This window comes from Rosa chinensis, chromosome 5, assembly GCF_002994745.2.
Source record: "Rosa chinensis cultivar Old Blush chromosome 5, RchiOBHm-V2, whole genome shotgun sequence".
NCBI classification, from domain to species: domain Eukaryota; kingdom Viridiplantae; phylum Streptophyta; class Magnoliopsida; order Rosales; family Rosaceae; genus Rosa; species Rosa chinensis.
Window position 1 is genome coordinate 71,004,256 of NC_037092.1, and position 67,207 is coordinate 71,071,462.

Below are 67,207 nucleotides of genomic sequence, written 5' to 3' on the forward strand. Positions count from 1 at the left end.
TTTAATTTTTGTTAGACTTTGTCAACGATCAACAGTACACTCTAGGTGGCATAAAATGACTGGTCGGCACTCGGCAGTTCCTTCTAGTCATGGCCTATTTTTAGAGAGTTTTTAAATCAGATTTACGAGGTTTCTGAAATGATTTCGAGATATTCTATCATGGGAGAATTTTGAAACGGTTTTCAAGATGATTTACATCATGAGCTGAGATTTCAGTACTAGAGAATAATTAAGAGTGTTTTCACGAGTTTTGCACTGATTTTGAGATGCTTGTTTCAGTTTGCATTTAAAAGTATTTTTCTTGAAACCTTACTACATGCCTTGTTTTTACATGAAAAAAAAAAATTGAGAAAGCATTATATATTTTGTTTTACCTTCATTAATACAATTACTTTTTTTTAATTTTTTTTTATTCACTCACTTTAATGGTTTTCTAATACTTTTCCTTAGGCTTTTCAGTTTTACTTGCCTAGTATGCATATAGGTTGAGGTGGAGCGTTTGTAGTAATTGAGGCATAATGTCCACCGTATCAACTTCATCTTCATTGTAGGTTACCCGGTTAACTCACTCGAACCTTATTTCAATATTTCATTTAGATTGCTCTGATTACTAACATTTGTATAACTTTGTATTTTGATTTTTGAGTATACTTAAATTTATCGGAATTATTGGGGAGTTGGTTATGAATTGTGGGGAGCAGGTAGGCTTCAGGAGATAAAAATGGATATGATTATTGATGAGTGTTAGAATGTTTTTACAGGTTTTGGGTAGTCTATTTTTAGGAGTAATTTTGCCAGATTTTTGGTAGAGTTATTCCTAAAGTGAGTCCCACATGGCCTTCTATGATTTTAAGGTGAAATTCAGAGCAGGTCCTATTAGTAAATGATAAAGTTTCCCTTCCAAAGCTTTCCATTCCGTTGATCAAACGAGACGTAAGTGTTAATATTTGGACTGATGAATAGATAGAAACAAATAAATCTGATGGAAGGGCAGTTTATTGGTTAATTTACAAATTTGAAATGGAACTAGGCAGAAATAAATCTTTAAATTAATAGAATATTGACATGAAAATGGAACTAGGCAAAGCCTTGTTTTCGACTCTCCCATAACTCCGTCGACCTCGAGAGACTATTGCCCTGCCCGCTGACTGCCCAAGCCGCCCGTTGGCACATGCCTCTATATTCCATTTGCACCTTCCACGTGTCTTTTATGAACCATAACCAAAAGAAAAGCTAGTTCAGAAGCCTATCCATCTTTCTGAACCCCAAGAAAGAGAGAGAGAGCGTTTACTTTGGTTTTGTTTCTGGGCGTCCACCGGAGTAGAAGTAGAGAGGGCTCACTAGCCCTCTAATCAATTCGAGTGAGCCTCTTCTGCTTTGTGCTTTATGTGTTGTTTTTGTTCTAAAACATGAAATGTACTATTTGGTTGCTCAGAAAATGCCAGAGAAAGTGGAAAACTTGTGGTATTCAATGAAATCCATTTTTTATGATCTGCCGTGAAACTCAGTGTAGTTAATGAGTTAGGGAACTTTCTCTGTACTTGTGTTACTGTTTTCCTAAACCCTAAACCTTTTATCTGCATTTGTACCGTGTTTCCATTTTTGGTTGCTTTGAATGTTAGTTTAATCTGTATTTTGTATAGGGGAGAACGGAGAACAAGATCGTTTTCTATCTTTTCTATTTTCTTTGCAGCAGTTTTGATTTGTCTGACATATCATAACTAGATTTTGGTGAGCATCAGTCTGAATATTGTAACCAAGATATGGATATAGGTGAGTCTGATTCTATTTTAAGATGCCCTAAGTTTGGCTTTGGCGTTGCAAAAACAGCTTGTTTTACTTATCTTCTTATGTTGATAATTAGGAAAATTGCAACAAAATGTACGTCATCTGACTCATGTCTTTGAAGAGGCCTTCTTAGAGCAGAGAAGAGTCTTTTCAAAATCCAAAGCTCAAATAGATGAACTTAAGAAAAAGCTTGAGCAGACAAGATGCCAACAGAAAGAGCTCGAGGAAAAACTTGAGAAGAGTGAAGCTCAAAATGAAGATCTTCAGAAGAAGCATGATCACAGTGAAGCTCAGAGGAAAGAACTTATGAAAAGGGATGAAATGAGTGAAGCTAATATGAAAGAGCTCCGGAAAAAGATTGTGCATAGTGAAGCTGATATGAAAGCGCTTCTGAAAAAGCTTGAGTATATTGAGGCTCAGAAAAAAGAGCATGAGAAAACTGAAAGAGCTCAAAAGGAAGAACTTGCTAAAAAATTGCTTCAGCAGAGTCTCACTCAAAAAAAGAAATTGGTATTCTTATATATTCTTCTCATAACTCAAATTTAATAAAGTATCTTTTGTTTGTTGGGAATTATAGTGGCTTGGTTACTTTTCACATAGGTATGAGCTAATGCTATGCCTTTTGTTTTGTTTTATTTTTTTTTTCTCTCAGCAACTTATGTTCAGCTTGGATGATAATAAGGCTATTAAAGAGCTATTTGAGGAAAAGGTTTGTTTTCCATTTTTTTGGCAAAACTATGTGATTATGATAAATCAAACTTATATGAATGAATTTTTAGAATTTTAGTTTTGATAAGTGACTTGCAAGGCAGAAAAAGAATGAGAAGCTTGATGGGGAATTGAATGAGTTGCGCAACCATCATAATCTCCTGCTTGAACTAAAGGATGCTGTTCTGAATAAGTTAAAGAAGAAGGAAGAGGAGTTGATCAATGTACGTTACCTTCTTGAACAGACCTTCTTGGAGAAAGAAGCCTTTTTAAAATCTGAAGCTCTAAAGAATGATCTTAAGAAAATGCTAGGGGAGAGTGAATCTGAAAGAAATGAACTTAAAAAAAAGCATGATCATTGTGAAGCTCAGAAGAAAGATCTTCTGAAAAAGGATGATCAGAGTGAAGCCGAACTTCAGGAGGCTCGTCAAGAGTTCATCAATGTATGTAAACAAAAGGTTTTCAATTTCTTTATATGTGTTTATTCCATACTATTGTATGAAAATACAAGAAGCTTACACTATACATGGATTTAAAGGTATGAATATCCTGAAACAAAGGGAATGACAATACTTTACAATTTCAATCTAGGAGAGGGCTTAACTAGGGAAGAATCAATTAGGCTGAACCAATGCGAGGGTTGATAGTATTGTGTTTGTTTGTGTGGGTTTTGCTTTTTGGACTATGCATGTATCTGTAATTTATTTTGGATTGAATATTGGTACTTAATTAGTATCGTACTGGTTTTCTGCTATGACGCTTAACATGATACAGGCTTTGGAAATTTAGTCTGCGATTATCCCATGTTTTCAGCACTTTAAACATCAGGCTTTGTTCCCCAAATACCATTTTCTTTTCCAATTACAATTTCCTGTCTAACATATTTTTTATTTTTTATTTCTTTTTTGGTTTTGATATCTTGAACTGTTACTTGATATATCATTGGATGGAGGATTCATGTCCAAGCCTTAGTTTTATCTCAGTGGGATAATGTCTTTTCATTTGGTGGGATCATAACTTATGGGCAGTGCAGGGACTAGGGGGATTAAACTTCTGTACTACAATTGGCGTGAAGAGAATGGGAGAGCTTGACAACAAACCATTTCAAACTTCATGCAAGAGACAATATTCTAAAAAAGAAGCAGATGACAAGGCAGCAACACTATATTCTCAGTGGGAGGGCTACCTCAGGGATCCAAATTGGTATCCATTCACAACTAGCATGGATTCTTGTGGAAATTCTAAGGTATGTAGATATATGTATGTAACTTGTAATTCCCAATTAGACCATTGAAGCTTTATCTTTTAGAGTACCACTGTTAACGAGTCCATGTTCTGTAGCTCCTGCCATACCAATTCTACTTTTAGTGAGTGCATGGTTTCAATGAAAGAATTATTCATGTCTTTTCTGCAAATACAAGCTAGCGCATTTTTTATCAAAGAGATTATTTCTGTGATCAATCCTTTGAACCTGCAATCTTCATGTATCCCCTGTGGCGCATTGTTAACTTTTATACTTCTTTTGCACTGCACTGTCAATCTATGGTACTGGTCTTTTATAACAGGGAGCTTTTCTTCTTCTTTTTATTTTTTATTAATATCTATTCAACCATCAAGTCCAAATCCATGCATTTTTTCTTCTCAATTCCATTTGGGTTTGCTAACTGGGATATTTTGGATGCGGGTACAAGCTGACTATCAACGAAGAAGATGAAAAATTGAAACAGTTAAAGGTCTGCAATCTTGATATCGAAGTATACAAGGCTGTGACAACTGCCTTGGTGGAATTGAACAGCTATAATACCAATGGTAGGACTCCAATAGCAGAATTATGGAATTTTAAAGAAGGGAGGAAGGCAACAGTGAAAGAGGGAATATCGTATGTACTGAACCAATTGAAACTGCTGAGAAAGAGGGTTGGTAAAATGCTGTCAGAACAAAAGGTTTGTTTCTATTTATGTTGTTGAAACTAGGAAGTTTCATTGAATACAAATGTGTCTGAAAATATTGTTTAATTGGAACAGCAGCTTGATATGAAGAAGAAAAAACCGGATGATGGGACTAATGAAATTCAAAAGAAGTTAGAGGAGAAGGAAGCTGAGTTGAAAGATTTAAAAGCTGAGTTGAAAGATTTAAAAGCTGAGTTAGAATATTCAGAAGAGCTCAACTCTACACTATTTGTCAAGGAGCGTGAAAGTAACGATGAACTGCAGGATGCTCGCAAGGAGTTAATCAGGGTATGTTTAAGAAAGGTTCTAAACCTCTGGCTGTTGTTCATTCATTGCATGATTGTGTGCTTAGATACAAGATGCTTGCATCTATGTACCAAAAGGGCACGGAGTTCTCTATTTTTTCAAATGAGGGTTGATAATGTGGTGAATAGACTGGTACAGATCCAGAATTTGTATAATTTCCGGAATCAGTTTAAGTCCAGTCTTTACCCTGTGACTTTCTGCCTAGCAGGAACTGGTGGATGGCGGTTTTATTGGCGTGAAGAGAATGGGAGAGATTGACATCACCCCTTTTGCAACTGCATGCAAGAGAGATAATTCTATGCTAGAACCAGAGGTGTGGCAGGATTGTATTAGTGATCCAAGCTGGTATCCTTTTAAACCGATCGAGGATGAATTTGGAAATCGGAAGGTATAATATATACAAAACTAATCAAGCACACCCAATAATCAAAAGCTAGACTACCATTTTTTGATGACGCGTTCATTTGTTGTTGCTCTATGCTCTATTGGATGTGGTGCAGGAAATTCTTGATGTAGAAGATGAAAAATTGAAGTTTATAAAGGGCAACGATGGAGTGTACAAGGCAGTCACAACTGCCTTGATGGAACTGAAGGAGTACAATTCGAGTGGTATGTATGTAACAGAAGAACTATGGAACTTTCAAAAAGGGAGGAGGGCAACACTACAAGAGGGATTATCATATATACTATTGAACTGGAGACCTCTGAAAAGGAAAAGAAAAATTTGACTCATCGGCAGTTGGAATTTAGCAGGGCGAACATTAAGAATCTTCCTAAAGACTCAGATGTAGCTTCAAATATACATGTATCTTGCACGGGATTTTGCAACTTTCAAACTGATAAATTTTGCCAACGTTAGTGTTAAAGGCAGTTGAGAGTTTCTTGGGGAGATTCTAGGAAGCAACTTACCTCTTTCAGTTGTTTAAGCTTTTCAATTTGATATGCTTGGTGTTGGTTATGCTCGAGGTTTTGTTAGTTAAGTTGGTTATTTGTTTTTGTTTTTTGAAAAAGAAAGGGGAGCGGTTGATATCAGCTTTTTGATGTTTCAAATTGTCCGTACATCCCTTGTTATTATGAGTTCTTTGTTTTTACAAAAAAAGGATTCATACACCAGCCTTTGAAAACCAAACTATGCATTATGGACGAAGTACAAGTACAAAATCTACAATGATAAAATCCGGAAACCAGAACATCATTACAAAGTAGTTTCTTTCAGAAGCCATGGTTGATGTTATAACTTCCTTGAGAAGCTTAATCTGTAGTACAATCACATCAATCACTTCAACTGTTTACAGTAGCTAGCAAGGCGCTTCCTTCCCACGGAAGCTCAAGCTTTCCTCTTCCTTCTTCTTTTATAATCTCAATACTGCAGTAGCTTCTTCTCTCCACACAAGGCACAGGGGAAAAGAAGAAAATGGACGTGGATATGATCAAAGCTTGTCAAGAAGGTAAGTTGACTCAGATTGTTAGTTTCCAGCAGTATTCAATGAGTTCAATTCATTTATTTTCTATCCCTTAATTTTAATTGTGGTACTAACTTACTTCACTTCATGAATTGTTGGTTAGAAGCACGAAAATTGCAACAAGGTGTAAGTGAGATGAAGATTTTGTTAGAGGATCGAGAGATACCCAAAACAGAATTGGAAGCTCGAAAGAAACATCTTGAGCTGCTTATGCAACAACATTGCCAACAAATAGTACGTATTCATATATTATTCTTAGTTTTCAGTCTTACTCTGGTGTTAAATTGTTTTCTACTTAGCAATATGAGCATATAATTGTCTCTGCCTTGCTCTTTCAGGTTGAGAGGGCACGTGAAGAGGGCTTGCGGTTGAAAAAAGAAGCAGAGGTTTGTTTAATATTCCTTAATAATCTGGTCCTTACTAATAATGAAACTAGATAGCAAACTAGGAGATTCATCATATACTTGGGTACTCATTATTTGATAATATTTAGTTTTGCTGATTAACTGGCAATGGTATCAGAAACTCAAGGGAAAATGTAATGCTATATCTGGAAAAAAAGAAGACTGAGGGGAACGAGCTAGACAATCGGTGCATGCTGAAAGTGGAAAACTTTGGATGTATAATTTCCTAATAGGAAACTACTTGCACTTAGCAAGCTAATTTTTAATATGTAATAGACAATAACTGTAAGATAATAGGAAGCTACTGAAACTTATTGGCCAAGAGTGCCCTGAAGTATGTATGTTTTGTGACCTGACTGAAATGGCAGATACCATGTCAATCTCAACTAGTTTACCAGATATTATTAGACTTTCTGCGCATGAAGATCAAATTCTGTAACTTTATTAATTCATGAATATAGGCATACAGTGCCGATGCGTCTGTACAAAGATAAAAGTTTTGATTGACATCGAAATTGCGAATAAGATTAGCAATCACCAAATTATATGCTAGTCTTGTTCAGGCTTCTTCTTCCTCCATGTCACTGAAGTAGAGCTCATCAGCAAACACTTCAACCTGCTCCGAAGTCCATCCAAGCCTGTGGCATCTGCCCTTGGAGCAATCACTGTACCCAACACTGTACTGCTGGCTCTCTGTCATAAAGAGTTGTTCTTGGAAGTCCTGCATCAAATCTTCAGTCAACTTTCTCTTCTCAACCTCAAATTGGTTCTTGCATAGTTCCAAGCTCTTCTGGCTCTGCTCCAACTCAGATTGGCACTTGGACAAGTCCTTTTGAACCTCCCTTAACTCCTTCAAGGTCAAATCTCGCTCCTTATAAGCCAAGTCTCGCTCCTTGGAGACCAGGTCTTTCTCCTTAAAGGCCAGGTCTCGCTCTTTCGTTAAATTCTGGATAGTGGCATCGGACCAGTCCATATATGTGCCAACCTGCGGAACACAAGTACAAACCAGACCCAATATTCTCCCAACTTAGAACAGCAACTGTATGGTCCTTTTGGATTGATGAAATTAAACGATTCAACTTGAATTTTAATTATAAGGGTAGATTAGTATCAAAGTTTCAAAAACAGGAGCCACCATTCATAATATCTAGACTTCTATTACAAGCCATATGATTCGATTTAGAAGTAAAAGAGTTGAAGACATGAATTTGCAAAATGGGTTCAGTTAGTTTCTTTCAAATGTATCTACTTTCTTCAATTCATTCTAGTGCTTACTTTGTCTCCACAACAAATCCTTATCAAGCCATTGAACTACATATAATATCAACTAAACCTATGTTCCCAATTAAACAGGCTTTCTATTAATAATGTAAAGGGAGTTGAACAAAACAAACAGGGATTGTATGTAATTTAACTTACAGAAGCACAATGCTGGGAGAGCTCAGCTCTGAGATTCACAGGGCTTACTAAACCTCCCCTCAAAAATGTGGCTTGGGGCGGTGGTGGTGCCATCACAGAGGTTCTTGGGGCACCAACCTGAGGTGGGTTTGCTGGTTTTCTATCAGGCTTGTTTTTAGGAGAAGGAACAAGACAAAACAAACATGAGGATTGATGTAAGAAACAGATGAAGAGAACTAAGCACAAGGCAAAATGGAAAAGGAGGAAACTTTAATTACCAGGGTGCCCAGCCGCTTCTTGGGGAATTTACCGCCGGTTGATTTCCGAGCAGTTTGAGCTGACTTGGTTGGAGACATTTCGGATTTCTTCTCAGATATGAAGTGGATACTCAACAGTAGTCAGAAGAACTGGCCAGGGTGCAGAGATTTAATTCATGTGAAACCAGTTCTTACTCATAAAGAGTCGTTCAATAATTACAACATTCCACCGGATTGGATTTTACTTTTGACTATTCACCCAAAAAAAAAAAAAATGGATTTTACTTTTGACTGTTTCTGTTAGAAATACAGATGTTTTCATTAGTTCATTAACTTCATTTCACTCGAAAAACTTGTCCAGTTGTCCACAACAATTTTTTTTGTTTTCTAGAAAATTAAATGAGAAATTTTATATACTCCCACCCTACATCGATTATTTTTGACAAATTAAAATCACTATGTTGTTGAAGGAATATCGATTTAGTGTGCCTTATCAAACTAGGAGTAGCAATAGGAGAGAAGGTTCTAGATTTCCCAATCCTACACGGATTGGTATTCCTTGTAACATTAGAACTAGCACTTTGTAATCCCTATATATAGGGCTCCTATTCTCAATAATAAGAATACATCTCTTTCATCAATCTCTCTCAAATACATTATACTTAAACACGTTATCAGCACGACTCTAACCACAAAACAGAAAACCAAAACTCATTCACAAATCAGCCCCTAGCCCGAGCTAGCCGAGCCTTCGCTGCAGCCCGAGCGCCCGTGCGCTTGCAACCTTGCACAGCAGCCCCTGCTGCCCCCTCCCTGCAGCCCTGCGTTCCAGCCTGCTGCCACCGAAGCATCCCTGCTGCGCAAACAAGCCAACGCACACCCACTGCATCTTTTTCCCGTTCCTGTGCACATCCGTCTTCTTGCAAGCCTCGAAACGTCTAGTTCGGAAGCTCAGATCGAAAAACTTTCTTCATCAAAGTTGTTCGTCTCTGTCTCTTCCATCTAACCTCCGAATTTCAGCCTTATCGGAGTCATATTGAGATCTGTACACCAATCGAGGTACAAGCTGTTCAGAACAGAATCTACTCGGATTGCTTCGCTCCATCACGCCTGCATCGACACGCGCGTGATCCAAATACAAGTAAGTATTCAAAAGAGTAAGTTTTGAAGTTCCTATAATTTCAGAATTTATATTTCTTCTTCTTTTCTCGGGGACTTGAAAACCTCCCTTCTTCTACATCCCACCTTTCTTATAACGTGGGTTCGATTTTTGAGAAAAGCGGAATCGTGGGGATTCACGCAATTAACGAACTAAGAGCGTTCGTAAGACTTCGGACTAAGAGCGTCCGTAAGCATCGATTTAACGAACTAAGAGCGTTCGTAAGCTACGGACTAAGAGCGTTCGTGAGCATAGATTTTGACCATTTAAACATCATTGTTTCGGTCTAATCCAATTATTCTTGGAAATCGATTTCTTGGTAGCATAGCTCGGAAATCTTATTTAGTTTTCGTGGAAGCATTGACTCCGAAACTAACTTGTTTTTGTTTCATCTTTCAGGATGTCAAACACAAACAAACTCGATTTTGTTCCATTGGATTATGCAGGCAAAAGGTACTTAATTTGGGTCACTGATGTCGAGATCCACCTCATTGCCCGTGATTTATTGCATACAATCCAAGAGCTTTGTCTTATAGAAACAGCTCCAGACCCTCAAACTGAGAAAGATAATTCCAAGGCACTTGCCTTTATGAAACGTCACATGGATAGTGACCTCCAGTTTGAGTTCATAAATGAGGATAGCGCCATAAAGCTTTGGCATGCGCTTCGCGAAGGATATGGCAATGTTCGTGACTCCATTCTTCCGAATACAGAAGCAGAATGGAACGATCTTCGCTTCTATGAATTTGACACTGTCATGCAATTTTATTCGGAAGCTCTCAGCATCAAAGCAATGATGCGTCTCTGTGGAAAAACAATCACAGAAGACCAATTGATTGAGAAAACCCTCAATACCTTCCCCGTCTATGCTATGAGGTCCTCTGACTTATTCCGGACTCATGTAAATGCAAGGCGAATCACAAGTTTTCAACAGCTTATTGAAGCTATGGTCACTACTGAAAGACATGGCAATGAACTTGTGAAAAGAAGATTTGATAGGCTTCAAGATAGCTATCAAGAGCATCGTCCTATGGCTAGAGAAAGTCGCCATCGACGTCATGATCCATACGATCGAAATGCTCAAGAAGGTAATCGCTCAAGGCGACAATCCCACGACCGTAGGAGGCGTGATTTTGAGGGAAATAGGGTTGGAAACCATGGAGCCAACGTTGGCCATGGGCACCACTTTCCAACGCCACCAGTCCTAGGGACTATGCATATTGCGCCAATGCGCCTCAATCAAGGGAGAATCCTCTTTATGGTGTCTATTTCTGATATGGAACGTCTGATCAATGGACCTGAATTTGCAATGTACCTACGAAGGTAGTCGCATCATGGTGATCAAGACTTCGAGTTCACAAAGACTTTAAATCTGGCGATGAAGACAAAATACCGCAGATTTTTATTTATAGTCTTTTATTTTTCCAAGAATTATGTCATGGCAATTATGCCTTATATCAATAAAATGACTTATTGTATTAACTCTTTCCCTCTAAGCGTACTCAAGAGTACTTGTGATGTCTAGGCAAGGTTTGATTTGAGAGAACGGTTTTAAAAGTGAGCAACGCTCCACCAAAATCTCGCCTTACCTTACCTGGTCACAACTAAATTGAAATTGCCGAACGGATAGAGTGACTACGATTTGTCTACGATTTGATTTTTATATTGGATTAGATTATGGTCACGAAACTTTGGTGTCATCATTGGATATTATTAATAAAGTATCGATTTATTTTATCTCATGTCGTAGACATGTTTTTCGAACTTTATTATTTCAAAGATATAAGAGCCAATGGTTTTCATGTGGAAACACATTGTGAGAATGGACAAGAGTTCCTTTGCATCACCTCTAATGACTACGGACATAAACGAGTATTAGAGAAACTTATGTGTCGCTCTAGTGGGTTGTATGCAACCACTATTCGAGTCATTGAATCCAACCATGTCATGAGAGATGATTTATGGGATTCCGACACGTATAGGCTTTGGCACGACCGTTTGGGACACCCAGGTCGTGACATGATGATCCGTATATTAAAGACTTCACCCGGACATCCCTTTTTCAGAACGAAAGGAAGTAAAACTCGAAATTTGGATCAAGGAGGAGCACCTGCGCCTCACGGTGCCTTCCCCCTTCAAGTCCGGCCACCACTAGCCGGCGCCGCCATCCCCCTGCGGCTCAAGGGTGGCTTTGACGCCACCTCTGCTCCTCTGACTCAAATTTCGACTTCTAAAGTCCATTGTGACTTCATGGCTCAACCAAAATCCTCATTGGTTGTTTCCAAAGCCCATCATTCGTTCTGCAAAGCCTGCTCTTTAGCAAAGTTAGGATCGAGACCATCCTATGCAAAGGACACCAAAGAAAATATACCATTCTTGCAAAGAATCCAAGGTGATATTTGTGGACCTATTCAACCACCATGCGGACCATTTAGATATTTTATGGTGTTGGTTGATGCATCGACACGCTGGTCACATGTCATGCTATTGTCCACAAGGAACGCTGCATTTGCTAAACTCCTAGCACAAATAATTAAGTTACGGGCTCACCACCCTGATCATCCCATTAAGTCTATAAGATTAGACAATGCTGGGGAGTTTACATCAAAGACTTTTGATGATTATTGCATGTCCATTGGGATTGATGTTGAACATCCTGTTCCTCATGTTCATACCCAAAATGGTCTCGCAGAAGCCACCATTAAACGACTACAAATGGTTGCTCGAGCATTGGTGATGCGCACCAATCTCCCTATTTCTGCTTGGGGCTATGCAATATTGCATGCAGCTGTGCTTATTCGTCTGAGGCCCACTGCCACTCAACCCTTCTCTGCGTCCCAGATGGTTACTGGGTATGAGCCTGATGTCTCACACTTACGCATATTTGGGTGTGCAGTCTATGTGCCTATTGCGCCGCCACAGCGCACCAAAATGGGTCCTCAAAGACGATTAGGCCTTTATGTTGGATATGATTCTCCAACAATTATCCGCTACATAGAACCCTTGACAGGCGATCTCTTTACCGCTAGATTTGCGGATTGTCACTTCGATGAGACAGTCTTCCCGTCGTTAGGGGGAGATAAGAACATCAATGTTCAACAGGAACGACAGGAATTGTCGTGGTCTGTCCCCACTCTGTCTCATCTTGATCCCCGAACCGCACAGTCAGAAATTGAAGTGCGGAGAATTCTCGATCTTCAGAACGTAGCAGATTCGATGCCTGATGCGTTTTCTGATATCGCTAAAGTGACGAGATCACACATACCTGCTGCAAACGTGCCTGCAAGGATTGATGTCCCTAAAAGTAGAGGACATGACGCCAACTCAAGAATGCATGAGCATGGCGCCAACGTCCCATCTCTCAATGATGGTGACGTTGTGGCTAGGCCCACGGCTCCCGCCAAGAAGCGCGGGAGGCCCATAGGTTCGATGGATTCTCGCCCAAGAAAGAAAGCGAGTTCGGCACAAAATAATCCATTAATCATCGATGTAAATAATCCATCTCATGAGAATATTCCGGATTATGGTTATGTCAAAGAGACATCATTGGGGGACGCTCCAATGTCAGAACCAACTCCAGAGAATAGAGAGATCTCCATAAATTACACTAGTGTACATGAGATGATGGATAGAAATTCTATGGCGATTGATGATGCATTTGCATATCATATTGCAAAAGGAATTATAGAATATGATGATATCGAACCTCGCTCTGTTGAAGAATGTCAACAAAGAGCGGATTGGCCTAAATGGAAAGATGCAATCCAGGTTGAATTGGATTCACTAACAAAGAGACAGGTATTTGGGCCTGTAACGCAGACACCCCCAAGTGTAAAGTCTGTTGGCCATAAATGGGTCTTTGTTAGAAAGCGTAATGAGAAAAACGAGGTTGTTAGATACAAAGCCCGCCTTGTGGCGCAAGGTTTCTCACAACGCCCTGGAATTGACTACGAGGAGACATATTCTCCCGTAATGGACGTTATAACGTTCCGCTACCTTGTCAGTTTGGTAGTTTCCGAAAAACTTGACATGCAGCTTATGGATGTGGTTACAGCATATCTCTATGGGGATCTAGATTCAGAGATATATATGAAGGTTCCAGATGGACTTCAATTACCCAAATCAAGTGGCTCTAAACCACGGAGCGCGTTTTCAATAAGATTAAAACGCTCACTATATGGATTAAAACAATCCGGACGGATGTGGTATAACCGTCTAAGTGACTACTTGATTGGGAAGGGATATATTAACAATGAAATATGCCCATGCGTGTTCATTAAAAGAACAAGTTCCGGATTTGCAATCGTAGCAGTTTATGTCGATGACATGAACCTAATTGGAACTCTAGATGAGTTGAAGGTAACTGCTAAATACTTGAAATCCGAATTTGAGATGAAAGATCTTGGGAAAACACGGTTTTGTCTCGGTTTAGAACTCGAGCACCGTAGTGATGGAATCTTGATCCATCAGTCTGCATATACTCAGAAAATCCTAAGGCGCTTTAATGAAGATAAAGCAAAGCCTACGAGTACTCCCATGATCGGCCGTAGTCTTGAGCCCGGAAAAGATCCGTTTCGTCCAAGGGATGAGGACGAAGAACCATTAGAGGCCGAAGTGCCCTATTTGAGTGCAATAGGCGCATTATTGTACTTAGCTCAATGCACAAGACCGGATATCTCATTCGCAGTGAACTTGTTAGCTCGACATAGCTCTGCGCCAACACGCCGCCATTGGATTGGTATAAAGACAATCTTTCGATACCTAAGAGGTACGATTGATATGGGCCTATTCTATCCCTACAGAGAGAAAAGGAATGACGGAAAATTGGGATTGGACCCCAAGAGGCAAAACGCCCCCGTCCATGGAATGGCCGCCGGCCATGTTGCCGCCGCCGGCGCCGCCACCGCTCATGGTGGCCGGCATTCTCCTATCTCCCTCCATCAAAACGACAATGATGTCTTGATGGGTTTTGCTGATGCAGGGTACCTCTCTGACCCTCACAAAGGTCGCTCCCAAACTGGTTATGTCTTTACCATGGGAAGCACTGCGATATCTTGGAGGTCTACAAAACAGACCCTTGTTGCTACTTCCTCAAATCATGCAGAGATTATTGCTCTACATGAAGCTGTACGTGAATGTGTATGGCTAAGGTCCGTAATTCGACACATTCAAGGAAGTTGTGGTTTGAAGTCTACCACAAATGAACCTACATGCATTTATGAGGATAATGCAGCTTGTATTGAACAAATGAAGTTAGGTTTCATCAAGGGCGACAACACCAAGCATATATTGCCTAAGTTCTTTTATAATCAGCAACAACAATCACTCCTAAAGATTGAAGTGAATCAAATCCGATCAGAGGATAATGTAGCGGACTTATTCACTAAGTCGTTACCTAAATCCACCTTCGAGAAACATGTGAAGAGCATCGGATTGAGAAAGTTATCCGAACTCCCACGATTATAGCAATCAGGGGGAGATATCGACATCAGGGGGAGTTATGATGTCTACATGTTCGATCTCGAAGAGTGAAGGACGTGTTGTGCTCTTTTTGTCCTTCGACCAGGGTTATTTTTATCCCACAGGGTTTTTGTTACCTGGCAAGGTTTTTAACGAGGCAACGGATGAAGCGTCACCACCAAGTTTGAAGCGGCACAAGGGGGAGTGTTGAAGGAATATCGATTTAGTGTGCCTTATCAAACTAGGAGTAGCAATAGGAGAGAAGGTTCTAGATTTCCCAATCCTACACGGATTGGTATTCCTTGTAACATTAGAACTAGCACTTTGTAATCCCTATATATAGGGCTCCTATTCTCAATAATAAGAATACATCTCTCTCATCAATCTCTCTCAAATACATTATACTTAAACATATGTTACCCTTCTTGAAAACTTTTTTATTTTTAAGATAATTCTTCCCAACTTAATAATATACTGGACGTCAAACACACTGTATAGATGTGGATGGCTACGTTGGTAGTTGTTTCACAGAATGTGGAGAAAACTGCTCCACTTTTTTTTTTTTTAAATTTTTAAATTTTTTTTTTTTGGGTATTGGCTTTTTTGTCCTTCTCGAATATTTCAGTTCAAAAGTTTTTTTAATATTTAAGGGATATTTTTGTAAAAAGAAATCTGTTTTGGTTGACAAACACTTTTCTCTAGTATAGATATGTAAAACACAATTGAAAAAAAGAATGATTTGTATTGGTTTATTGATACCATAGCTTTGAAATTCTATAAACATGAGGATTTGCACATTAGTCATTCACATGTGGGGGTTTATCTTGAGCTTAGGAAGCTTTTGGGTTCTCCTTGACAAAGTCAAAAAAAACAATGTTTCTATGAAATTTGCTTAAATTTTTATTAAGAGTTATACTATTGAAAAGAGTCAAAAGACATTCTATGTTCATGATCTCTTAGAGCTGAAAAATAATTACTTACTCTAAGATCAAAAGGGTTGGCCTTCAAAAATAAATTTTTTATGAGGTGTATATTAATAAAACAGGGATGTGTATATATAATTACTCCATGATGTCAGTGAAGATTAAACATTTTACATTCACGATATTAATTATTTCAAATAACCTTTATGTCACAACTAACAACAATATCATCATATATAATTTTGTGTAATGTATTAGGGTATTGAGCCTGTGTGAGGTTGGATAAACTTTTATGAGTCTTCTATGACGTTTGTAGTTTATTGCTTATACCACAATTGCGTGATTGACAAGTGATTATTAGTTGAATGATTCATTTTCGGTAGGAGGCGATGTTTTTTCATTCTTGCATAGGCTCGCTTAAATATAAGCGTCCCAGTGATCCTTAATGGTTTGCTTTAGCTTAGGTAGGTTAGTCCGGATTTTCTTGCCAGATTTCTTATGTAAGTATTGGTAGACTACAGCTCTTTCTGCTGTTGATCTATGAAATAAATTTCTATTCAAAAAAAAAAAAAAAAACAATTGAAGCAGACACCTATTCTGTAAAGATTAATTATAGCAAGCAACAAGTAGCCATTTTTATTGGAAAAATGTCCAAATACCCTAATTTTTGAAAAATTATTTCCAAATTCCCCCACTAAATTTATGGGTTTCCCCATTACTCATAAGATAATTGATTGGACACAAACAGCCGAAAAAATCGAGCTCCAAAAAACTTGGATTACTCTTGGTCTACGGTTTGAGAATTTCTGCTCATCCGGCGGTGCTCGAGATCGGTGGGGGTTTGCCTTGCCGCTAATGGACTACTTTCGGACGGGTGTTTGAACGCTATTTGCTCGGCGAGTCCTAGAGAGAGGTTTTTTGGCTCAAGGTTTGGATGGGTGGCTGAGTGGTGAGTACTAGACAAAAGCTCTGGGCGTGGTGGTTGAGTTGTGCAGGGATGGCAGGTTTCGGCATGGGTTCTGCAGATTTGGGTGGCGTGGTTCTGAGGGGTTGTGTGGCGGTGAAGATCTGGATGATCAGGGGGCAGCGGTATGGATTCTGGAAAGTTGTGCAGCGAAGTAGGCCAGGTGTTTTAGGAGGTGGTGAGTCGTATGTTGGGTTCGGGCCGACGAGACATGGTTGGGACTTGCTCCAACAATCCTGCTGGGCCTTGTGTTTTTTGGGCTTCTGCTCTTTGAGCTACTGGGCTTTTAATTTGGACTAGGCCCTTGGCTCAACCCTATGTTTTTAGTTTTTGTCTAATTACAATAATTCCTTTATATTAGGAACTTAGATCTCTAGCGCCTCCGGCGTAGTACCAAAAGAGGATCTTCGCTTCCTCTACGTATCTGATTGTATAATGAGTAGGTATATTTCTATGTACTACTGTGGATACTACCACCATCTTCTTGTCTGTCTATAAATGGCAGCGGAAGTGTATGTAATGGCATATTTCGGCTTGTGATGAAATATTCGCCCCGTGGGCTTGATTCAAAAATAAGATAATTGATTGCATGTGTTCCCTAATACCCAATTAAGCTTTTTTTTTATTATTATTATTTATTTTTGGGTGTGCTTTCGCCCTTTGTCACATAGAGATAAAGTAGGAGAGAGAGATCACTAGAGATTTTACCTGGCTTGGAGATCACACAGGTCCTATTTTTTAGACTAATTTAATAATTTTAAATGTAAAATGTCAAAAAGGGATAGAAGTGGTGTAAAAATAAGTAATAATTTAATGAAATTAGGTGATGATTTTAAAGAGAAGAAACTTGGGGTGGTGTAATATGTAAAAAACGGTGTACCAATGAAAAATCTTACCACACTTGTCTAGTTAATTTGTTTTCCCAAGACAAACAAGAGCAAGCTTCCGAGAGAAGCTCTCTTTAATACATCAGAAGACTTCTCTGGGAGGCTTCTCAGAGAAGTCTTCCTATTTCTTTTAGGTTTTAACAATCCAACCTAGAAATCCTCAGTGGCTTTTATCAGTCCTCTTCGATCAACCTAGCTAGTTCACATAATATGGAGATGGGAAAAAGGAACAGGGGATCAGATGAGAAAACGAAGACTCCCATGCAGATGGAGGGCGAACAACGTGAGGCCCTGGCTGCTTACAATAAGTTACAGCGTGAACATCAACAGTACTACATATTATCAACAAGGTAATTCAGCTAGCAACACTCAGATTCTTTATTTCCTGCTTCCATGTTAATCAAATGAATAAAATGACTTTCAAATTGTTAAGGTAATTAGTTTACTTCATTTTTGATGTTGTTAGAAGCACAAAAAATACAACAAACTTCGAGCGACTGCCGCGAAATATGGTTCTTAGAGAATCATGTGAAATCAAATCTCTTTCTACTGGAAGCTGAAAAGAAAGTGCTTCAGCAGCGTGTGCAACAACAATTCCAGCAACTGGTAATCTAAAACCCTAAAATTAATATTGATGTTCCCAAATGAATATATTTTGTTCCTACTTTGAATCATACTGTGCATTGTCCTTTAAGCTTGATAGGGCCTTCTCCAAGGAGAAGAAAGCACAAGAAGAGGTGTTACGGTTGGACGAAGAAGCACAGGTTTGTTTGTTTAATCAGTTGAATCGGTTAGTCAAATAACGGCTTATATTGATATGATCAAATAGTATTGAGTTGAATTGAGTTTCTAGTGATATATTGGAAATGGCAGAGACTTCGCAGGGAATTCAATGTCAAATGAGGTAAGAAACTTGATGGGTACAAACCAGGCACTGGAGCTGGAGATTGAGCCTTGTTAGCTAGGGATGAAAGCTATAATATCTTTCTAGGAAGCTTTTTGAGTAGCTCCCTTTAATAGGTATCTCAGGCCGGTATTGATACTGCCATGTAGCCTTGTTCTTCCAGGACGGTAGCATGGGAACTTTGTTAAAAAGCAATCAAAAATTAACAGCGTAAAGTCAAATAAGACAGTATGAAGAGAATGAATTTTCTTGTGTATTATTACACCCATTCTGTGGTGTATATAAAAGGGTTACAATTGTACTACAACGTACTACAACTATTGTGTACTCCTGTACTACACAACATATACAAGGTAAGTAATTACAATAATATATTCCCTTGTAGTCTATTCCTAATAGGGAACGATGACTCACACTAACACTCCCCCTCAAGTTGGCGCATATACATCAACCATGCCCAACTTGCTTAGTGAGTCATAAAACGCCTTCCTGGAAACTCCTTTGGTAAGTACATCTGCAAGTTGCTCTTCAGTTGGAACAAAAGGAAAGCTAATGATTTTGGCATCTACCTTCTCCTTTATAAAGTGACGATCAACCTCCACATGCTTAGTACGATCATGCTGTACTGGATTCTGTGATATGTCAATAGCTGCCTTGTTGTCACAATACAACTGCATGGAATTTTTGAGTATGAAACCCAGATCACGTAACAGATTTCTCAGCCACAACAATTCACATACTCCGTGAGCCATACCTCTATACTCGGCCTCAGCACTAGAACGTGCCACAACTTTCTGTTTCTTACTCTTCCATGTAACCAAATTACCTCCCACAAAGGTAAAGTAACCTGATGTCGACCTCCTGTCTGTGATATTTCCAGCCCAATCTGCATCTGTGAAGCCACAAACCTCAAGAATGTTGTTGTGTTTAGAAAATAGTACTCCCCTACCTGGAGCTGACTTCAAGTACTTCAGAATTCGCATAACAGCATCCATGTGACTCTCACTCGGATTATGCATGAACTGACTCACCACGCTCACTGCATACGCAACGTCTGGTCTGGTATGAGCCAAATAAATCAAGCGCCCAACTAACCTCTGATAGCGAGCTCGATCAGTAGGTACCTGATCTGGATACTCAGCTAAACCATGGTTCTGCTCAATAGGAGTGTCAATAGGTCTACAATCTAATAAACCTGTCTCTGTCAGCAAGTCAAGAACATACTTCCTCTGGCACAGATAGATTCCTTCTCTCCCCCTGGCTACCTCAATTCCTAAGAAGTACTTAAGCTCACCCAAATCCTTCATCTCAAACTCAGAAGCTAGCTGTCTCTGCAGTCTATCCATCTCAACAGTGTCATTACCAGTGATTACCATATCATCCACATAGATAATTAGAGCTGTTACCTTCCCCTGTTGATGCTTGAGAAACAAGGTATGGTCTGAGTTGCTCTGCCTGTAACCAACCTTCCGCATGAACTGTGAAAATCTTCCAAACCAAGCACGAGGTGACTGTTTGAGACCATACAAAGATTTTCTCAATTTGCATACAAACTCACCAGGAGAAGCAACTACATACCCTGGTGGGAGGCTCATATATACTTCCTCGGCTAACTCTATGAAGAAATGCATTTTTGACATCAAACTGTCGGAGTGGCCAATTTAAACTAGCAGCAAACGAGAGCAGAACCCGAATAGTATTCATCTTGGCAACAGGAGCAAAAGTTTCATCATAGTCTATACCATACGTCTGAGTAAATCCCTTTGCTACAAGACGTGCTTTGTATCGATTCACTGATCCATCTGCATTATGCTTCACGGTAAAAACCCAACGACAGCCTTCTTGCCTTGTGGTGGAGGGACAAGTTGCCAAGTACTGTTCTTCTGCAACGCCTCCATCTCTTCATCCATAGCCTTCCTCCACTTTGGATCCCCCAACGCATCCTTCACTTTGTTAGGTACTGATACAGCAGATATTTGATTCACAAATGATTCATATGACTTAGACAACCTCCTAGTGGACATATAGTTGGCTACTGGATATGTTGATTTGGCAGTAAGAGTAGGTTCATATCTTTTGGCTGATTGACCTCGAGTGGTCCTAGGTGGTAACACATATTGCTCAACATTAGACTCACTACTACTAGTATCAGTGGATGGACATACCTCAAATGGGTGATCTTCAGTACCAGGAAGCTGTGAGTCAGGGGTAGAAGCGATGGCAGGAGGGGCATTTGTGTCTTCAACCTCATTTTGAGTGATGGGAACTGGTGCTACTGCTGCTGGAGGCGGCGAGCTAATAGTTTCAACTGGATCCGCAATACCTCCTGGTTGTGTGGCTTCTCCTTCTCCCTCTGATTCCTCCCCCTCTCCCTCTGATTCCTCCCCCTCTCCATGATATAGCTCTTCAAAATATGAATTCTCCCCCTGAAGAGCTGTATCTGAAGAGGAGAAATAACTCATGTCTTCAAAGAAAGTAACATCCATAGTGACATAATACTTTCTGGTGGGTGGATAATAGCACTTGTACCCCTTCTGATGACCGCCGTAGCCAACAAACACACATTTAAGGGCCCGGGCATCCAACTTAGACCTCTGATTTTTGGGTACATGAACAAAGGCAACACAACCAAAAACACGAGCTGGAAGATTGTGAAATGATGGTAAGGAGACATGAGAGGCGAGAACCTCAAATGGAATTTTGCCCTGAAGGACACTGGATGGAAGACGATTGATAAGATGAGAGGAAGCATGTATAGCATCGCCCCAAAGATACTTAGGCATATGAGCACTAAAAAGAAGGGCACGAGCCATATCAAGTAAATGACGGTTTTTCCGTTCGGACACTCCATTCTGTTCTGGTGTTTGTGGGCACGTGGTTTGGTGAACAATCCCATGGATTTGAAAAAACTCTTGGAACACATGATTAACATACTCCCCCCATTGTCAGAACGAAGGACTTTAATGGTGCTATGATATTGTGTCTGAACAAGATTACGAAAGGTCTGAAAAGCGGAAAAGACTTCATCTTTGGTTTTAAGAAGAGCAACCCATGACAATCTTGTACAATCATCAATAAACAACACAAAATATCGCATACCCGATACAGTAGGCTCTCGAGAAGGTCCCCAAACATCAGAATGAATCAACTCAAAAGGAAGAACACTTTTATTAGAAAGACTAGGAGAATAAGTAGCACGATGACTCTTGGCCAACACACATGTTTCACAATGTAAAACTGACTCATCCACACCAATAAACAGAGTAGGCATGGTTTTCTTCATAAGACTAAAAGATGGATGCCCTAAGCGGCGATGCCACAACCAAATCTCACTTAGCTTATCAGAAGTCGAAGTCAAAGCGGCTCGGGACTGTGCTCCTGGTTTCTCTCCTGCGTATGTCTGATCTAGATGGAACAACCTGCCCCTCAGATACCCCCGACCAACTATCTCCCTGGTGAGAAGATCCTGAAAAATCACATACATAGGATAAAAGGTTACAGAGCATTTAGACTCAGTGTTCAATTGTGGGACAGAGATCAAGTGATGAGATAAGTCAGGCACATATAACACATTATGAAGTTCTAAAGTGGGAGTAATACGCACTGACCCTGACCCTAACACAGGAAAAGCCTCACCATTGGCATTGGTGACATAGGACACTGATGGGGAAGACAATTCAGTAAAATATGATTTGTCATAAGTCATATGATCGGAGGCACCAGAATCAATAATCCATGTATCAGAACCAACAAAGTTAGAAATCTGTAAAGCCATACCAATTTTACCTCGACCAGCTATAGAGGCTGTAGGGGTAGCTCCACTTGCTGTATGATGATCTTGGCCAGCCACTCCATAGAAATCCGGTTCTTGGACCAAGTGAACTGCAGCTGCTTTCCCCTTAAGGCGATAACCTTGTTTTTTAGGTTTAAGGTGTGGGTTCAACTTCCAACAAGTCTCCCGAACATGCCCAAGATCGTTGCAATAAGAGCATTGAGGACGAGGACGGTTGGTGAAGCCTTGCGGGAAACCTTGCTGATGAGGTGGGGCTGAACTCTGTTGCTGAAGGAAAGGTGCAGGTGACTTGGCCTGAATGGCTAGGCTAGACACTTCAACCTGTGCATGTTTGACACTTTCCTACTGAGACTCATCCTTGCGGATGTATGTAAAAGCTGTGTTCAAACTAGGAGGGTCTGTCATTCTGAGCAATTCTCCCTTGGCACTGCTATGCTTCTCATCAAGCCCTCTTAGGAAGACATGAACCCTTTCTAGCTCCTTCTCCTTCTGGTACCACACAAGATCTTCCTGATTCTTGATCTTGCAAGGACGCTTCTGATCAATTTCAGCCCATACATTCTTCAGCTTGGTAAAAAATACTGACACTGGTTGCCCATTCTGTTGCATTCCTGCAGCTTTGCACATCAGTTCATGAACCTGTATAAAATCAGACTCATTTGTATAGAGATCTCCCAACGTCTTCCATATTGCCTCAGCAGTTTCACATTCCTCTACCATCTGTAGCACATCATCAGTCATGGCTCTAAATAAAATAGACATTACTAACCCATCATCATCTTCCCACTTAGCATAGGCCTCTATGTCATCTTCACGAGGAACCTTGATTGTTCCTGTCACATGTCCCATCTTGTGTATCCCACGAAGATAAACGGACATAATCTTCTTCCATGTTCGGAAATTGGTACCAGTGAGTTTGGTACCTCCAAAAGAACCACCTTCTGAGCTCTTAACAGAGACCTCAACTTTCTGAACCTCATTGGCTTTAGAACCCTGACCTTCACTGTCATCACCACCCATTGCAATAATAATAGAAAAATATACAAATCCCAAAGTACGCAGCGGAAATAAGACTAATAGATGTCTCCAAATAGTAACAGTTTTTTTTTTTTTTTTTTGGAACCTAGTTGACTAATCTGAATGAATTGACTGAGTTCGGTTGACTGTGTTGACCGAGTTAAGGCGGGTTGACTCACCGAGTTGACCGAGTTGAGGCGACTCACCAAGTTGACCGAGTTGGGGTGGGTTAACTCACTGAGTTACGGAATTCAGCAACTGAGATCGATCTGGAATCGTCCCGAGTTTGGGCGATCTGGGCTGGAATCGATCGATCTGGAACCTCCCTAAGTGAGCGACGCTGATGTGGACCGAACGACGCTGCTGTGGTTGAGCGAACGACGCGGCTGAGCGACGCTGCTGTGGACCGGCTGATGTGGATCGAACGATGCGGCTGATCGACGCTGCTGTGGTTGAGCGAGGATCGTGGGCGATCTGGAAACCGACCAGTCTGGGTTGAACGGCGCAGGTTGACGGTACACGTCGATTCTGAAGAAGCCGGACTGGATTGAAAGAGCCGGCGGTCTGAATTGAAGGCTGCCGGTCTTGGTTGCTGAATAATTGACGAAGATCGGTCTCGGAAGAGACGAAGATCGGTCTAGAACAAGAAATAAGGAGACAACGTCCTTTCGGATCTTTGCTCTGATACCAAGTCAAATAAGACAGTATGAAGAGAATGAATTTTCTTGTGTATTATTACACCCATTCTGTGGTGTATATAAAAGGGTTACAATTGTACTACAACGTACTACAACTATTGTGTACTCCTGTACTACACAACATATACAAGGTAAGTAATTACAATAATATATTCCCTTGTAGTCTATTCCTAATAGGGAACGATGACTCACACTAACACGTAAGCCATAAGGTTTGCTTGCTTCTATATGGAACTGCATGGCCTTAGTCACTTGTATATTCATTCTTATCATAGTGTGCCTTATGTGTCTGCTTAGCATATCCTGCAATCATAAGAAAAACATCACGTATAACTCCTTTGCTTATTAATTTCATCAAATATGCCGGAATGAAGATGGCTTTCTTAATACAATGGAATAAAAAGAAAAGTATAAAAGCATCATATTGATTAGCCAACTAAACATATATCAAGCTAGTGAAGATAGAATATAGTCTAAAGCAGAAAAACACCGCCAAAACCGCCCTGTCATCAAAAGATTAAAGAAAGAAACAATGGTAAAATGATCACACCTCAAAAAGTAGAACAAACAGAGTAAACTGGAATATTGCTTATAAATTCAAATCCAAGTACAATCCAGGCTAATTTAAACCTTTGACAGAAGATGGTCTAACAAAGACAATAGCATATGGAAATGGAAAGAACAGGAAAAGAAATGCTAACATACAGCATATCAGATATAGCTACAACTACCTTAAACTCTTCAGTTAGCAAAACTTATATTATCTCAGTTGCAAAAAAACTGCAATATATATCAAATGTAGTAGAGGTCAGTCTCTCATTTCAATAAAAAGTTCAATACTGTCAAAGCAGACAATACTGGAATGGGGTTTCACTTATCTTCACTCTATTTAAGCCAATGGTTTTTTCCAAGGCTTGTGACTACACTTGCACTCACAATAGTTCTTGCTTTATGTTTGTTAGCATACACCAGTTGTAAATAAAGATGTCTATTATCAGTAGAAATCTAACATAGACATCCAAATTCGCAACTCAAACAATAAACTTGATGGATAAACATCTGAATGCAGTTCAAAATATCACTCAAAACGACAAGGACTCTCTTTTGAATCCGACATCCCTTGTTAAAACAAAGATAAATGAGACTCCTTCACATTTCAAACAAACTACTTTCTGCAAAAAATAAACATAACCTAGACATTGAGACAACCAATTAAGTGTCTATGAACCTCCATGGACATTGATGCCGAGGGAATCTTTTCAGAATGCTGGCGACAAACCTCAGTAGATCCAATGGTGACTAGATGATTTTGTGAAATAGTAGGATCTCCCCATCCACACCGGGGATGGTTTAGAATGACTTATCTATGATAGAAAATACAAGTGAGACCATAAAACAGTTGCAAAAAGGATACCTTCTCAACCTTCTCCTCCCAAGCAACTGCAGTACCGACAAGAAGAACAATGAGATTGATCTGAATAAGAGAGAGGGGCGTTTAGTGTTTGCCGATAGATAAAACCTTCACTAATCCAATGGCTAGACCAGATCATCAGAAATTGAGAAAGCACATATAGATGGAATAAAAACAATGCTGCTCATTACTGCACATTCATGCAGTTAAAGCATTTGGGTGGTTAATGTGATAAAATAATCATATATACACCTTGTTGTTTTACTAGTGGCCTTTTGGGAGATTTATTTTAGTGACAGTGGGATGTGAATAACAATCTGCAGTATAAGAAATCTCATGAAGAAGGTAATTAAGATCAATTCAGATACTTCATTTCCAGCTTCCATGTATACAAAAGACTCCATGACAGGATGTATCCTACTCTATTAGGCATGATGGGTTTAAGAAAACTCCATGAACCCACCTCCACAAAATAGAGGCTGCAAAAATTGGCACTAAAATGCCAATAACTTTCACACTAACTAACTGATATATAGATCTAGACATGTGATTTTGGCAGGTTGTTCATCATCTGCAACACAGGAAGATCAGTAACCTCATTGGCCAATCTGGCATCATGCCATGCGTGGACATAAGCATGAGGCTTCTTGAGCCACCCATCTAGGTATCCTTTGCAATAAGCCTTTTCTTTTTCCTTGTTCGCCATTGCTGTGCTCTCCGCCATTTCTATCCTCTCAGCCTCAGCTACCTTTTTCCTCAATTCCAAGGCATTTTCCTTTTCCTTGTTCACTGTTGCTATCCTCTCTGCCATTTCAATCCTCTCAGCGTCCCAGACCTTGTTCCCTAATTCCAAGCTGCTTCGGTAGGTATCCCGTTCCTGGGAAGTCTTCTCCAACTCAGCTTCGCTCTCAGACAAGTTTTTCAGGACCTCCTTTAGCTCTTCTCCAAAGTTATTGAAGTCCTTATTAAGTCTCTCAGTCAGAGCTTTCTTTTCATCCTCCCACTCCTTCTTCACTAATTCCAAGCTGTTTCGGTAGCCATCCCGTTCCCGGGAAGTCTGTTCCAACTCAGCCTTGCTCTTGGACAAGCTTTCCAGAACATCCTTTAGCTCTGCTGCAAAGTTACTAAACTCCTTATCGAGTCTCTCAGTCAATGCTTTCTTCTCAGCCTCCAACACCTTCTTGCCTAACTCGAACTCAGCCAGATCCCTAGACCTGTCATTGTGGACCTCCTTTAGCTCTGCTCTCAAGTTATTCAGCTCGTTCAAGGCCATATCTCTCGCCTTCAAAGCTTGATCGTACTCCTCCCTCGAGACTTCCCTACCATTGGCCTCATTCCGGCCCACCAGAGCAGGGTTATCGGTGCCATTCTGCACGCAATGATTTAAGACAAGGAAAAGTACAAACCCAAATTAAAACTACACTACACATACTAAATAAAATATGAACCTAGTGATACATATTTTGCATCTACCAGAGCAGTTGCCTCTTCATCTTGGGGCATCTCAGACTCGGACCTTGTCTCTTCATCTTGGAACTTCGCAGGTTCGGAGTCTTCCTCTTCCTCTTGAGGCAGCATCTCAGACTCAGAGCTAGCCTCTTCATCTTGGGACTTCTCAGACTCCTCTTCATCAGTGGAATCAGGGCTATACTGCATGCAATGATTTAACACAAGTGCAAGTGCATACCCAAATTAAAACTACACAACACAAACTAAATAAAAATATGAATCGAGTGATACACATTTTGCATCTACCACAGCAATTTCTTCTTCATCTTGGGGCATCTCAGACTCGGACCTTGTCTCTTCATCTTGGGGCATCCCAGACTCGGACCTTGTCTCTTCATCTTGGGGCATCTCAGACTCGGACCCTGTCTCTTCATCTTGGAACTTCGCAGGTTCGGAGTCTTCCTCTTCCTCATGAGGCAGCATCTCAGAATCAGAGCTAGCCTCTTCATCTTGGGACTTCTCAGACTCCTCTTCATCAGTGGAATCGGGGCTATACTGCATGCAATGATTTAACACAAGTGCAAGTGCATACCCAAATTAAAACTACACAACACAAACTAAATAAAAATATGAATCGAGTGATACATATTTTGCATCTACCACAGCAATTTCTTCATCATCTTGGGGCATCTCAGACTCGGACCTTGTCTCTTCATCTTGGGCCATCTCAGGTTCGGAGTCTTTCTCTTCCTCTTCCTCTTGGGACTTGTCAGACTCACAACTGCTGCTTGGAATATCCACCACAGTGGGAGACCTCTTCGGCGGTATCGTACCACTCTTCTAGGATTTCAAATGAAATGGAACACTTCAGTGTGGACTTTTAACAAGCACCAGGCGTGCAAGAAAAACACAACCCAGTTTGGAAATGCCCAGAAGAGAAGATCAAGAACTCACCAGAGTAGTACAGAGGCGCTTCCTAGGGGGATACATTTCACCGGTTGTTAGACGAGCAACTTCCCTGGTACGACCCATTTCTTCTTCGCAATGACAAATGGTGCAGAAACAATCTGAAACCACAAAGCAAGAATCAAACCATTAGAAATCAATGTATGAATCAGAACCCAGTAATTAAGAAGAAAGGGAAAGAAATTAGCCGCCTTCCTTACCCGAAATAAATAACTTGGGAGGGATTTGGCAACCGTCTTGTGTAATTTGACTGACTCTGGCTTTTCCTCTGTAGAACAAGTTTGCTTTCCCACTCCAACCCGTTTCAGTAACTTTTCAGTTCCTCTCCAAATGTCTTTCAATGCAAGAAAAAAGAAGAAATATTAGCTTCTATGGGCTCAGTTGGGCTGTTGATATGGGCTCCTAGTATTTGGTTATTCAGTTATCTTGGTGGATTATTATTAGCTTTTATGTTCGACATTTATGTGTTTACATGAAGAGAAATATACATGGTCGATCGTATTATTAGTTATATTGACGGATAATTTATCTCTATTCAACATAAGTTTTTGTGTGAACATGGTCGGTCATACACTAGTTATATCTTTCACTGTATCTTTCACTGTCTAGGTTACATTCGGTGCTTTATTTGATTTAGTCTTGCATCCAGTTATGTCCTTGTTAGGTTTATTTTTATTAGAAAGTATATGAAAATAATGTGATAACATTAATTCATTTCTCACGGAAGCTTTTATAATACTAGATCGATGTACAAGTTAAATAAGTAATTTAAGACAGAGATTAAAAGTAGATTAATACAATGAATCTGGACTAATACCCGTTATTGTATGTAAAAAATAATAACAATAATAATAATACTCATATGCTCTCTATCTCCAACTCCACCTACTATTTTTTTTATTTTGAGGGACTATTATCAGTATTATGCATGTTTTACCCACCAGAAACCATTCAATAACTTTCTCCAGTGTAGGACCCTAATTTGTGTGATCTACCGCCAAGTCTACTCTCAATTTGGATACCTTCGTCATTAATATTGTATTCCTAAACATTTAAATCAATTTTGAGGTTATTTACCAACACAAAATAAAACTTGGTACTGAAAAACAATAACAAGGCATATAAGGTCATTTCATATAAGCTTGAGCTATGAGTCATAGTTTCATTGTGAGAATAAAAGCCCTCTTGGGTCTCTGTATAAACAAGCAAGAGGCTGAACAGTGTGTAAATGACAGGATTCATCCTACTCTATTAGGCAGAATGGGTTAGAAAAAAGAAAACTCTATGAACCGTTGTCCACACAATACAACCTGCAAAATTGACACTAAAATGCTAATAAGATAGCGCTGACCAACTCTTCGATATATAGGAGTATGACATGTAGCCTCTACACTAGTGATTTTGGCAATTTTCTCATCATTTGCAAGACACAATGATCAGTAACCTCATCGGCCAATTTGGCCTCATGCCATGCGAGGACATATGCATGAGGCTTCTTGAACCATCCATCCAGGTACCCTTTGCAATAGGCATTTTCCTTTTCCTTGTTCGCCATTTCTATCTTCTCCACCATTTCCATCTTCTCCGCCATTTCCATCCTCTCGGCCTCCAAAACCTTCTTCCCTAATTCCAAGATGTCCTGTTCCTTGGAAGTCTGCTCCAGCTCAGCTCGGCTATTGGAGAAGTTTTCAAGGACCTTGTTGAGCTCTGTTCCAAAGATATTGAACTCCTTATCAAGTATCTTAGTCAATGCCTTCTTCTCAGCGTCCCAAGCCTTCTTGCCTGACTCGAACTCAGCCTGGGCCTTGGACAAGCTGTTTTGAACCTCCATCAGCTCTGCTCCCATATTGTCCAGCTTGTTCAAGGCCGAATCTCGCTCCTCCAAAGCTTGATTGTACTCTTTCGATAAAACTTCTCTGACAGTGGCATCATACCGGTCCACCAGAGCAGTCGAGCAGGACCCAATCTGCACGCAACAATTCAACACAGACGCAAGTGCATACCCAATTCAAAACTCAACTCAAACCAAAATACCAATAGAAAATAAAATGTAAAGTGAAATCACACACAGGCACTCAGTTACTTACAGAAGCATAAAGTAGGGAAAGCCCAGCTGTGAGGTCTGTGTTAGAGAATTTGCCAAGGTTGGGCAGAACCAGAGCAGTTGCTTCTTCATCTTGGGAAATCTCAGAGCTGGTGCTTGGATTATCCAGCAGAGGCCTCTTTACTGCTTTCCTACCACGCTTTTTTAGGAGTTCAAAAAATTAGTACATAAAAGAAGACACTCTAAGAATCGTTCTATGAGGAATTTTGACAAACACCTGGCGTGCAACAAAAACACAACCCAGCTTGGAAATTCCAGAACAAAGAAAACACTCACCGGAGGAGCAGTACTATGGTGCCGCTTAAGGGGAGCACCATCAACGGTTGATCTGCGAGCAATTTCCTTGGTACGTCCCATTTCTTCACAATCACAGATGATGCAGAAACCCCAAACAATCTAAAACCACAAAAGCGAGAATTGAAAAATCACAAGGTTATACGTAAATGTACAAATCTGAACCAACTAAATTAAAAAGGGGAGAATGGAAAGAAGCTAGGAAGCATACATAGAGCTTTTGTCCCTAAAGATAGGAGAAAGCAGGAGAGCTGCTTTAACAAAGCGTTGCTCTTGTTGCATGCGGTGGGTTTCCTTTTTCTAGTACAGGCTTTGCTTCCCGCTGTTTTGTGCTGCTCCGTTTTGGCACCTTCAACGTTTGGCCATTTCGGCTTTAATCATTTCCTTTTTCTATTTATCTTATGTTTCAAAAATATTTTTATTTTTTATTTTTTTACTCAATACTTAGTCTGGTGGCATACGTCTCTCTCCTTTGTAAATGCAGTTGCCGATGTAATAAAAATAATATTTATTTTTGTAAATGATTATGAAAAAGCATACAAGAATTAGTGATTCAGACTTATTTATGTAAAAATAGTTCTCATAATAAGATGGTTCAAATCACATAATCAAATTGTAAATTTTGGCTAATGTATCATAATGTATTGATGTTTTGTGTTGACTATAACACTTCTAGCGATATGTCCCACGTTGTATCATAACGTTTTACGTCTAAATTTCAAACTTTTTTTTTTTTTTTGATTGGGAAAACTTCTTATTTGATGACAGATCAATAATAAAAAAAAAGAATCAACTTTTTTTATTTTGAAAGGAAGGAGAATCAACTTTAGTAGTAATAAATAAATTGATTGCTCAAGCATATATATAGTCTGATTGAAGTAGATTAAGGCTTAGTTTGGGAATGCTTTTGAAATTGCGCTTCTAGAAATATTTGGACTGTTTGGTAAACTGTCAAGAAATAGCTTTTGACCCGAAGCGCTTCTCCCAACCTCCAAAATTGAGAAGCTACAATTCGTAGCTTTTGATTTCAACTTCTACGGGAATCAAAGTCAGGACGCGGAGGATTAAATGAAATTTTAATCAACTATCCAAATTGTCCTCAGGCTTATCTCAAATTGACATCCTTCTCAATCTCTCGCACTCCTCCCTCTGCAAAACCCCAGGCAAAGATCTCGACGGTTTCGTCTATAGCACCTCCACCTCTTCCTCTTCCTGCTTCGTCAACACCTTGAATTCCATTCAGATCCAGTTCCCTCAAGGCTTCTCTCCCGCTCCTCCAGTCTATGCCTCCTCCATCCACCCAGATTTTCTCTTCAGATTCAACAAGGATACGCCACAGTTCCAAAATTGCCCGATTTCGTCACGCCTCTGATGGTTCCTGATTCTCTTGTGAACCGGAACTGACCACCTCTTCTTCTATTGGTTAGTCATATACGCAAATCCATCTATTCTTACTTCCCAAAGATAAGTCATAATTTTTGGAAAAAGCTTGAGATAAATGATCAAGTTTTGCTTCCCTTGGTTAGGTTTGTTGTTATCTGCATGTGTTGTTTTTTTTAATGGGAGGGATTTTTTTTTTTGCCTCAAATACTAAATTGGTGAAGGTAAAAGAAATGAAGGAAATGTTGATATTGAGAACAGGTCAATTTTTAGGTAACATAAAATTGGTTCTGTTTTGGGACGTAGGTGGGGGCTTTGAAATGTGCATTGTGGCTTGCTGCTTTGGTACAAATCTGGAATAATGAAGGTATTACTGATGATAAAGGGTCTGTCTCTCAACTTGTGCAAAGATCTATTAACTTGATTAAGAGCCTAAAGAGGCATTCAAGTTGTTCTTCAATAATGAAGGTGCACTGATGTTTTTGTCTTATGACACATGAAGTGCAATGCAACATCCACATTCTCAAGCTCATTTGTGGCGACCCGGAGACTGGATTACCACAGCGCCGCCTCCCCAAAGAACCCTACACACGCGACACTTGGAGTACGTGTTTTGGGCCTAGAATTCCTCAAAGAGACCAGGCCTTTAGGTTGGAAAACAAGAAATCTATAAGCCCAAAAATTTTGGGCTTGTATAGTGGGCTTGGCTCGTAATCACAAGATTACAAACTAGGCAAGGAAGAGGAAAGGAAGGTGGTGTTGTGTTGAGTTTTAGAACCTATGTCAATTTTTAGTTCTTAGCCCAAGTTTGCATTAAGTTCATTGAATGGTAAGTTACGTGAGTCTTCTAGGTCTAGCGCACTAGGACCTAAACTCAAATGGAGGTTCTAACCCTAGGGTTCCACTTTGGTGGTCAGCAATCACACACATCATCAACCATACATAACGTTACAAAAATTTAACGAAATCAAACAAGCCAAATAAAATAAACTTTAAACAAAACAAGTTTTGGCCTCCAAGGATTATCCTCTATACCCAAGCTTCGACAACAACAGCCTGCAAAACAAACTAAAGTAGGGGTTAGGCTCCTACATCCAGTCATTGCCCATGCCCGCCCCCATATCTAAGTTTTAAAATATGATTTATCGTTTTGAGAAAAAGTAATAGATAAAAACCGGTTTGCGATTCCACGTGATCGTCACCACGTAATTACAATCCCATGGAAATTGATCATCTTTCACACTTCCATCACAACCGTCCATCTAGCCAATCACTTTTCGGAATTCAATAATCACAAGGCTAGAGACAAAGGGGAGATAACAAGGGCATGGTGCACACTGCCCACCACCGGTGGCTCAAGGAGGAATTGACCTCTCCTTACATCCCCATCAATTGCCAACACATTAATCCAATCCACGCAAACCATTTCAAGTTGTAAAAACATATAATTTCCAAAACATGCAAGAGGCCTCATATAAAACATAGTATATGCAAGAAAAGCATAGATAGAGTTAAAGGCATCCCTTACCTGGAACTCGAGCTTTCTCTTGCAGCACTTGGCCTCAATGCAACCTTGTAGCAACCACCACTTCACAAGATCCTACCAAGATATCAAGCCTAGACCAAATAAGTGACATTAATCACGATAAACTAGGCTAGCTATTCAGTCACATTACTCTCTGAAGAAAACCTTTCCTTTAACCTAATTACTAACTAATAACCAGACCATTAGGGCTCTAAGGGAGAGTTGGTTTTTTAAGGAAAAAGTGGCAAAAACACCTTTAGAAGACAAGTTGTCAAAAGCTGGGAACAGAGTTTAAGTAGGAACTGTTAAGGGTCAAGGAAGAGTGTCCAAAATACTTGAGGTGATTTCTTGGAAAATTTTGGAAAGAAGATGGTTTAACAACCAACTCAGTAAGAATGAAATTAAATGGTTATAGAATTTTGAGTGAAGCCATGTGAAGAGTAAAGGTTTCAGACTAAAGTAAAACAATGTGCAGGTTTTCTCCAGAAATAACAGCTTCTGTCCACCTATTTCAAAATTGCATAACTAATTCTAGAAAAATGCTTTTGGGGTGATTCAAATTCTGGAATGTTCATTTATGTGTTTACTATCTAGAAAAATGCATAACTAATTCTAGAAAAATGCTTTCTCCAGAAGGAATTGATCCCAAATTCTCAACGGTTCAGCTCCATTTTTGAAAGGAATGTAGCTGGGTCAGATTATACTGGAAACTGAAAACTGCAGAAATTGGTTCTTTTATGCAAAGCTCGTTTGGTACCCAAAATGAGTGGTTAAGTAGACTCTAAGACACCTATAGAAAGTATCTAAAGCTTCTAAAGGCTTAAAGTCTCAGTCACCCTTCAATACTATAAGGGGAAGGTCTTGTAACTCACTAACATGATGTTTTGAAGACATGGTGTTTGGACAACAATAACACAAATAAACTCTATGATCAAGCATGATTTCAATGTTCAAAATAACCATGTTCTAGCACAAATCCAACACACTTAAGAGGCGTGTCTAATGCTCCTAATAATCTATAGCTCAGGTTACTTTCTAATACTATATGGGCAGGTGTTGTAGCTCGATGACATAATGCATTGAAACATGATATTTGGACAGCTACAAACAATAAATAACCTTTGAACCAAATACGATTCTAATACTCAAGGTGTAGCCATGACCTAGCAGAATCCGTAGACATTAGAATGGATGACAATTCAAAATTAAGGCAGCAAGATACCAACAACAGCAGTGACAAGTTCATAATCTTCAAGGATTCGTAATAACAACAAAAAATATATAGAGTTTTATGGAAAATATGATACTCACCAAAGACTAATAAAAAAGGTGAGTTTCTCTTGAGGATTTCAACAGGAAAGAGAGCTAAGGGAGCTGATTGGATCGAGTCCAGGCGCAGGCCAAGAAGTTCGCTCAATCTCGAACATGCAAAGTGCAACAGAAACTTCTCAATATGTGGAATAGTTGTTTTGAACGTATGGAGCCTAAAAATTGAAGAAAGAAAGGGGAACTTGATGGTTCCAGAATCTTACCAAGTGTTTGTATCAGTCTCAAGTAAGATGTGAGGGATTCGGGTGGAGCAAGAGAGGGAATTCAAGTAGAAATCCGGAACAGGCTCGTTTCAGAACAGCTTCCGCTTCGAGAGGTGTACAGGACTCAAATCGACTCCAATGGAGCTGAAATTTTTAGGCTAGATAGAGGAGACATAGACAAACAACTTTGGTGGAGAAAGTTTTTTGATCGGAGGTCCCTAATCAGGAGTTTCGAGGCACGCAAACACACTGATGTGCCCAGCAAAGAGAGAAAGGGCGAGAAGAGGAGAGTGAATGACGTTTTCTGGGCTGGGTTCTCCCTTTTGAAGGTCTGAGATGATGTTCTTGGAGGAGTTTCCATATGCATGCTGACAACGTGGAAGGGAGGAGCTGAACGAGGTTCCTTTCTCTCAGCCCAATTCTGACATGAACAAGGAAAGAGGAAAAGCTCTTTGCGTGTGAAAGAGAAGGCTCAGCTTAGGCAGATAAATTTGGGTAAAAACAAGAAGTTGTAAAAACCAAAGTGATGGGGAAAAATAAAAGTAAAATAAGTAAATGCAAGTAAACTCAAACTAAGGTGTTGGCAAGACCAAATAAGGATTGAGCCTCACCAAGCTTGTATTTGGGTAGAAAAATGGCAAAGTAGATTTTTGTCGGAATTTGCTTGAGTTTGAAAAACATAGGGAGTAAATAAATAGTATTTTTATAAAGTCGGAGGGATGGTTGACAAGCAAGTATCGGGTAAGGCGGGTAGGAATTCAACTAATGGTTAAGAAATAAAGTAAAAGGATAAATCGTAAATGCACGCACAAGTATATTTCAAAATTATGCAAAGATATTATTATAAGCTACAAGAACCTTATTAGATCAAGAGAGATGTTCGGGTCAAAGGTCAACTAACTTATTGGGATAGGTTCACTAGCTAGCATATCCGTATGTTGGGTGTCCAAAGTAAATTTTGGACTCTAACCTTATGCTATATATTCTTGGACCCAAGGCCCAAGCCCAAACTATTTCCAAAAGTCTTTGACCAAACAAAGGTCACGAAAAATTATTCCGTCAAAAAGTGATGTTCGGAATTTCACGGGGTCTACATCATTTGTTTTTGTGACTTCTTCAACTTCACATGCTACTTTTCTGGGCTGCACCAGCTTTGAAGCTAATGATCAAGTGCTTAACTTTGATTTGAAATCTGAACCAGCTATAAAGGAAAACAAGAATTCAAACATGGCAGAGGTGCCTACATGCATCTAACTCTTTCAACATCTTAACAAAGGCTGGAGTCTCATGAGTTTTGATTGTGCTCGTTCTTTCTCTGAGCTTTGAGACTTTATTGATTGCCTTCTTGACATCCTTCCTACAAGTATGGTATTTTGGAACCTCACTCATGAAGCTCATGTCAACTCCCCGTCTTCTACACATAATCGATCGAAGTTCATGTGTGCATTCTTTTTAAGGCCTGTTGGTTCAGCAGCAAAAGAAGAAACTTAATAGTAACAAAGGGGTGTGATGTTGATGGCAAGTTGTTTGAGCAAGCATGGTTATGTGATCCTAAGTTTAATGGAGAGGCAACCATTTTCTTTTATTGGAAAAGTGAAGTCCTTGTACTTACTGATTGTTCAATACAGTGAAGTAGTTTGCCTTGTTCGATTCCCATTTCCATTGCTGAATATATATGACACAGTTTGAGAGTCAAGAGCACTTATAACTCAATGAGCGGCAACATGATTTTGGCCCTCTATTTTCCCAGTGTTTTCCTTCATGAAAACACACACATATATATATAGCTAATACCAGTTACCTTTTGTATAGCTCAACTAAAATTCTATGTGTTACTTGGAGAATTATAGTTTGTATAAATTCTGAGGTTTATCTTGCACTCTTGCAATTTTATAAAAAAAAAAAGTGGCTAATATTCGGTTCACCTTCAATTGTTATTATGTGCTCTTTCTAATCAAACAAGTTTTATTATTATTTTTTTTCATATGAGACTGCGGTTTCCCATTTGTATTCCTACAACAAGCTTCATTAATGAAATTCCTCTCCTTAAAAAAAGAAAAAGACACTAGTTTATAAAAGCAAAATGTATGAAAAATGTTTCAATTTGAGTTCATTACTAATATTAGAAGCATTTTAGTATTCATGTCTTTTTTGGTAATTATTTACAACCACAACTTTTTGCGTTAAGTTTACCAAACACCTTCAAACTGCTTTTCATTCTCACAGCACTTTTAAAAAACAGTTTACCAAACACTCACTGCTTTTTTTCACAGCAAAACCAAAAGCACTTCTAACCACAGCAAAACTAAAAGCACTTTTGGCCACAACAAAGCAATCTCAAACTAAGCCTAAGCATTTCATAAGCGTCAACTTGATGATGCCTAGAAAATGAAGATTTTGGTCCGGGTAAAAGAAAGCAATGCGTATGTATAATGTAATACCAATGTCGACGAAATAAGTTTGGTCTCTCTAACTTTCGTTTTCATTGATTTATTTTTTCTCTTTATGCTAGTTACATTTTTTGAATTTGGTGTCATTCATTTTATTTTCTAGAGGTTTAGCTTTTGTGCCACCCTATTATAAAAAAATAAATAAATAAAGGTTTAGAGCGATATCTTTAGTTAAACTGGAAGGTTGATTTTGTCTCAACGGACATACAAGAAAGAGAAGAATGTTTTTCATGTTAAAAGAAAACATAACACACAATTAAATATGAGGAAGGGTATTGGTAACATGACCCATCATGCATCACTGGTCTCTGCGACTCCAGCAAAAAGGAGGCACACACAATCACACTTCACACATACACAGTGTGGCAGATTCAGAATATAAAATTAAGGTGGACTAATTTAACCTCGATATAATTTTCTTTTTGCTGATAGTACTTCTAAGAATATATGCTAAAAATTAAATAAGAAAAACAATTTAGAAATTCTTTTAAGAACCACTAATGGAAGTGTAGAACTAAATAAAGAAACATTTTAGAATATTTTTTGAAAAGTAGAAAATTGGCAAAACAGGAAAAGAAAATATAGAAAATATTGTAACCAAGGAAGGAAGGGAGAAGAACAAAAAAAATAAAAAGAACGAAGAAAGTAATGTAACCAAAGAAGAAAGGAAGAAGTGCGCGGTAGGTCAGTTGGTGATGCAGCCGTATGATACACTCCACAAACCCTTATTTACGGACCCTCCTTTTTGCTCGCATTCAGAACCAACTCCTTCGGAATCGGCTTGACCCAAAATCCGGTCTTCATTTCCTGACCTTGTGGACGCGGTGGTCTTCATTTCCTGACCTTGTGGACGCGGTTTCCGAGGGTTTGTGTGGCTCAATCTCTGTATAAAGCTTTCATGGGTATTCGCAAAGGTCAGCGTTAGTTTCTCGTAGACTGATTTGGATAGAGATGCATGGAAAAAAGTATCAATCTTTGATTCGATTTGGCGGTTTAGTTAGTTGATCGGTATTAGTTTCTTTCAGTTATTGAAAATTTGTTGTAGATCTCGGACAGAGTATCTGTGGGCTGACTTTATATGCTCAAGGTTGGTCTATAGCTAGGGTTTGAGTACTTCAGACTGATCAGTTTAGTTTGCTAATTTTGTGATGAATGTGGGCTAACTTGGAAGGATTGGAGGTTGTTGATAGTTGATACAAGGGTTGGGGTTTATTTGAGGTTGAGATAGGTGAGGGAGAAAGGAGGTTGTGATGTCTTTCAAGAGTATACTTCAGGATAAGAAAGGCAAGTTTGGAAGCAGTTGGAGGATACGTCTTAATCTGAAATTTAGTTATGGGATGATATCTAGGTCTCACCGGGTGGTTCAGGACACCTCTTTCAGGATTGATGCTTTGAAGCAGAGTTGTTGGGCTAACGTGCCGCCGGAGCTTTTGAGGGAGGTGTTGATGAGAATTGAGGCTTCTGATGATACATGGCCTCTGCGGAAAAATGTGGTCGCTTGTGCTGGTGTGTGCAACAATTGGAGGGAGATGATGAAAGAGATTGTGAAGTCCCCAGAAGTTTCGGGCAAGCTGACATTCCCAATCTCCTTGAAGCAGCCTGGTCCCAGGGACTTCCTTCTCCAATGTTATATAAAGCGTAGCAACCAGGCATATTATCTTTTCCTGGGCTTAAATCAAGCTTCAACTGATGATGGGAAGTTCCTTCTTGCTGCGAGAAAGCGTAGACACCTAACATGCACAGATTACATCATCTCTCTGAATTCTGAAAACGTGTCAAAAGGGAACAGTGCCTTTGTTGGAAAGCTCAGATCAAATTTTCTGGGTACCAAATTTACAATCTATGATGCGCAACCAAGTAATACTGGAGCCAATGTCACTAAATTTCATTCCACCATGAAACAAGTGTCACCCAGGGTTCCTGCTGGCGACTATCCTGTGGGCCACATTGCTTATGAGTTGAACGTCTTGGGTTCCAGAGGTTCAAGGAGAATGAAGTGCGTATTGGATGCCATCCCTGCTCGTGCTGTTGAGCCAGGAGGTGCCCCTACGCAGACTGAATTTGTCGATAGCAATTCGGATAGTACTCCATCTCTCCCTCTCTTCGGATCAAAATCAGGTCCCGCGGAGAGTGTCCAATCTGGACAGCAATCTGGTCAGAATGAAGGGATGCTGGTATTAAGGAGCAAGGCACCTAGGTGGCTCGAACAACTCCAGCGCTGGTGCTTAAACTTCAATCGACGAGTAACTGAAGCTTCAGTCAAGAATTTTCAGCTGGTTGCTTCTCCAGAGAACGGAGTTGCTGCTGACCCAGAGCATGAGAATGTCATTCTCGAGTGTGGAAAAGTAGGCAAAGATGTATTCACAATGGATTACCAGTATCCAATCTCAGCCTTCCAGGCATTTGCTATTTGCCTTAGCAGCATTGACTCCAAGATTGCTTGTGAATGAGTAGCAAGCAAGTTGCAATCCAGTACCGGTGTTTGGAGTCAGAGTGTTTCCGCTAATAGTAGTTTGTAGTTTGTACTATGCATGATGAAAACAAGTTCGTCTCTCTTTTACGTTTAAAAATATAAATAGAAAAACGCACACTGCTTAATATATGATACAATAGTTTCTGAAACTACATTTGAGCACCTGGATTACAAACTTGGATTACAAGGCCACCATGTACAAGAGCTACTCTAAAATCTTGTCCATTGTTCATGATTTAGTGGCCTTCACGTACTCCCACTTGAACTTGGCCAGCTTCAACTCCTGCCAAACCGTAACGTGACAACTCTTAGTCAAGGTCCTCATGAAACAAGTTAACGTACACTCTCTTTATAGAAACAGAAAAATAAGCTCATATATATGTTTGCTGACAATATATTTTCATCATTTTTTCAGTCATTTTCCCTATCCCAAATCAACTAGACAACTACAGTCGTTCGTTCCACTGTGGAAGCCAATCTTGTGACAATCCATTCTTGTATTTTCATAACTATAACGGTTTATCTTTGTTATCAGAAATCATCATTAAACTACTCTTTTTGCTTTTGTTAGAAATGTTGGGACTGCGCGTGTTTGTTCCTCTTACGGAATGCCTTACTTTAAAGGAAGCGATGATGAAAGCTAAGGAGAAAGATCTCAAGCATGTTTTTCCTGGAAGGCAATTCAAAGTTTACCATAGATTGTGTCAATGACATTTGCAACATTCCTTCGAAATTAAAGACTATCATTTGTGATATTGCCCACCTAAAGGACTCTTTTGAAAAAATTTCATTTACTCATCTCTTCATAGAAGCAAATTTCAGAGAAAATGTACCCACATGGTCCAGTTCAGTTGGCAAGTTGACTGTGCTCCTTAAGCAAGTTGAGGGACTTGAGGCAGAGGTCTCAAGTTCGAGCCTTGTGTATGGAAAAGACTATGCGGGGAGGGCAAGCCCACCTATTTGGTGTACTCGATGCCCGGAGGGGGGGTGTCGCTGCGTCTTTGGCGCGGCACTGTGCTGGACTTCTGGTAAAAAAGGCCATTGCGTGCCTCCTTGTGGTCCTTCCCAGTACCTCCTTTTTTTAAAAAAATAATAATAAAAAAAAAAAAATTTCAGAGAAAATGTTATTCAGAATCTCAGGTATTTGGTGGTTGGATCTAAATGCTAAGAAGACAGTCTTAGTGTCAGTTTTTAACTTTAACCAATTTCATGTTGATTGCCCTCATGACTTTGGCTTATAATTTATTTTTCTTATAGAAAGAAAATGGGTTCATTTTTCTATTTTTCATCTTTTAAAGTCATCTTAAATTCTTAGTATCATGTTTACCAAATGCGGAAAAAAAATGGATGAGCAAAATTGTTTGAAACAGATCAAAACTTTTGTACATCAAAATGGGAACTAAATGCAGTGGCAAAAATGACATGACACTTGCTTGAGTGGAACCCCCACGCAAGTTTGAGCCCCAACATTCACAAGTCCTTCATTGATAGGTTGTTGAGTACTAGGGTCATGTAGGATCCATGCGGTGCTGGTGAAAGCGTAAGCTTCTAGTGAGTCTGGTCATCACGACGCCCGACTGCTAGATGCCTGCGAGCTTTCAAGGTGAAAAACCTTGGGCCAAGTGGGCAACAGGGTGTGACTGCTCTCACATAATAATCAACATTAAACCCATCTGTTAGTTGGATTCCTATGACCACGAGTGGTTTATATTTTATATATGATGTTCCTGGACGAGTGGGTTGCTTCCCCCGGTCCAAATACTTTTGTCCAAAAAAAAAAAAAAAACAGAAAAATCACTAAACAACGCTGAAAGCGCCCGCCTTTGTTGAGTTGAGAAAGCAGATACCAGTTTGAGGTTCGAACTCTTCTCAACTCTTCTTGGATTGATTCTCTCTGAAGATGATGCGCAGAACCACATCTTATTCTAATTGCAGCATCAGCAGCAGAAGAGGTATGCCATTTCTTCACTCATCTACTACTCTTGTTGCTTTGTTTCATTCTCAATCCTCAAACCCAACCAAATCTAGAGAAACCCAGCTCGGACAGCTTGTGAGAGACCCACCTTCAATGCCCAAAGTCACGTAATGTTGTGGATGCCTTGAAGGCATACGATGAAATTCTTCAAAGGCGTCCTCTGCTTCACTCCATTCTTGACTCCAGTTTCCAAACTGAAACACGATTCGGCAGTCATCGCTTTGTGTAAACAGATGGGTCTGATCGGAATCCGTCACGATGCTTATACTCTAAGCATTGTCATCAATTGCTACTGTCATTTGAACCAAATGGGATTTAGGGGGGTGTATTGTATTTGGATTTGTGTGGAGTTTTTTTAAATGATAGACTTTTTCAAAAGTCCATGGATTCTATAAAAAGTTCATAGACTTTTATTGATTTTTTAAAAACCATTGACTTTTATTGATTTTTAGCACAGATTTTTACTGATTTGTAAAAATCTACAGACTTTATATGAATGACTTATGTAGATTTCACAATACTTATAAAAAAGAAAAACCAAGCTAGTTTATTAGTCAGAGAATAAAATACGATGCCATAGCTATGTTAACTAATGACCATTAGCATAGGAATCAGAGAAGCTCAAATAATGTCATGAAACAAACATATAAGAAAATAAAGGAAAAGCCTCCAAATATAATCAACCAAACCAAAAGATATCCAAAAAAGAGAAGGAAAAAAAAAACACATTGATGAAGTTTCATGCCAAATAAGCAGACGTCTTTGAAATAATGATATGATTTATTCTTCTCCCTCATTTTCACTTTCTTGATTGTCATTGTTTTCATTGTTGGCATTTGGTTGGGCATCTGTCCACATATGAGTAGCAATACTCATTCTCCATTCATTAGCATTCTCTCTTTGCTGATCTTGGGTTTGAAAATCATCCCATTCAAAATTATCTTCGTGATTGTCTATCGGATCTTCTTCTGGTTCAGGAGGAAATTCATCTGAACGACATTCCTGTCGAAGAAAATTGTGCAGTCCTGCACAAGCCAAAACTAGTTCTGCTTGTGTCTTATATAAAAATGGTGGTGCTGATTTGAAGATTGTGAAACGCGACTTAAATATTCCAAATATTCTCTCAATTACGTTCCTCAAGGAAGCATGGCGAAGATTGAATAACTCAATTGCATTGACAGGATGATTTCCTTCACCACCAAAATCTTTGAGGTGATATCGAGTACCTCGAAATGGAGCTAGGAACCGACGTCGATTTGGGAATCCGCAGTCCCCTAAGTAATATTTACCTAATAATAAAAAACATGTGCAATTAGTATGTTATATATATGTTATATGACATAAATTGTAATAAGTACTCTGAATTTTTTTTATGCACGTAAAACTATACCTGGTGGCACTTTGAGTCCATTTCGTCTAGAAATCGCATCATTCAACACTTTTGAATCATGAGCGGAACCCTCCCATCCACTAATCACATATATGAACTGTAAATCAAAGTTACAAGCTGCTAATACATTTTGTGATATCTTCCCATGGCGATTTCGATATCTGCTTACCTCACGTCCAACTACCGTTGCAGGAATATGCGTGCCATCTATAGCTCCGACACAATCCTAAAATAATGAAAAAAGATATCAATAGCTGAAAAGAAAAAATGAAATAATATCTTCATTACTGTACAATGAAATAAATAATTAACCATCCATAAAAGTTGCATTGCTTACCTTAAAGTAAGGATAGAACCTTGTACTTTCTCTTATGTTAGGTGGTATGGATTCAGGTTTAGCCATAAACTGTGGTGCTATTGTATTCAAGGCCTTCAAGACTTTGTTGAAACTTCTGCTAACAGCAAAATGAGATCGCTCAAATATCAGCCGAGCTTCACTGTATCGATTATTTTGGCCGACAACTAGTAAAAAGGTTGCAAGCATTTCTTCAACACAAATGTGTCTTGTATCCCGTAAAGGTGTTTTCGCTTTTAGGATGCTACATAATTTTCGAAACACGTCAGGATACATTCTATACACATCTCTAAAGATTTGAGGGTCTCTGTCCAATATGTTGTGCATATATATGTATCCACTTGATGTCACTGGTCGACGAGTCAGCGGACGTCTAATATGTTCACCACGTATGCTGAACACAAGTTCGTATAACACATAAATCACTGCTTGTATTGCCATTAATAATATCTTAACAGCCTCGTAAAACTGCTCTTCCTCTTCATCAGCTCCATACATGTCCATTTCAGACATTGCTAATAGAGAAAGCACCTAAACATATTTATTAAAAAAATATATCACTATTCATATTAACATTCATTCAAAAGCAAATCAAAAATCATAAATATTCAAACAAAAAATCAAATTGTAATTCATAACATACCAGTTTAAAATCATTCAAAACAAGCTGCAATTCAAACAAAATAAAATCAAACTCCATAACTTAAAATTAATAATAGAACATAGCCTATTGCTTATTAGGTGTCGCTAGTGGAGATTTGAGCCGCTATTATTTTCATAGTCAGTCCTACTCCGTTTTCCTTGAGTCCTGCTATGTGGTGGAGCATCTACATTGGTACCTTGGAAGGGTTGTTGTGAAAGAGATGGCGAGTTTTCTTGGTGTGATGACTCATTTTCACTTTGCACGAACATGTTAGTATTTCGATCAAAAACTAATCCATCAATTCCCCAAGGTCCGTTTTCTTCCGCTCCAAATGTAGAGGCATCTGTATCATCACCTAAACTGATTGAGCCCATTCCAGTTGCAGTTCCATTTCCAACTGCAATTTTCAAGTCCTCATCGTCTGGAAAAGTTTCTGACCGAAAGTGCCCATGCGTTGGATGTGACTAGTAGGGAAAAAAAAATACACGTGTTAATATGATGATAACCATTTGAAATAACTATAAATCTAAATTAGAATAAAATGAAAAAGCAATAAGCTCACCTTCAAATAATCTGCCCATACTTGATCATCAGCAGTGAATCTCTTTGTGATCGGATCCCACCCAAATCCAGAACTATGACGCATAAGTTGAGAGTAATTGGTGTATTGTTTCTTAAACCATTTCACTCTACTTTGGTAATGACTAAAACTTATTTCACAACCAAGTTTTTCCTTCAGTTTAGGAAGTAGCTTCGCCTCTACTGTTTGTTTGCTTATCACACCATTAATATCACGCAATCCAAGTTTGGCGCCTTCAACCATAAGTTGAAGCAAAACATTGCTCTCTTCAGCATTCCAAGTTTTGTAATCTTTTCTTTTACCATTCCCTTGTGAATCTCCCATCTATACGATTGCGTAAAAGTAATCATACATGCAACTTTTATCAATCAAAACATTATAATTCAGAACAATATAAACATAAGGGAAGTATAGACTGGAAAAAAAAAATTAGAAGTCCAAGGTACATGGCTCCACAAAGAAACAAGAAAGATATTAGACCCCAAATGACAACCCTTCTGTTATCAAGACGCACAACTATCAGGTGTGTATATCAATATAAACATGCACCAATATCCTGTTTTCATACTCTCCTAAATTGCTTTCTGACACAACAAAATAATAAAGTAAAGAAGAGTTGCTGGTATCCTTCATCAGCTTGAATCTATTCATATTAAGAGCAATGATTTTGGCTACTAGGGATAAGGAATCATTCTGGTAAGAAGCATTACTTCAAAACGTATGCAAGGTTTTTTTTTTTTTTCTTCTTTTCTTTAAACATGCATTAAGCATACAAAAGGAACCAACTCAGACAATTGGGTGCAGAGACAAAAATAGCAAATTTTGATACATTGTTCATATTGATTATTACCTAGCCAACTTCTCTTTGATTAATTTTTCTTTGTTTCATAATTCATTCAATTACATTTTGATCCACACTTGTTTGTTTTTTATAGCATGCCATACAATATGATTATAAACAGTACTCATAAATTGCACAAATCAGACTCTCATAACCCCAAAACTTGATCACGATCTGTTTCCATGGGAATTTGAAGGAGAAAATAAAAAGAATCTGAATCCTAAAGAAATTGAGGTCCATAAAGATGACAAAACTGAATCAAGGTACCAGACAACTGTCATCATGGCAATTTGCCCAACCAACATGAATCAAAACTCCAGAACAATATTCCTATCTCTCAGCTGACTACAAACTTAGCTGAATTAACTCTTTGAAGATTCAGTGATCCTATTTACTCAACCTACTACTCTGTAATCCCAAAGTAAAATTTCTAACATTAAAGCTCTGCTCAACATACACATAATATTCTCAAAGCATAAAAAAGAACACTAAAATTTTAGAAAAAGAAAATAAATAACCTGACATAATTTTATCAGCCATTGCCGACTTTAGTGGTGGCCAACATTGGCTTCAAATTGAAGGGTTAAAGCAAAATTTGAATGAAAATTAATAACTCTGTATAGATTCACCCAAAGCTTGAACCAAATTGCACCTCTGACATTACTATCATTTTAAGAAAGTTGACATGAGATTGTCAACATAAGTCCCATCTCAATGCAGGGTAAAATCACACACACTATTAGGTATAGAAAAGAAGTTCTGACATGAAGGAAAAAAAAAAAAAAACCACCCACCGTTTGGCTAATCTACCCGAACTTAAGAGCCACAAGGGCAAAGCAGTAGCAAAAAAAAAGAGAACCATGCCATATAGGACAACAACAAATACAAAAGAAACAGAAAACCTAGCGAGAAAAACAAAGAAGAAGAAACATACGCAGCAAACAAGCGACGACAATAGCAATAACCGCAATAGTATGCAGGACTATGATCGAACCGTAAAAGCATTAGGCATATACATTATTTGGCTTTGTTTTAGGAGTTGATGATAATATTAGGGTTCCAAGCATCACAATTGAAAAAAAAAAAAAATCAAATTCAACAACAACGTAATGAACATGTTAGGTATTAGAGGTTGATATCACAAAATAATAGAGAAAAGAAAAAAGAAATCATGAAAGAGAGATGATGGAGGACCAACCTTGAACGCGCAGAGAGAAGAACTTTGACAGACTTTTCCACGCTCAAAATCTTTGCTCTGGTGGCTGGAAAAATATTGGAATTTGGTATTTATACTTAACACTACAAAGTCCATGATTTTCCATGATTTTCTAATTCCGTATGTATGAATGATATTTTGAATACCCCTAAACTTCTATTCATTTTTAAAAGTCCTAATTGAATACCCCTAGACTTTGGTGGAATTCATAAAGATTTTTTAAAATCCTAATTGAATACACCCAGACTTTTATGGACTGTTAAAAGTCTCTATTGAATACACCCAGACTTTTAAATTCCATAGATTTCTTTAAAAGTGCCAGTAATTCCATATACAATACACCCCCCTTAGTTTATCTGCGTTGGCACACTTCTTCAAATTGGGTCTTAAACCGAAAAATAGGGCTTTCAATACTCTAATCAACGGCTTTGTTCTCGACTTTTCAGCAAAATGGTGGAGGGACGTCATTGTATACCCAATGTGGTTACTTTCAACACACCGGTAAAAGGCTTTTGCATGATGGGAAACAACACCGCGGCCATTCAGCTACTTAGGAAGATGGAAGGAAATGGATGCGAGCCTAACATAGTGTCCTATAGCACCATCATTGACAGTCTTGGCAATGATACACTAGTTGTTGATGCAATGAACCTCTTCTCAGAAATGATTAGAAGAGGTATTGCTCCAGACCTTGTTCCTTTCAACTCTTTGATCAATGGAGTCTGCAAACTAGGCAAGTGGAAAGAAGGTACGAGGTTGTTGAATGAAATGGTAGGTCAGATTATCTTTCCAGATGTGCAAACCTTCAATGTCTTGGTAGACGCACTTTGTAAGGAGGGGATGGTCATCGATGCAAAGAGCGTTGTTGAAATGATGATTCAAAGAGGAATTGAACCAAGCACAATTCCCTTGTGGATGGCTACTGCTTGCGAGGAGAAATGGACAAAGTAGAAAGGGTTTTTTATCTAATGGTTAGCAGTGGCTCCATTGTTGTCAGAGTTATAACATATTGATGAACGGATATTGTAAGCATAAAGAGATTGATGAGGCCAACAAGGTTTTTCAGGAAATGCATCTTAGGGAGCTTGTTCCCATTACTTACACCATTCTTATTGATGGTTTTTGCAAAGTGCAGCTGATACAAGACGCACAAAGGCTGTTCCCGAAGATGCAAGAGTGTGGCCAACTTCCTGATGTCCAAACATATGCTGTTTTACTTGGTGGCCCATGTGACATCCAACAAATTTCTACGGCAATAGAACTGCTTAGAGAGATGGAAGCCAACAAATTGGAACTGAATATTGTAATTTACACTGTTATTATTGAAGGTTTGTGCAAAGCTGGAGAATTTCAATCTGCAAGAGATGTCTTCTTTGGTTTATCATCAAAAGGATTTCGACCTGATGTCAGGACATATACTATTATGATTAATGGACTTTGTGATGAGGGACTATTAGATGAAGCAGAAAAGTTTATTCAAGAAATGGAAGAGAAGGGCTGTTCTCCAGATGATTGCACCTATAACATCATTATCCGAGGGTTTATCAATAAGAACGAGACATCAAAGGCAATGGGACTTATTCAAGAAATGCTGATGAGGGGTTTCTCTGTAGATGCAACAACTGTGGAATTGATAGATGATTTATTGTCTCAGGATAAAGTAGATCCTGCCTTGTTGCCACTGTTAAAAATTCATAATATGGTTAATTGGAATATTTGAAACAGAAGTTTCTCAGCATGAGAAGGAAGTTGGGCCTGCACCTTGGACAACCCTGGATGTATATAAGTGTGTTATTTATAATCAATCATTTGAAAACACAATTTCATTTTGTGGCTGAACCCAATTTTAAGCTTAAAATTGTCATATCCTTTGCTAATAACTTGTTAGGTACTTTAGTACATCACCATTGCATCCCAAGCTCTAGTGTATGTTGTGCATGAGGTGGTTGTTGCCTTGAGAGGTATATATCAGTTGCTAGCGTGACTTGGGTTAATCTACAGATGGCTCAATCATGAATGAAGTCTTATTCTGATATGCACAGAACTAAATTGGTTTCTGAGGTTGGCGATGATCTGCTATATTTGAAACTTCAAGCGTACAAGCAGCTGTCAGTTCAACCAAGGGCATCCCAGTACCTAGTGCCCAGATACTTTCATTCGGTCTTCCATGTTTCAACACTTGAGAAGAAATTGGGGTCCAATGCAGTTGTTTTTTTCCACATACCTACCTCCCACACTGGATCCAAGTAATCGAAGGTATTTCCAGCAATGATTTTAGCCAGGGGAATGTTTCAAAAGTGCAATGCTGCTACAACCAATGGCTGACCCAGGGAGTTGGTGCTGCACCCAAAGATGCAACTTGGGAGGAAGCAGATAAAATCATCTTGCATGATACCAGTTAAATTTTGGTGGAGATGTTGGGAAACAAACTAGTAATACTTCCCAATGAAGCAACCAAACCATAATGTCAGAGGCTCAGAGCTATGGATTTTGCACAGGAAAGATTCTCTTAAAACGCAATATTTCGTTACTTATAAGTTATAATTCTTGAATTTTGACACTCATCACATTCACAGCTGGCCTCACTTTGGTGACCGTTGTGCGTTATACGCCATTTCCGGCCATTGTAAAAGCTTAAACTTGAATTGGATAGCAAAATTTCCATTTTTTTCTTTCATTTTTCATTGCTTATCCATCTCTGTATTCTAGTATCTATCAATATCGTCAATAGTTGGCACACACACACCCTTTTTTTATTTAAACTTTTGCATCCAAGAGGAGCAGAGAAAAGAAAATGGATCTGATGGAGCTGCAGAGAAGATATGGTCAGCTCCGTGAAGCTTTTTCTGTAACTTTGGGTAAACATAAAGAGAGAATCCTAGTTTATTTAGAAGGTGAGCTCATGATCTTTTTTCTTCGTTTCCTTTTTTAGTTAGAATAAGTTAATAGCTCAGATTGGTTTTTGATTGGTACACTCTAATTAATGCCTTCAAATCTTAATTTCTATGGTAGCGAATTAGCTATCTCATTTACTTCATCTCTAATTCATGGTATTAGAAATTCAAAAACTTCAATTGGAAGTGGAACAAGATACAAGTCAGACCATGTGCAAAACAAGGGAAGAGCTTGAGCTGCGCATCACAGAAACGGTACCATCTAATCATCTCGTTCCCATTTAATTTGTTTCTGGTAAAAGAATTACTATAAATGAACTTGGGCTTTTTTTTGGATAATATAGAGATCAAAGGATTTGAATTGTGCTTTATAACTTTCTCCATTAATGGGATGAGACTATGAGAGCTTTATCAAAATTTTCCTTAAGATGAGCCTGAATTACTTGTCCCAACTGGTTCCATGGTTGGAATAAGTGAGATGGTAACTTGATCGGTATAAACTATAAGTGATCACCTCATTTTGAATTTTCAAGTTTTAATTATTGTGTCTTGTAATTACCATCTCACTTTTTTTCTTCAGGTTGAGAGATCTTGTTTGGAACGAGCGAAGGCTCATGCAGGATTATAAAGCTTGGTAGAAGAAGTAGAGGTTTGTTTTCCATCATTTGTTGTAACTAGGTTATTTGGTTGAATCAATGGTTTGGTTCTTCACACTTTGTTTTACTTGAAACTAGGAGATTGAGTACCTTATGATGAGAGTTGCTAGGACTGAAGACCAGTAAATGCTGAGAACAGAGAGTGGATTTAAATTGTATACGTGAATCTGCGGTCAAGCAGGTCCTATTTCAATATAGTGTTGTGAACTGTGATCGAAATGAGTAGTTCAGAGCACTGGTATTGTATCCTCAAGTTCATTGTTGTTGTATCCTTCTTGGAATTGGAGTTTGAAACCAGCTATTGTTGGCCTCCTGGATTGCATACTTTAGGACATTTGTTTGTGTATGCTTTAGGGCGATGATGTTTTTCCAGTGGTGATCTGCTGTAGGATGGAAATGCTTATTGAACTAACAGAATCACATTCCCTAGACTGGCAGCTCTAAATCCCGAAATGTATCAACCTAATCAAAATACAAATGTGATTACAATGATATTACAAACATCATAGAGATTTAGCCTCCAGGGGCATGTGTGTCCTCAGCATTTTGCTCCTGATCTACAGCAATATCCTCCTCGGCAGGGGCGGAGCAAGCATAGCCACAGGGTCTGCAGCAGCGCTCCCTGAACTTAATAAGCATGTATATGTTGCAGGAAACCTAGATTTCTGTTTTTCTTAAAACTAGGAGCTTGGCCCCTTCTATCTTGAAAGTTCGCAAATGCTCCACAGTATTAAAAACCATTATATAGTTGCCGATAAATGTGTGCGCATAAATTGTAAAATAAGCACATGTATTATACATCAACTTTGTATATATATTAGCTTGCTTATAACTGCAAATATTTGGGAGAAATTCAATCAGACAAAAGGTGAAAGCCTGCAGACCCAACTTTCTCTTCGTGAAAAGCTTCATTACTAAGTCCCAACTCGATAAACCTTAACCGCTCTATTCAGTCTATTGAACTAACAGAATTGCAGTACCTAATTAGGTTAAGCTCTAATCCCGAACACTCAAGCGTAATCATATACAGATGACAGATGACAGATGACAGATGACACGTCCCAAAAACATTATAACAGGATCTATGGACCAGCACTTCCGAAACGTCTAATTGTGGCACGAGAATGAGAATGTGAAGATGTGGCCTCCAGAGGATTGTGAACCGGAAGAGTAACTTCCTTGGCCTCATAGCCTCGCAGGGAAATATATTCATGAGGCTCCCTGAACCACCCAGTCAGGTACCCTGTACAATATGCATTCTCATTTTCTTTAATGTGCTTCTCGTGGATCTTGGCCAAGTCATACAACTCCTCTCTGAGATCAGAGTTTCCTGTTCCAAACTTGTTAAGCTTCTTAGTCAGTTCCATCTTCTCAGCCTCCCACACCTTCTTGCCTAATTCCAACTTAGCCCGGGACTTGGACAAGTCCTTTCGAACCTCATTTAGCTCTGCTCCCAAAATGTTCAGCTCGTTCATGGCTGTGTTGAGGTCCTTCTTTCCTGATTCCAACTCAACCCGGGACTTGGACAGATCTTTTTGGACCTCCTTTAAGGCTGAGTCTCGCTCCTTTAAAGCTTGGTTGTATTTCCAAGTGGAGTCCTGGTGCGTCAAAATTGTACTTGTCAGTGCCATCCTCTCAGCCTCCCACGTCTTTTTCGCCTTAGTAAGCCTCTCAGCCAAAGCTATCCTCTCAGCATCCCAGACATTCTTGCTCAATTCCAAGTCTTTTTGCGCCTCCTTTAGCTCTGCTCCAATGGTATTCAACTTCTCTAAGGCTGAGTCTCGCTGCTTCAATGCTTGGTTGTACTTGCTAATCAAGCCATCGTGCTCTTTGGTCATAATTTCACTCCTTGACTCATGAGAGCCAACCTGTAGGCAGGAATGAACACAAGTTCAAGTGCATCCAAAATTATATGAATCTTAATACTTGGACAGCAACAAATAGAGTACCAAATAAAATGCAACTAGGTCAAAGTACCTGATCAAGTTCTTTCTTTAGATTCTTGATTTGATCTTCATAGCTTGACAAGGCTGTATGCTGGTCTAAGACTATATTGTGAAGCTCTTTATTTTGAGCCTCACTCTTCTCAAGTTCTTTCTCAAGATCTTTGTTTTGAGCTTCACTTTTCTCAAGCTGTTTTCTTAGGTCTTCCTTTTGCTCTGGAGATTCTAACAGAGCTTTCTGCCCCTCATTGACTATCTTCTCTACCCGGCTACGTAGGTTCATTAAAACTTGATGAAAATTGCCTATTAAACAACATTAAAACAGATCAAAAGAAAGTTGAATAAAGCTAGCTGCTTAAGAAAAATACAACATGTAAAATGCAAGCACAATTTCAATAGGTAAACTTGGCCTCCTTTTCATGCCCCAAAGTCCAAAGGTAACAAATTTTGGCCTCCAATTAAAGAAGTGTCAGAAAATTTAACTTTAATTAAGACAAAACTCGGGCTCACCAAATTGAAGTTCTCCTGCTGGAACCATTGCAAACCTGCAGAGAGGACAATAAAAATCTACACGACTTAAAATCAGTCCAACCCTCAAAAGCAACTAAAACAAGGAATTAAGCTACAACAAGATACAGATAAAAAGACTGAGAATTTCTACTATTTTGAGCCTTTAAGATACAAGAACCAGAATCCCAGTTGTTCATTTTCCTATTTTTCTGAGTCATATTTGGCAAACCAAACACAAAAATCCACAATACTTTTTAGCAAGAAAAAGGGCTTAAATGCACCCAAAAAAAAGAAGAAAAAAAGAAGAAGGGAAGAACATATCAATCTGCATAGATTGCTTACCAGGAACAACAAAGTAGGTTGAGAGCGCTTGCAAAATCAAAAGATGGGTAGTTTCAAGGTCTGAACTTTGTGATTGTCTTGGTTGGTTTGCTCTTCAATTTTTGGAGAATGACATAATGTTGACGCCAGAATGATCATTTTGGAGTGGTCTTTTCCATTTGATATTGTGGGACCATTGTATAAGACACCTGGAAGCTACAGTGAATATCTCACACTCACACGTGCCAGCTGGATTAACATTGTCTGAGATACCAGGGTTCCCCTCATTCATGATTTACTGTATGCTTCTTTTATAGACTGTCAAGAAAATATAGGGCAGTTAATGAGCGTTTAATGAATGTTGAAGCTTCAATTTGTAGTAACTATAAATTTCTGTTCAATTAGAATCTGACCAGATGATGCTTTAAATCTGTACTTGTTTAAGAATAATAGAATTGAGAGAAATTGATGAGAGAGTTGTGTTTTATTATTGAGAATAGAAGCCTTATATATATGGATTACAAAGTGCATGTTATATTGTTACAAGAAAAATTAATCCGAGTAGGACTAGGAATTCTAAAACATTTTCTCATATTACAACCATGAAACTAATCCTATTTTGAATAGGCACACAAAACAGATTTTCCTTCAACATTCCCCCTTGTGCCGCTCAAACTTGGTGGTGACGTTTCGTCAATTGCCTCGTTAAAAACCTTGCTCGAGTGAAAAACCTTGTGGGATAAAACCAAACTCAAGGAGGAGAAAAGAGTACAACACGTCATTCACTTCTTCGAGATCGAACATGTAGACATCATAACTCCCCCTGATGTCGATATCTCTCCCTGATTGCTACAATCATGAGAGTTCGGATAACTTTCTCAATCCGATGCTCTTCACATGTTTCGCGAAGGTGGATTTAGGTAACGATTTAGTGAATAAGTCCGCTACATTATTCTCTGATCAGATTTGATTCACTTCAATCTTTAGAAGTGATTGTTGTTGCTGATTGTAAAAAAACTTAGGCGATATATGCTTGGTGTTGTCGCCCTTGATGAAACCTAACTTCATTTGCTCAATACAAGATGCATTATCCTCATAAATGCAAGTAGGTTCATCCGTGGTAGACTTCAAACCACAACTTCCTTGAATATGTCTAATTACAGACCTTAGCCCTATACATTCACGCACAGCTTCATGTAGAGCAATAATCTCTGCATGATTGGAGGAACTAGCAACAAGGATCTGTTTTGTAGACATCCAAGATATCGCAGTGCTTCCCATGGTAAAGACATAACCCGTTTGGGAGCGACATTTGTGAGGGTCAGAGTGGTACCCTGCATCAACAACACTCATCAAAACATCATTGTCATTTTGATGGAGTGGAGGAGGGTGAGACCGACCACCCTTAGTGGTGGCGGCGGCAATGTTGCCAGCCATGGCATTTTGGATGATGGCTCTTGAGCTAATTTGGTCCGATCTCATCCTTCCGTCATTCATTTTCTCTTTGTAGGGATAGAATAGACTCATATCAATCGTACTTCTTAGGTATCGAAAGATTGTTTTTACACTAATCCAATGGCGGCGTGTTGGCGCAGAGCTATGTCGAGCTAACAAGTTCACTGCGAAGGAGATGTCTGGTCTTGTGCATTGAGCTAAGTATAATAATGTGCCTATTGCACTTGAATATGGCACTTCAGCCTATAATGATTCTTCGTTCTCATCCTTTGGACGAAAAGGATCTTTTCCGGGCTCAAGACTACGACCAATCATGGGAGTACTCACAGGTTTTGCTTTATCTTCATTAAAGCTCCTTAGAATTTTCTGAGTATATGCAGACTGATGGATCAAAATTCCATCACTACGGTGCTCGAGTTCTAAATTGAGACAAAACCGTGTTTTCCCAAGATCTTTCATCTCAAATTTGGATTTCAAATATTTAGCAGTTTCCTTTAGCTCATCTAGAGTTCCAATTAGGTTCATGTCATCGACATAAACTGCTACGATTGCAAATCCGGAACTTGTTCTTTTAATGAACACGCATGGGCATATTTCATTATTAATATATCTCTTCCCAATCAAGTAGTCACTTAGACGGTTATACTACATCCGTCCGGATTGTTTTAATCCATATAGTGAGCGTTTTAATCTTATTGAAAACGCGCTCCATGGTTTAGAGCTACTTGACTTGGGTAATTGAAGTCTATATGGGACCTTCATATATATATATATATATATATATATATATATATATATATATATATATATCTGAATTTAGATTCCCATAGAGATATGCTGTAACCACATCCATAAACTGCATGTCAAGTTTTTCGGAAACTACCAAACTGACAAGGCAGCGAAACGTTATAACGTCCATTATGGGAGAATACGTCTCCTCATAGTCGATTCCAGGGCGTTGTGAGAAACCTTGCGCCACGAGGCAGACTTTATATCTAACCACCTCATTTTTCTCATTACGCTTTCTAACAAAGACCCATTTATGGCCAACAGGTTTTACATCTAGGGGTGTTTGCGTTATAGGCCTAAATACCTGTCTCTTTGCTAGTGAATCCAATTCAGCCTGGATCGCATCTTTCCATTTAGGCCAATCCGCTCTTCGTTAACATTCTTCGACAGAGCGAGGTTCAATATCATCATATTCTATGATTCCTTTTGCAACATGATATGCAAATGCATCATCAATAGCCATAGAATTTCTATCCATCATCTCATGTACACTAGTGTAATTCATGGAGATCTCTCTATTCTCTAGAATTGGTTCTGACATTGGAGCGTTCCCCAATGATGTCTCTTGGACATAACCATAATTCGGAATATCCTCATGAGATGGATTATTTACATCGATGATTAATGGATTATTTTGTGTCAAACTCGCTTTCTTTCTTGGGAAAGAATCCATCGAACCTATGGGCCTCCCGCGCTTCCTGGCAGGAGCCGTGGGCCTAGCCACAACGTCACCATCATTGTGAGAGGGGACGCTGGCGCCATGCTTAGTTTCACTTGAGATGACATTATGTCCTCTAATTTTTAGGAACATCAATCCTTACAGGCACGTTTGCAGTAGGTATGTGTGATCTTGTCACTTTAGCTATATCAAAAAATGCATCAGGCATCGATTCTGCTACGTTCTGAAGATTAAGAATTCTCAGTACTTCAATTTTGGACTGTGCGGTTCGGGGATCAAGATGAGACAGAGTAGGGACAGACCACGACAATTCCTATCGTTCTTGTTGAACATTGATGTTCTTATCTCCCCCTAACAACGGGAAGACTGTTTCATCGGATGTGACAATCCTCAAATCTAGCGGTAAAGAGATCGTCTGTCAATAGTTCTAAGTAGTGGACAATTGTTGGAGAATCATATCCAACATAAATGCCTAATCGTCTTTGAGGACCCATTTTGGTGCGCTGTGGTGGCACAATTGGCACATAAACTGTACACCCAAATATGCGTAAGTGTGAGACATCAGGCTCATACCCAGTCACCATCTGGGATGTAGAAAAGGGTTGAGTGGTAGTAGGCCTCAGACGAATAAGCACAATTGCATGCAATATTGCATAGCCCCAAGCAGAAATAGGGAGATTGGTGCCCATTATCAATGCTCCAGCGACCATTTGTAGTCGTTTAATGGCGGCTTCTGCGAGACCATTTTGGGTGTGAACATGATGAACAGGATGTTCAACTTCAATCCCAATGTATATGCAATAATCATAAAAGTTTTTGATGTAAACTCCCCAACATTATCTAATCTTATAGACTTAATAGGATGATCAGAATGGTGAGCCCTTAACTTAATAATTTAGGCTAGGAGTTTAGCAAATGCAGCGTTCCTTGTAGACAATAGCATGACATGTGACCAGCGTGTCGATGCATCAACCAACACCATAAAATATCTAAATGGTACATATGGTGGTTGAATAGGTCCACAAATATCACCTTGGATTCTCTGCAAGAATGGTATATTTTCTTTAGTGTCCTTTGCATAGGATGGTCTCGATCCTAGTTTTGCAGAACGAATGATGGACTTGAGAAACAACCAATGAGGATTTTGGTTGAGCCATGAAGTCACAATTGACTTTAGAAGTAGAAGGAGGAATCAAACAATGGTTCATGGAGTCAAAGCCATGTTGTTGCCATAGGGGGTAGACGGCGCCGGCCCTAAGTGGCCGGTCTTGCACAGTCTTGGCGCTGTGAGGCGCAGGTGCATCTCCTCCAACCAATTTTTAGTTTTTACTTCTCTTCGTTATGAAGAATGGATGTCTGTGTGAAGTCTTTAATATACAGATCATCATATCAAGACCTGGGTGTCCCAAACAGTCATGCCAAAGCCTATATGTGTCGGAATCCCATAAATCATCTCTCATAACATGATTGGATTCAATTATTCGAATAGTGGTTGCATACAACCCACTAGAACGACACATAAGTTTCTCCAAGACTCTTTTATGTTCGTAGTAATTAGAGGTGATGCAAAGGAACTGTTGTCCATTCTCACAGTGTGTTTCCACATGAAAACTATTGGCTCTTATATCTTTGAAACTCAAAAGGGTTCTTTCAGCCCTAGGAGCGTAGAGAGCTTCAGTGACATTAATGATTGTGCCATGTGGCAACAAGAATTGAGCTGGTCCTCGACCATGAATTAATTTAGATGACCCTGCCATCGTAGTCACTGAAGATCGAGTAGGTGTCATCTCAAGAAATAACTGTCTATTTCGAAGTATGGTGTGCGTAGTAGCACTATTCACGAGGCATTCTAGCTCTCCGGGAAACATACTTGAATGAATAAAGTTCGAATCAAAATCGACACTTTATTTCAATGAAAGCCAATGATTACGTCAAAGTTTCTAAATTTAATCCAAAAAGGATAATCAGGCTTAGACAAGTAGTAGTTACTCAATCCGTTTGGTAATTCCAATTTGGATGTGACCAGGTAAGGTAAGGCGAGATTTTGGTGGAGCGTTGCTCACTTTTAAAACCGTTCTCTCAGTTCAAACATTTCCTAGACATCACAATTACTCTTGAGTACGCCTAGTGAGAAAGAGTTATAACCACTGTCTTTGTTGATAGTTTCCAAATTTTTTAGATTTGGATTGAAACCAATGATGTTTATATGGTCAAATTTTTATGCTTATGAACGCTCTTAGTCTGCAGCCTACGAACGCTCTTAGTTGGTAAAAATCGATGCTCATGGACGCTCTAAGATTACGAACGCTCTTAGTTCGTATGTAGCGTAAATCCCCACGATTCTGCTTTTAGCAAATCGAACCCACGTTACAGAAAGGTGGAATGTGGGAGAAGGGATTTTGTAAGTCCCCGAAAAAAAGTAAATTTAAATTTCAAAAATGGGAACAACTTACTTGTGAAAACTTACTCATGAATTTCGGAACTTGAAATTCTCAATACACATTCATGTTGATGCATGCGTGTAGGATTGCAGGCGTGCTATCGATCCTGGGTCGGGGATTGCAAACTATATTTCAATCCCTGCTGTGTGGCCGATACAGGTCTGGCCAAGGTATACCAAGGAGCTGGCCTACGAATGAGTGCACAGGGGCGCGTATGTAAGGCCCCGTACCTTAACATCTTTATGAAGTACGTTTTTATCGGTTTTGACCGAGGTGTTGACTTTCTATTTGGTCTGTTACGTCGGTATATTCCTTGAGTACGTCGTAGGTTACGAAAATTTTAGTTCGTGGACACACAATTTGTATCGATCAGAGTTTTTACGGGAAAGTGTGATTTAAGTGTTGGAAGCCACTATTCCTTATTAAAATATTGGCTTGTTTTAAATAAAAGAAAGGGAAATCAGTTAATTAAAAGGAGAGAGAGAGAGAGAATCGGACAGAGCCGACCTCCCGAGCTCTCCCCCTTGCTTTTCTTCTTCTCCCCAAACCGGACTCCTTTTTCAGGCGATTCACCTCAGTCGGACCTCGTTGGACTCGCCTCCGGCCACCGCAGCTTCCCCTCTTCACTCTCTTTCATCTTAGGTACGTAATTTTAGCCGGGTAGCTTTGATTTGAATGATTTTGGGGGAAGATTGCCGATAGGGTTTGAGAACCTCCGGCTGGGTTTTCAATTTCCGGCGGTCTCCGGCCGGAAATCCTTGTGATTGTGGTTCTCTGTGAAGGGTTGAACACTTTTCCAACCTCCTTGTAGCTTGTTTTGGCCGGAGGAAGTGGTAGGGATGTTGAACAGTGCTGTCCGGTTTTTTCGATTTTGGGTTGAATTTTCGACCCCTTCTGCTTAGTTTTAGCTGGTCTTGCAGGTTTGAAGATTGTTTGGTTTGCTGTGGTGAAGTGTTTAGGCTAGTTAGGTTGGCCGGAGATGGAGTTTGGTGTGATGGCGCGTGAAACCACGCGCCGCCACTGGTGGTGGTGTGTTGAGTTGTTATCAGGCTAGTTAACTGCTTTGTGAGGTGTTGTTGTTGTTGGAAATTGTTGGCTGTTGCAGGTATATTTTTTATTCTTGGCTGGTTTTGGAGGTTGTTTTGTAAAAATAGCTTGACCGGTTGTGGTGGTTTGTGCGGTGGCACACCGCCATGGGTGATGGCGCCTTGGGGCGCCCGCAGCTCTATGAAAACATCTATTTTGTGTGTTATTGGAGAAGTTCAATTTATTTTTTATGATTTGGATATTATGTTGAGCTTTTGGAAATTGTTGTAATTAGTTATAGTGGATGGTTTTGTTTAAGTTGGTCATGGCAATCGGTGTTGTGTTTTTATGGTAGCTGCGATTGTGGGAACATTCGGAAAATGAAATGGATCAAAGGAAGTTAAGAGAGAATTTGAGGAACTTGATAGGGAGAATTTATTCTTTATTTATTGGTTAAAATTTTAGTTGGGATATTGAAAGTTATTGTTTGAAAAGGCTAAAAAGAAATTAGAGGATGTTGAGAATGTTAGGATTTCCGTTGTCGGATGTTAATTATCCAAATTAGAAAGATTCGAAATTGTAGAGGAATTGTTGAGTAACGAGTTACTTAAATTTTCAAGGGAATGAGTTTTAATTCTTTAATGTTTTCCTTTGTGAGGTTAATTTTATCATGCCCAATTATTACAGGACGTATTGAGCCCTCGAGCGAGGAGAACACGGGCAGGCAGCAGGATTAGCTGCTGGACTTACTTGTGAGTGGACTTTTATTTTGTTTAAATAATGCATGCAGCATGGAAATAAGTTTTCAGTTGGTTTATTATTTGAGAAAATGTGACTATGTGGAAAGTAAAGGATTTTAAAAGAAAGCAGTTGACAAGGAGGCCAGTTTTGGCACATGCATATCTTACCTAGTTGGCAGTCCCTTCTAGGTAATAGTCTGGTTGGCAGTCCCTTCCAGACTACAGCCCGGTTGGCAGTCTCATCCGATGCGTCATCTTTTTGGCAGTCCCTTCCAAATGACATGAGGTAGCTAGTCGGCAGTCCCGTATACTACCTGTGGCTAGTTGGCAGTCCCAACTAACCACCGCCTCCTATTCCGGTTGGCAGTCCCTTCCGATGCGGTATCTGGGTGGCAATCCCTCCCAGATGGCATGAGATGTCTAGGAAGCAGTCCTTCCTAGTCATCAAATGAGTTTTCTTGGAAATTGGGTTGAGTTGGAATTTTTATGGAGTCTTGCTGCATGTTGGTTTGTTGAAAAGAGAAATGGGGAAGCATTCCATTAATTGTTTCAGATTTTGTTTCGGTTTTGTCCACTCACTCTAATGGATTTTATATGTTTTCCCCTGGGCCCTTCGTTTTCAAATGCCCAGATTTCAGATTTGCCGAGATCGAGTCCAGGCTCTAGAGACTTTGGAATCAGTGCTTCCGTTTTGTCCGTAGGTTATTACTTAACCTACCTTGTATGATATCGGCTTAGTTATTAGTGTTGCTATGATAACTCTTTTTAATTTGGTGGGTGTTTTTGTTCGAATTGATGTTATTTACGGAGTTTGCGTTGGGATATGAACTTTCCGAATGTAATATATATGCTTGGAATGTAAATGTGGTATTGTGGATGAGTAGAAGTTAAAGTTTTAATCATGTCCAGGTTTGTGAACTTTTTGGGTAGCCTATATTTAAGGGAGGTTCTGCAGAATTTTCGGTAGGATTTCGCTTAACGTGGGCCCCGCAAGCTCGTATCCAGGATTCCGGGGTGTTTCTTGGGTCAGGTCATGTCAGCGTAGGCGCTGCAGGGGCAGGCACGCAGATGAGGCTAGCGTGGGCAAGGAGCTGCTGCAGTGATGCTTGAAGGTGGCAGCGACGGTTTTCAAGGATTTTTGTAGAAATTCGGAGCAGATTGCCTCTTGAACAGCTTTCACTTCGATTGGTGTAAAAGTCTCAAAATAACTCTGATAAGGCTGAAATTCGGAGGTCAGATAGAAGAGACAGAGACGAACAATTTTGATGAAGGAAGAATTTTGATCTGAGGTCCCTATCAAGACGTTTTGGGGCTTGTAAGAAGGCTGATCTGCATAGGAACGAGCGTCCTGCTGTGCTACAAGGGCAGTAGGCGGCACATGGGTGTGTAAGGGTTGCAGGGGCATGCCGGTAGGCAGCAGCGGCTAGTCTAGCATGGGCTAGGTGCAACGGTGAAAAGGTGATGTTGAAGAATTTTCTGGTTTTGGATTTTTGATCTTAAGGTTAGGACTAGTGCTGATAACGTGTTTAAGAATAATAGAATTGAGAGAGATTGATGAGAGAATTGTGTTTCATTATTGAGAATAGGAGCCCTATATATAGGGATTACAAAGTGCATGTTCTAACGTTACAAGGAAAACTAATCCGAGTAGGACTAGGAATTCTAGAACCTTCTTTCCTATTACAACCATGAAACTAATCCTAGTTTGAATAGGCACACAAAACTGATTTTCCTTCAACAGTGCTTTGTATTATGAGATGTAGATTTAGTTATTAAAGGGCTTTATCTATGTATGCCTAAACTTACTGCTATTCTCCACTAATTTGTTGTGGAAATTCTTCATTTACAATTTGCAATATGGTTTTATTAGTGACAGTAGATCATATTCTAATTTCCTTTTTTTTTTTGTGAACTTGTGTTACTTATTGGCCACATCAAGTTCACTGATGTAATTTTCCTTATTTATGGTTGGATTGCAAGATTTTCAATTAATGGAGTTGTAATCAGAATGAATTTTTTCAATCAATTGGTCTATATCAACATTTAAATGAATGTAAGATGAAAATGTAAATATTTGCTATAAATCTAAAATGTTTGGGTGCTTGTTCACAGACTCAACTTGTTCAACCCAAGTGCTGTATTGAACTAACAAAATTACAGTTCTAAATCCCCAAATGCTGAAACCTAATTATATATAGATGATGCATCCCAAAGGCAGCATATCAGCACCTATGGATCAGTACTTTCGAAAAGTTTAATTAAGGCAGAAGTGTGAGAGAGTGGAGATGGGGCCTCCAGAGGTTCATGATCTAGAAGAGCAACGTCCTTGGCCTCATGGCTTGGCAGGGCAATGTAGGCATGAGGCTCCTTGAACCAACCAATCAGGTACCCTGCGCAATATGCGTTCTCATTTTCTTGAATGTGCTGCTTGTGGATCTTCTCCAAGTCAGACAACTCCTCTCTGAGCTCCATTATCTCTATTCCAAACTTGTTTAACTCATGGTTAAGTTTGTTATTCAATTCCATTCTTTCAGCCTCCCACACCCTCTTTGCATTAGCAAGCCTCTCAGCCACTGCTATCCTCTCAGACTCCCAAACTTCTTGCGTAATTCCAAGTCAGCCTGGGACTCTGACCAGTCTTTTCGAACCTATTCTAGCTCTACTCCTAGGTTTTTCAGAACACTCACGGCCGCGTCTCGCTCCTTCAAAGCTTGGTTGTATTTGTAAGTGGAGTCCTGGAGCACTTTTGTGAGAATTTCATACGTCAGTGCTATCTTCTCAGCCTCCCACACCTGCTTTGCATTAGTAAGCCTCTCAGCCAGTGCTATCCTCTCAACATCCCAAACCTTCTTGCCTAATTCCAGGTCCTCTTGCGCCTCCTTTAGCTCTGGTCCAATGCTGTTCAACTTGTTAACTAAGCCATCGTGCTTTTTAATCATATTTTCAATCCTCGACTCATAAAAGCCAACTTGCATGTAGGAAGGAATTAAAACAAGTGCAAGTGCAACCAAAATTATATGAAGCTCAATTCTTAAGCAACAATCAGTAGTACCAAATCAAATGAAACTAGGTCAAGTACCTGATCGATCGAGTTCTTTCTTAACATCATCTTCACTATGATCAACACTATTCTTAGGATCCTTTGTTTGAGCTCCACGTTGCTCAAGATCATTCTTAAGATCCTTGATATGATGTTCATAGTCTAAGACTACCTTGTTAAGCTCTTTCCTTTTTTTTTCACTCTCCTCAAGTTGTTTCTCAAGATCTTTGTTTTGCTCTTGAGATTTTGACAGAGTTTTTCAGGCTCAAGGACTACCTTCTCAAAATGACCTTGCAGGTCCAATATATCTTGATGCAATTTCCCTATTGAACATGCAACACTCCTTTACAAGCCCTAAAGGTAACAAATCTGGGCATCAAACCAAAGTGGAGTTAAAAAATTTAACTTTAATCAAGACAAAACTTAGGCTGACCAACATGAAGCTCTCCTGAAACCATTGCAAACTGCAGAAAGAAGGAAACCCCCCACAACTTAAAATGAGTTCAATCTGTTCAAAGCAATTAAACAAGAAATCAAGCTACAACAGTATACAGATGAAAAGACTCAATCTTTACTATTTTGAGTCTTGAAGATGCAAGACCCCAGAACACCCAGTTGTACCATTGGCAAACCAAACCCCACAATCTGTTCACATTGTCCTTTCTGTTATAATGTTGTTGAAACTATTGATCATCTTTTTATGCATTGTTCATTTGCTTAACAAGTTTGGTCTTCTGCTCCATCTCCTAATCCTTTGACTTAGATGTAAGGTTATGATATGCTAACATTTCTCATACATCAACTATTTTTACCATTTTAAGGACTCATTTTATCACTTTAATGACTCTTTTTACCACTTGAGGACTCATGTGATAACTAATAAAATTTACCACTTTAAGAACTCATGTTACCACTTTGAGGACTAATATTACTACTTTGAGGACTCATTTTACAACTTTAAGATAATTGTATGCATATCATACATTAACACATTGTAGAATTTCCCCTCCCAAAATATCCCAGCCAAAGGTTTCAAAACACTTTCACATTAAATGACAACCACCTAATACTAATCAAGTTAAGCTAAATTTTGATGCAGTGGTCAGGAATATTTTGGCTTCTATTGGTTTTGTAATTCTTAGTGAGGAGGGTTATCCTTTGTTTGCAGTTAATAGACAGATTGGACATGCTAATGTTCTTGTAGCGGAGGCTACGACATTTCGTGACAGTTTACATACGTCTGCTTTGCATCACTACGTAATGTGGAAGGAGACTCTAAGATTGTCTTGGATTGTGTCCATGGTCCTTGTCAAATTCCTTGGAGGATTCGGACACTGATTCAGGGTATCAAGCCTTGTCTCTTCAATTTCATTCGGACATATTTCGACATATTTATCATGAAGTCAATTTTGTAGCTGATCGGTTAGCCTTGGCAACTTATAACTCTGTTACTCCCTCTGTATGGTTTTACTGTTTGCCCCTTTCAGTGTCCCCAACATTCCACTTGGATCAATTGGAAAGGGGTGTTGGTTGAGGTTTTGGTCTTTAGTGGTTGTTTGTTTTCTGTCATTAAAAAAAAGTATATATATCGAAACACCTACGGAAGGGTTTCCTTTGAGCCCACTTCATTCTTGGTCATAGAAACTCAACTATTCACTGCTTGAACATTTCCCAGTTCCCATTTCTAGTAAAATCCTCAAACACTTGGCGCGCACACCGTTTTGGGCAAAGAGGGAGACACGAGAATCAACTTCATGGAGGCGCAGACCTTGCAGCCCATGCTGAGTATGTATTGTGAGTACCGTGTAGCTTTGAAGAAGTTGATGGTTGAATATCAAGCCAGAATCCACGCCTTTGGTGAAGGTAAAAACCTCATATTGTTTCCGGCTTCTATATAATGAAACTTCCACTTATCTATTTCTCATTCTAGATTGTTTGATTTCTGTGGTAGCTAGCTTACTTTGTCTTGATCATTCATTTCAATGTTGTTAGAAATTCGAAAAGTCCAATTGGAAGTACAGCAAGCCGAAACCGAGTTTACCATATTGTTAGAGGAAGAGACACCGAATTCGCAATTGGAACTTCTAAGCAAAGAGTTTTGGCTATTCTCGCAACGATGTGAACAGAGGGTATTCTTATTGTTACTGTTATCATTTTAGAGAAATGTAGCTTGAAATTCAGTATTTTGGAGATCAAAGTGGACTGTCCACTTGTTTGCTTATAAAGTGCCCTCATTTTCAAATTGTTCAACTTTTACCATTAATCCTCAGGATCTTTTGATCAATGCTTGGTTCTCTCATTTGGGTAATTTTGTGGCCACAATGTGATTGGCTGAGACATTCTAAAGTTGTGTTGTTTCAGATTTTGAAGCTTGACATGTTTCTAAAGAAGATGGAGAGGGAGACATCATGGTTAGAAGAGGAGGAAGAGGTTTGTTTTCCATCATCCGTCGTTGCTTCAATTTGGTTGAATCAACTATAAGTTGCATGAGTTCCTCTGATTTCCAAGTCCTTGATGCTTTGTTTTTGTTGAAACTAGGAGATTGAGTACCTTATTATGAGAGTTGCTAGGACTGAAGACCACTAAATGCTGAAGAATGGAGTGGATTTATGTTATTTTGCATGTATATGATCGAGTAATGTTTATGAACTGTGATTCCATGTTAAAATAGCACTGGTAGTTGTATATATCAAGTTCACTGATTTAGTTTCCTTTTGAGACATTAGACTGTAAGAGTTTGTATGACATAATAGATTCTGCTTCTTCTTGGCCCCGTGGCTGGTATTGTTAAATAGATTCAACCGTGTATGCTTGAGCTATTAGTTAATTTGCTATTTCTGATAATGTTTTTCTGTTTGAAAAGGTATATAAGTTAGATTTCGGTATATGCAGAATAATTCGGAGCACAATATCCCAAAATGATAAAGCCTGCAGGTTTGAAGCTGAAAGTAGGTGCTTGTGTGCAAAATATTGAACTAACAGAATCACAATCCCTAGTATTGGACAGCTCTAAATCCCCAAATGCTGAAACCTAATCAAATCCTAATGACCCTCTCCAGTACGTATACAAATAGCATATCAACACCCAAGGAGCAGCAGAGGATCCACCACTTCCAAAATTTCTGATAAAGGTATGAAGATGAGATCGTTGCAGTGTAGCCTCCAGAGGTACACTGTGTCTGTCGGCAGATTCACTATCATCTGAACGAGTGATCTTGTTGGCCTCAGGACACATGCCATGACAACATAGGCATGAGGCTTCTTGAACCACCTGTCCAGGAACCTGCACAATAAGCGTTCTTCATATGCTTCTTCTTGTTCTGTTCCAACTTCCGAGTCATCTCAGCACTTGGGACACCTCCTTGCCCCTCCGGGCCTCTGTTAACTTGCTTCAAAGTTGTTGAACCTGCCTAATTGAGCTATCAGTGTTTCGTCAAACGTCTGATAATGTCCCCATACCAATACACCATAGCAGTTGCATAAGATCCAAGTTGCAGGAGTTATATAACACAAATGCAATTGTAGGCCAATGTTATATGACACTTAAAACAACAATAACATTACCAAATAAGATTATAATTAGCTAGCTTATCATATATAATTAATGAAATGTGTTTACAGAAACATAATGGTGGGAGAGGCCAATTGTGATGTCATTCTCAAGATTGGACATCACCAGAGAATTTGCCCCTTCATCTCGATGCATCTCGCAAATGCTACATGGATTATCCACCCGTGTCCTCTTTGCTGATTTGCTAATAGGCTGTTAGTATTTAAAACATCAACACATTCTAAGAAGTTAGAATTATTCTGTGGGAAAGTTTAACACACAAAGTGTGCAGGAAAAACAGACCTTAGTGGCCTGCCGCTTCTTAGGAGTCTGGCCAAGTGTCTTTGTACAATGCATTTCCTCAGCAAGGGAGCAAGTTTGGATGACTCAGAAACTCAAAGATGAAATCTTAAAATATATCTCTGAATCTAACTCCACCCACCTTAAGAAAGTGAAATGATTTGGAAGAATTGGTTGCACCCAATTATGTGTTGAATGCAA

General features: G+C 39.3%; 9 protein-coding genes and 1 long non-coding RNA gene across 23 annotated transcripts in view; 4 read left to right on the forward strand and 6 right to left on the reverse strand.

Annotated features, from left to right (window-relative positions):
- The first annotated feature begins 1,204 nt into the window (after positions 1 to 1,204).
- On the forward strand, positions 1,205 to 5,709 carry LOC112202767 (factor of DNA methylation 2). Of its 7 annotated transcripts, none has more exons than XM_024343768.2 (10): positions 1,205 to 1,361; positions 1,644 to 1,773; positions 1,865 to 2,298; positions 2,441 to 2,497; positions 2,601 to 2,939; positions 3,530 to 3,742; positions 4,188 to 4,439; positions 4,521 to 4,733; positions 4,960 to 5,139; positions 5,252 to 5,709. In XM_024343768.2, the coding sequence occupies exons 2-10, from the start codon at positions 1,764 to 1,766 to the stop codon at positions 5,477 to 5,479; spliced, it is 1,926 nt and encodes a 641-aa protein (XP_024199536.1). In that variant the 5' UTR covers positions 1,205 to 1,361; positions 1,644 to 1,763; the 3' UTR covers positions 5,480 to 5,709. The 7 variants fall into 7 exon arrangements, with proteins under 7 accessions (XP_024199536.1, XP_024199539.1, XP_040375333.1 ...); XM_024343771.2 differs by having other exon boundaries at positions 4,524 to 4,733; XM_024343770.2 differs by having other exon boundaries at positions 1,211 to 1,361; positions 1,694 to 1,773.
- A 1,329-nt stretch (positions 5,710 to 7,038) lies between these two features.
- LOC112202775 lies at positions 7,039 to 8,446 on the reverse strand. The gene is made up of 3 exons (XM_024343781.2): positions 8,295 to 8,446; positions 8,038 to 8,184; positions 7,039 to 7,603 (listed from the first exon to the last, which is right to left on the reverse strand). Exons 1-3 carry the CDS (start codon positions 8,370 to 8,372, stop codon positions 7,178 to 7,180), a joined length of 651 nt encoding a protein of 216 aa, XP_024199549.1. The 5' UTR covers positions 8,373 to 8,446; the 3' UTR covers positions 7,039 to 7,177.
- Positions 8,447 to 25,826: 17,380 nt separating this feature from the next.
- On the reverse strand, positions 25,827 to 28,285 carry LOC112202769 (probable serine/threonine-protein kinase kinX). 3 transcript variants are annotated; one of them, XM_024343775.2, is made up of 6 exons: positions 28,105 to 28,285; positions 27,893 to 28,005; positions 27,599 to 27,775; positions 27,245 to 27,493; positions 26,963 to 27,139; positions 25,827 to 26,858 (listed from the first exon to the last, which is right to left on the reverse strand). In XM_024343775.2, the coding sequence occupies exons 2-6, from the start codon at positions 27,968 to 27,970 to the stop codon at positions 26,028 to 26,030; spliced, it is 1,512 nt and encodes a 503-aa protein (XP_024199543.1). In that variant the 5' UTR covers positions 27,971 to 28,005; positions 28,105 to 28,285; the 3' UTR covers positions 25,827 to 26,027. The 3 variants fall into 3 exon arrangements, with proteins under 3 accessions (XP_024199543.1, XP_040363085.1, XP_040363086.1); XM_040507151.1 differs by having other exon boundaries at positions 27,599 to 27,778; XM_040507152.1 differs by lacking the exon at positions 28,105 to 28,285 and having other exon boundaries at positions 27,245 to 27,488; positions 27,599 to 27,778.
- A 937-nt stretch (positions 28,286 to 29,222) lies between these two features.
- Positions 29,223 to 30,674, reverse strand: LOC112202773. Its single transcript, XM_024343779.2, has 4 exons — positions 30,514 to 30,674; positions 30,285 to 30,404; positions 29,992 to 30,147; positions 29,223 to 29,870 (listed from the first exon to the last, which is right to left on the reverse strand). The coding sequence occupies exons 2-4, from the start codon at positions 30,363 to 30,365 to the stop codon at positions 29,292 to 29,294; spliced, it is 816 nt and encodes a 271-aa protein (XP_024199547.1). The 5' UTR covers positions 30,366 to 30,404; positions 30,514 to 30,674; the 3' UTR covers positions 29,223 to 29,291.
- Positions 30,675 to 38,046: 7,372 nt separating this feature from the next.
- On the forward strand, positions 38,047 to 39,791 carry LOC112202770 (tubby-like F-box protein 3). The gene has a single exon (XM_024343776.2). The coding sequence runs from the start codon at positions 38,440 to 38,442 to the stop codon at positions 39,637 to 39,639; it is 1,200 nt and encodes a 399-aa protein (XP_024199544.1). The 5' UTR covers positions 38,047 to 38,439; the 3' UTR covers positions 39,640 to 39,791.
- A 2,607-nt stretch (positions 39,792 to 42,398) lies between these two features.
- Positions 42,399 to 44,112, reverse strand: LOC112202776 (protein ALP1-like). 2 transcript variants are annotated; one of them, XM_040519424.1, is made up of 5 exons: positions 44,026 to 44,112; positions 43,365 to 43,913; positions 43,197 to 43,253; positions 43,028 to 43,124; positions 42,399 to 42,926 (listed from the first exon to the last, which is right to left on the reverse strand). In XM_040519424.1, exons 1-5 carry the CDS (start codon positions 44,080 to 44,082, stop codon positions 42,418 to 42,420), a joined length of 1,269 nt encoding a protein of 422 aa, XP_040375358.1. In that variant the 5' UTR covers positions 44,083 to 44,112; the 3' UTR covers positions 42,399 to 42,417. The 2 variants fall into 2 exon arrangements, with proteins under 2 accessions (XP_040375358.1, XP_040375357.1); XM_040519423.1 differs by having other exon boundaries at positions 43,028 to 43,253.
- Positions 44,113 to 44,129: 17 nt separating this feature from the next.
- LOC112163970 (uncharacterized protein At2g29880-like) lies at positions 44,130 to 44,929 on the reverse strand. Its single transcript, XM_024300224.1, has 2 exons — positions 44,588 to 44,929; positions 44,130 to 44,489 (listed from the first exon to the last, which is right to left on the reverse strand). Exons 1-2 carry the CDS (start codon positions 44,927 to 44,929, stop codon positions 44,130 to 44,132), a joined length of 702 nt encoding a protein of 233 aa, XP_024155992.1.
- Positions 44,930 to 47,621: 2,692 nt separating this feature from the next.
- Positions 47,622 to 50,692, forward strand: LOC112202778. 2 transcript variants are annotated; one of them, XR_002937563.2, is made up of 4 exons: positions 47,622 to 49,556; positions 49,720 to 49,811; positions 50,137 to 50,205; positions 50,291 to 50,692. It is a non-coding gene; the product is annotated as an uncharacterized LOC112202778 (long non-coding RNA). The 2 variants fall into 2 exon arrangements; XR_005799908.1 differs by having other exon boundaries at positions 47,623 to 49,556; positions 50,137 to 50,686.
- A 390-nt stretch (positions 50,693 to 51,082) lies between these two features.
- LOC112202772 (COP1-interactive protein 1) lies at positions 51,083 to 53,100 on the reverse strand. 2 transcript variants are annotated; one of them, XM_040506532.1, is made up of 4 exons: positions 53,008 to 53,100; positions 52,666 to 52,700; positions 52,190 to 52,458; positions 51,083 to 52,080 (listed from the first exon to the last, which is right to left on the reverse strand). In XM_040506532.1, exons 2-4 carry the CDS (start codon positions 52,691 to 52,693, stop codon positions 51,295 to 51,297), a joined length of 1,083 nt encoding a protein of 360 aa, XP_040362466.1. In that variant the 5' UTR covers positions 52,694 to 52,700; positions 53,008 to 53,100; the 3' UTR covers positions 51,083 to 51,294. The 2 variants fall into 2 exon arrangements, with proteins under 2 accessions (XP_040362466.1, XP_040362467.1); XM_040506533.1 differs by lacking the exon at positions 53,008 to 53,100 and having other exon boundaries at positions 52,666 to 52,896.
- An 11,652-nt stretch (positions 53,101 to 64,752) lies between these two features.
- LOC112202777 overlaps positions 64,753 to 67,207 on the forward strand; it is a 3,025-nt gene continuing 570 nt past the window's right edge. The window contains exons 1-4 of one of the 3 annotated variants that reach the window (XM_040506536.1): positions 64,753 to 65,019; positions 65,149 to 65,285; positions 65,518 to 65,586; positions 66,049 to 66,177. In XM_040506536.1, the coding sequence (XP_040362470.1) occupies positions 64,911 to 65,019; positions 65,149 to 65,285; positions 65,518 to 65,586; positions 66,049 to 66,078 (345 nt within the window). In that variant the 5' untranslated portion in view covers positions 64,753 to 64,910 and the 3' untranslated portion in view covers positions 66,079 to 66,177. Of the gene's footprint in view, positions 65,020 to 65,148; positions 65,286 to 65,517; positions 65,587 to 65,694; positions 65,978 to 66,048; positions 66,178 to 67,207 lie in introns of those variants that run through there. The other 2 variants (XM_024343783.2, XM_040506535.1) reach the window with 2 other exon arrangements.

Coding starts and splice junctions, on each gene's coding strand:
- LOC112202773 (XM_024343779.2), bottom strand. CDS start 30,365: ATGGGACGTACCAAGGAAATTGCTCGCAGATCAACCGTTGATGGTGCT. Junction 30,148..30,284: donor ACCATAGTACTGCTCCTCCG/GTGAGTGTTTTC, acceptor CTCCTAAAAAAG/CGTGGTAGGAAAGCAGTAAA. Junction 29,871..29,991: donor TTTCCCTACTTTATGCTTCT/GTAAGTAACTGA, acceptor TGTTGCGTGCAG/ATTGGGTCCTGCTCGACTGC.
- LOC112202772 (XM_040506532.1), bottom strand. CDS start 52,693: ATGGTTCCAGCAGGAGAACTTCAATTTG. Junction 52,459..52,665: donor AGCAGGAGAACTTCAATTTG/GTGAGCCCGAGT, acceptor GTTGTTTAATAG/GCAATTTTCATCAAGTTTTA. Junction 52,081..52,189: donor TAAAGAAAGAACTTGATCAG/GTACTTTGACCT, acceptor TCCTGCCTACAG/GTTGGCTCTCATGAGTCAAG.
- LOC112202767 (XM_024343768.2), top strand. Junction 3,743..4,187: donor ATTCTTGTGGAAATTCTAAG/GTATGTAGATAT, acceptor TGCGGGTACAAG/CTGACTATCAACGAAGAAGA. Junction 4,440..4,520: donor AAATGCTGTCAGAACAAAAG/GTTTGTTTCTAT, acceptor TAATTGGAACAG/CAGCTTGATATGAAGAAGAA.
- LOC112202770 (XM_024343776.2), top strand. CDS start 38,440: ATGTCTTTCAAGAGTATACTTCAGGATAAGAAAGGCAAGTTTGGAAGC.
- LOC112163970 (XM_024300224.1), bottom strand. CDS start 44,929: ATGGGAGATTCACAAGGGAATGGTAAAAGAAAAGATTACAAAACTTGG. Junction 44,490..44,587: donor TATGGGCAGATTATTTGAAG/GTGAGCTTATTG, acceptor TTTCCCTACTAG/TCACATCCAACGCATGGGCA.
- LOC112202775 (XM_024343781.2), bottom strand. CDS start 8,372: ATGTCTCCAACCAAGTCAGCTCAAACTGCTCGGAAATCAACCGGCGGT. Junction 8,185..8,294: donor AGAAGCGGCTGGGCACCCTG/GTAATTAAAGTT, acceptor CCTAAAAACAAG/CCTGATAGAAAACCAGCAAA. Junction 7,604..8,037: donor TCTCCCAGCATTGTGCTTCT/GTAAGTTAAATT, acceptor TGTGTTCCGCAG/GTTGGCACATATATGGACTG.
- LOC112202769 (XM_040507151.1), bottom strand. CDS start 27,970: ATGGGTCGTACCAGGGAAGTTGCTCGTCTAACAACCGGTGAAATGTAT. Junction 27,494..27,598: donor ATGATGAAGAAATTGCTGTG/GTAGATGCAAAA, acceptor CATTGCATGCAG/TATAGCCCCGATTCCACTGA. Junction 26,859..26,962: donor ATGAAGAGGCAACTGCTCTG/GTAGATGCAAAA, acceptor CATTGCGTGCAG/AATGGCACCGATAACCCTGC.
- LOC112202776 (XM_040519423.1), bottom strand. CDS start 44,082: ATGGAGTTTGATTTTATTTTGTTTGAATTGCAGCTTGTTTTGAATGAT. Junction 43,914..44,025: donor TTTTGAATGATTTTAAACTG/GTATGTTATGAA, acceptor AAATATGTTTAG/GTGCTTTCTCTATTAGCAAT. Junction 42,927..43,027: donor TGGACTCAAAGTGCCACCAG/GTATAGTTTTAC, acceptor TTTTATTATTAG/GTAAATATTACTTAGGGGAC.